At 35.5% G+C, this 71831-nt stretch overlaps 6 protein-coding genes across 6 annotated transcripts; 3 read left to right on the top strand and 3 right to left on the bottom strand.

Moving 5' to 3' along the window:
- The first annotated feature begins 7864 nt into the window (after positions 1–7864).
- On the top strand, positions 7865–10459 carry LOC116115551 (alcohol dehydrogenase-like). Its single transcript, XM_031401688.1, has 10 exons — positions 7865–7992; positions 8155–8291; positions 8528–8574; positions 8763–9088; positions 9186–9268; positions 9363–9438; positions 9558–9619; positions 9754–9849; positions 9918–10079; positions 10171–10459. The coding sequence occupies exons 1-10, from the start codon at positions 7956–7958 to the stop codon at positions 10285–10287; spliced, it is 1143 nt and encodes a 380-aa protein (XP_031257548.1). The 5' UTR covers positions 7865–7955; the 3' UTR covers positions 10288–10459.
- An 890-nt stretch (positions 10460–11349) lies between these two features.
- On the bottom strand, positions 11350–13466 carry LOC116115566. Its single transcript, XM_031401702.1, has 4 exons — positions 13133–13466; positions 12522–12583; positions 12330–12434; positions 11350–11729 (listed from the first exon to the last, which is right to left on the bottom strand). Exons 1-4 carry the CDS (start codon positions 13359–13361, stop codon positions 11586–11588), a joined length of 540 nt encoding a protein of 179 aa, XP_031257562.1. The 5' UTR covers positions 13362–13466; the 3' UTR covers positions 11350–11585.
- A 2551-nt stretch (positions 13467–16017) lies between these two features.
- LOC116115526 (LRR receptor-like serine/threonine-protein kinase RCH1) lies at positions 16018–19901 on the top strand. The gene is made up of 2 exons (XM_031401668.1): positions 16018–19018; positions 19390–19901. The coding sequence occupies exons 1-2, from the start codon at positions 16018–16020 to the stop codon at positions 19878–19880; spliced, it is 3492 nt and encodes a 1163-aa protein (XP_031257528.1). The 3' UTR covers positions 19881–19901.
- Positions 19902–34098: 14197 nt separating this feature from the next.
- On the bottom strand, positions 34099–45652 carry LOC116115525 (B3 domain-containing transcription factor ABI3-like). Its single transcript, XM_031401667.1, has 8 exons — positions 44003–45652; positions 43607–43699; positions 43361–43461; positions 43196–43242; positions 43030–43106; positions 42786–42923; positions 35112–35246; positions 34099–34341 (listed from the first exon to the last, which is right to left on the bottom strand). Exons 1-8 carry the CDS (start codon positions 45650–45652, stop codon positions 34099–34101), a joined length of 2484 nt encoding a protein of 827 aa, XP_031257527.1.
- Positions 45653–48696: 3044 nt separating this feature from the next.
- Positions 48697–49376, bottom strand: LOC116115524 (uncharacterized protein At4g13230-like). Its single transcript, XM_031401666.1, has 3 exons — positions 49272–49376; positions 49103–49174; positions 48697–48906 (listed from the first exon to the last, which is right to left on the bottom strand). The coding sequence occupies exons 1-3, from the start codon at positions 49374–49376 to the stop codon at positions 48697–48699; spliced, it is 387 nt and encodes a 128-aa protein (XP_031257526.1).
- A 4583-nt stretch (positions 49377–53959) lies between these two features.
- On the top strand, positions 53960–54557 carry LOC116115523 (acanthoscurrin-2-like). Its single transcript, XM_031401665.1, has one exon. The coding sequence runs from the start codon at positions 54003–54005 to the stop codon at positions 54555–54557; it is 555 nt and encodes a 184-aa protein (XP_031257525.1). The 5' UTR covers positions 53960–54002.
- Positions 54558–71831: the final 17274 nt, after the last annotated feature.

The raw sequence follows: 71831 nt of genomic DNA, 5'->3' as shown, positions 1-71831 counted from the left end.
ATTGTAATTAATTAAATTTTCAATTATTTAATTAATATACTAATGTTTATAATGAAATGTTATAATTGATTAAGTAATCATATTATAAATATATAAGGTAATGTTATAATTAATTAAATTTTTTATCATTTAATTAAGTAATATAATAATATAGTAAATTACTAATGTTTATAATGTAATGTTATAAATTCATAACTAATTATGTAATCATTTAACTATGTAATGTTATAATTAATTAAGTGATCATAATATAATGTAATATAATAATGTTATAATTTAATTGAGTAATTATTTAACTATAATGTAATGCTTAATTAATTAAATTTCAGATTATTTAATTAAGTAACCATCTGTTTATAATGTAATGTTACAATTAATGTTTATAATATAATGTCATAATCAATTAAATAATAATCTGATTATGTAATATTATAACTAATTATGTAATCATACTATAATGAATTAAGTAATCATACTATAAATCTTTAATATAATATTATAATTTATTTATTTATAATAGAATATTATAATTAATTAAGTGATCATTTAATTATGATATAATATTACAATTAATTAACTAATTAAGTAATCGTACTATAAATTTATACTGTAATGTTATAATTAATTAAATTTCTAATCATTTAATTATTGTGCTAATGTTTATGTAGTAAATTAGTAATTACTAATATTTATAATATAATGTCATAATTCATAATCAATTAAGTAATTATTTAATTATATAATGTTATAATTAATTATATGACCATATTATAATATAATGTTATAGTGAATTAAGTAATATAATAATGTAGTAAAAATGTAATGTTATAAATTTATAGCTAATTAAGTAATTGTTTAACTATAATGTAATATTTAATTAATTAAATAATCATTTAATTAAGTAATTATTTGTTTATAATATAATGTTATAATTAATATTTATAATATAATATTATAATCAATTAAATAATCATCTAATTATGTAATGTTATAATTAATTATGTAATCATACTATAATGAAATATTGAAATGTTATAATGAATTAAGTAATCATACTATAAACCTTAATATAATATTATAATTAATTTGTTTATAATATAATATTATAATTAATTAAGTAATTATTTAATTATAATGTAATGTTATAATTAATTACGTAATCGTACTATAAATTTATAATGTAATATTATAATTAATTAAATTTCTAATAATTTAATTAACTATTGTGCTAATGTTTATGAAGTAAATTAGTAATTACTAATATTTATAATATAATTTCATAATTAATTAAGTAATCATTTAGTTATGTAATATTATAATTAATTATGTAATCATAAAATAATGTAACGTTATAGTGAATTAAATAATCATATTATAAATCTTTAATATAATATTATAATTAATTAAATTTTTAATTATTTAATTAAGTTTGTACTAATGTTTATAATGAAATGTTATAATTGATTAAGTAATTATACTATAAATCTATAATGTAATGCTATAATTAATTAAATTTCTAATTATTTAATTAAGTAATATACTAAATGTTATAACTTATAAGTCAATTAATTAAGTAGTAATCAATTAATGTAATGCTATAATTAATTATACTATAAATCAATTAAGTAATGTTATAAAATTATAATTAATTAAGTAATCATTTAACTATAATGTAATGTTATAATTGATTAAGTATGATATTTAACTAGTAATTAAATTTATTAATGTTTATCAATTTATCATATATAATTAATTAATTACTAATTTATTATAGATATACTTAGAACTTGATAATTGAAGTAAATAACTAAATATATTATTATTCAATCAAATATACTATTTTATTCAAAAATAATTCTTTTAATAACATTAAAAATTTAAAACACTTTTAATTGGATCATAATTCAAATTATTCACTTAATTAATCAAAATTTTAATATTAATATATTATAATATATTAAAGTTTTTAATATGGTGTAATTTATATGTAATAAGTATAATTGTATTAGTATATTTATTTAATTAGGTTATTCCAAAAATTTAACTTTTTCTATTTTAAATTTTTTTATATGTAAAATAATAGAAACCTCCAATTATTCACATTTCACAAATATTTCATTGTAGTCCATGTTCCAAAACAGGTTCCAAACAGGTTCCTAAACAAGTTATAAAACAGGTTCCAAAAGAGGTTCTAAACAGGTTCAAAAAATCAGTTCCAAACAGGGTACCCTTTTTCCAGGTTCCGGTTCCGGTTCCTCCACACAAAGAACCGGAACCAGAACCAGAACCGCACAGTGTCAGTTCCAAAAAATTGGAATCGGAACCTACTCGCACAGTGCCAGTTCCGGGTAGGTTCCGGTTCCAATTCTAATTCTACCCCCAAGTTCCGGTTCTACCCGCTACCCATGCTCACCCCTACCTGATTGTAGGGCTGTGCAAAAAAATCCGATATCCGATCCAAAAAAAATCAGATATCCAAAAATTCGGATCGGATACGGATCAGAATTTTAAAAAACCTGAATATTCGGATCGGATACCGGATCGGGAATGTTAAAAAATCAGATATCCGAATCTGATCCAGATTTTACTAAACTACGTCGTTCTGGGTGTAACAACTAACAATAACCCTAAGTCTAACACAACTAACTCAATTACTCAACTCTGTCTCTCTCACTCTCAGTCTCTCTCGCTGGAAGCTTGGAACACGCAGTCACGCATAGTCGCACATACCTCACACACTCTTTGTCTCTCTCACTCTTAGTCTCTCTCGCTGGAACACGCAGTCACGCACAGACCTCACAGTCTCACACACAGTCACTCAAACTCTCAGACCAGATCTCAACTCAGTCTCTCACTCTCTCTTGCTCAACTCTCTCGGTCTCTTTCGCTCTAACACACACAGATATAGACAGACATACAGTTAGTCAGCCACTCAAACTCTCTCAGACTCAGATCTCAGTCTCTCTCGCTCGAACACGCACAGCGGCCAATCTCTCTCGCTCGAACACGCACAGCGGCCAATCTCTCTCGCTCAACTCTGTCAGATCTCAGTCTTGTAACGCCCTGCTTGAGGTACGTATTTAAGATTTGCTGTATTACTTAAAAGTTCATTGATTCAGTTTCAATTGAGTTTGTATGTGGTATTGGTTAAGTATTTGCTTTGAAATTGGTTGAGATTTGGTGAATTTTGGAAATCCAATCTTCGCCGGGGCGGAGGAGAATCTTCGCCGCGGCGATGAGGTCTGCGCCCACAGGTAGGTTCTGCCCTGTTTCACCGGAGCGACGGAAAGTTCTTCGCCGCGGCAACGAGCCATTTGAAAAGTTTCTTGAGTTTTCTAGAGAATTCTTCTTTTGGGGCATAATGACCATTCTACCCCTAATTAGTAGAAAAAGTGGGGAGTAAAATGTAAGGAAATTAAGTAGATAATGTGTTGGTAATAAGGGTGTTTTTGCAAAGAATCAAAGGATATGGATGGAATTTCCAAGGAAGAGCAAGGGCAAAATGGGAAATGATGTTTATAATATGAGTTAAAAAGAGTTAAAGTGTAGAGAAACCTTTTGTTCATCCATTTTCCACCGCCATAACCATTCTCTAACTTCTCTCAATTTTCCATCCAATCTTTCAAGATTTCCAAGGACTTTTTGAGTAGATTTTGAGTAGATTTTTAATCTAAAGCATCCTAAGGTAAGGATTCTTGCTTTAGATGAGAGTTTTAGTATGTTTTGGTTAAAGCTTATATTATTTTTGTTTAAAGTTGTAGAGAGAAATCAAGCTACTAAAGGAAAGGAAAAGTGTTAGAGAAGCTTTTTCCCTCACAAGGTAAGTAAATCCAACCAAGTTAAGTTTTGAATAAGTTTTGAGTAGAAATTCATTTTAACTATGTATGTATATGTTATACCTACTGAAAATTGAGATGAGATGTGTGCTTAGTCTTAGTAGTTGGGTATGATTAAATTTGAGAAGTGTTTTTGATGTGTGATGGGAAATGGAGTTTGAGATGAAGTTTGAGGGATGTTGTGTAAACCTTTTTGGAAGTGCTTTTCTTGACAGGGATTATGAGTATTTGAGGGAGTTTTCCCCCATTTTGGATGGCTGGAGAATGAAGTATAGTAGTAATTTTAGTAGAGTGTTTTTATGCACATGAGTTGCTTGATGAAATGCCTAGGTGAAATCTGCCCTGTCACTGCCGTGACTTTCTAAGTAATTTTTGGGCATCTTACGGATTGAACTGGGCTGAGACCAAAACATAAAAGTTGTAGCCCTGTGTTTAAGCTTTAAAACGAGACCAAAACCGTAGAATCCAATATGTATAACGCAAGTTATGCCCTTTTTAGTGCAGACTGTGCAGAATGACTGTTTTGAGGAAATCTTGCATTTGGCATTTCATAAGTGCATTAGTGAGCATGAGTTGTCCTTACACATTTTTCTTATGCACTTAAGAAGTAGCTTGAGACTTAGTAGAGAATGTAAGTATAAGCTACTTTAATAGTAAAGAGAGAGAAAGAGAGTATGAGCACTAGAGAATGAAGAGAAAAGAGAATAGAGTAGGTTATGCGATGGGGAACCCGTGAGTAATGGGTAGAGTTTCCCGCATGTACGCCGCATTGAGAGAGCGGCATGAGTAAGAGAGAGAAAAAAGTGGTGTAGCCCGTGAGAGTGCATGCGGATAAGGGCTATACCCGAGTACCCGAGAGAGAGATTATACACTCACATGGCCAAGGGTTCCGAATCCATGCATAACCGAGTCCGATCGGCTAAGATGAGTAGAAGTCACATAGAGTGGGAGCGAGTCCCGGCCATGCCTCCGGTAAGATGAGGTCGTGACTACTAAAGAGAGTTAGTAAAAAGAGTTATGAGAAAGAGAAAGTAGTGAGAAGTATAAAGAGAGAGTAAATGAGAACTGTAAGGAAAGAATTAGAGAGAAATAGTTACGGGGATAGATGTGTAGAAGATTTACTTACTGAGCATTAGTTGTGCTCACCCCGTTGTTTTTCATGTTTTGCAGGATCTAGGTGAGGACACGGTCGGATGGGCGTCGGCAAGCGGAGGGAAATGGCTACACTGTCCACTCTGTTTTGATGTTTTGTACATGACACAACTTTTTGTATTTACAGGATGTATATATTTAATAAAAGAAAAAATTTGGGCCCAACCTTTTTATGTTATTTTATATGTATTTTATTATGTACATGCTTTATGAGTATTTGAGTAGAAAGAGGCTATTACAAGTCTCTCTGACGATTGAAGCCTTAAATCGATCGTAAGTTAATTTCTTTAGAATTTAGAGTTACTGAATGTTTGGCTTGTCACCATTTTATTTAATGTTGTTTGGTTTCTTGGCTTGCACAATTTTCTATGGGATAGGATGCGAGCTATCCAGATGGACCTGAGGATGCAGCATATTTTTTAACCAAGAAGCTATTACTATGCTGGAACAAATGGTGTATACTTTTTATGCAATCTTCAGTTTTTGTTTGTATGATATTTAGGTTTTTGTGATGTGATACCTGTTAGCTTAGCTGTAAGATCTCTTGTTAGTGTACAAGCTGTCTTGCACTCTATTGTTTAGAGGGGTTTGGTTTAAATTTATTAGTGGATTTAAAAAAACAAAAATCTATATATTTTAAAGACAGGTGTATGGAGCTTGAAGAAAGTGAATTAAATCTTGACACCAGACACGGAAATTACTTACATCCATATGATTGGAAGTCAAAGTTAGGGAGCATTTTGATATTGTAGCCTCATGTTGCTGTTCTGTGTTCTCTAACCATGTTGGGCTGATCTTTCTAGCACTTGCTTCAAGTGATGTCACTGACATATTAACTCTGGATGGATATAGCACTTGCTTCAAGTGATGTCACTGACATATTAACTCTGGATGGATATAAAGTTAAATAATGCTTTTTCTGATTGTTTTAGTATAGAGTATTTCTGGTTGGAGTCATGGTATTGCTTGCTTGTTGGTGTGATCAAGTTTAGTATATGATTGGAAGTCAACGTTAGGGAGCATTCCAAATGCATGTTGCTTTAATCAGTTTATTGAGCATATTTTCATTTTCAGTATATTGATTTTGTTGTTAATCTTAAAAGTTGTTTATTGAAATGGTTTATTTGTTTTGTTTTGTTTTGTACAGGAGGATGATGACGAGTAGTTAAGGCCTAAGGGAGACAAAGCCATCTGATATGAAGATAAGCATAGCAATTTAGGCGGTTGGTCAATTCAGCTAGTTGTTTTAATAATTTGACACATCAGGTGGAGCCTTACGCCCAACAATTTCATGTTCTTCCTGCTGCGCGGTTTGATGGCATGTTGGTCCAAATCTGCTGGTGTTAGTGGCTCAAAATCACAGTCATTGTCAACCAGAGAGTGCAGATACAATGGTCAATCTGGTAACAAGAAACCATGTGTGAGGTGAGAAGGAATTGGCAATGAAGAATTAAAGATAGCATAGTCATTTAGGGTGTGACAGTGTTTGGACAACATAAGTTAAATGTTTTGTGCTTCATGTTAATTTTTTTAGATATTTTTATCATGTAAGGGAATTATAATTTCAATTTTATTTCTAGAATTATTTGATTTTAATAAGAAAATTTTAAAATTGGAATCAATTTCGGATATCCAATTATCTGATCCGAATAATCGGATATCCGTAAAATCGGATATCCACATAATTCGGATCAGATTCAGATCAGGATATAGCCTGATTCGAAAATTCGGATCAGATCAGGAAAAGCCCTATTCAGATCGGATATCCGGATTTGCACACCTCTACCTGATTGTAACACGTTTCCTTTGTTTCAACGATAGAAGGTTAAATTGGTCATTTACTATTTTTATTTTCTGCAAATCTCTCTCACATTCTCACTCATTACCGCCTCTTCTTTTTCATCTACCCATTCTTCTTCTTTTATCAGACTCAAAATGTGCCCAGACTCGTAGATTAAATCTTTTCTTCTTCTTCATTCACCTTTTTCTTCTGAGTGGGTATTTTATGGGCATTCTTCTTCTTCTTCTTCTTCTTTGGCTAAAATGTACCCAGACTTCATTTTCTGCAAAAACCATCTCTCTACCCACTGCCGCCTCTTCTTTTCTTCTACCCATTCTTCTGCATGCAAATGCACCAATTTTCCTAATTCAAGCGCCCCAAGTCGGGAAATTGCAGGAAGAATACTAACAAAATTCACATAATTCGGATGCACATCTCCCATTTGCATCTCGTGAAACATCTCTATTGCCTCCCTAAATTTCCCATTTTGTGCATTCCCAGATATCATAGCATTCCACGAAACCACACTTCTTTGAGGCATTTAATCAAATCCAAATTTCACAATTAACCAATGAACCTGTTTTCATTCTCAAAGCCTCCCTATTTTAGCGCAGGCTTTTAACATTGAAGGAAATGTATACTTATTNTGTGGAGAAACGAAGAGAATGAGACTGTGTGGATGATATTGTTTTTCAAATTACAGTTTGAATTTAGAACCGGTTGTTCGCGGTAATTCGTAAATATGCCCAACCGGAGTAAAACAAATACATCATCATTTGAAATTGTGAAAAGACCTGACAAGAGTGATACAAGTCTTAAAGTAATTTCACACAAACGATCAATAAGCATTATTGGAAAGAAGTTACCTGGCGCGCGGGTCATCACGGACGAAAGATATTTTGTAAAACATAGCTCGTGTATTCGTTCATAGCTTAAGTCCAAACTATATGAGGATAATCATTGTACTTGTACAGCATTAATTTTGTCTCTCTGTGCACCACCTGTCATTGGATTTTGACTAAACCTTCTTCGCTCGGTAACTATAGATGGGTCATGATTCATGAATGAGTATCACATGTTAGTGCTCCGGTACACTGGCAAGATTAAGGACACAAACATGTGCTCCTCCTCTATTACAAACTCGAAGACGGAAAGTGTTTGGTTTTCATTCTCGTATTGAATCAACCATGTCGACTTCTGCTGGTCTTGTGATTCCGTGCAAAGGTTTCAATGAAATCAGTTGATCACTTCTTTTGAAAGACCTTTTGGTTTATGAGTTTTATCTTTTTGTTGTGACTTCTATCCTTAACTTTATAAATTCTTAAAAAAAATTATTCTCGGTGCAGTGCAGGGATATTAATTTGGTTTTGTGTTGTTGTTTGGCAGCTGCGGTCGCATGGGAAGCAGGGAAGCCGTTGGTTATAGAGCAAGTGGAGGTTGCTCCACCACAGGCCATGGAAGTAAGGATCAAAATCAAATACACCTCACTTTGTCGCACTGATCTCCACTTCTGGGAAGCCAAGGTCAGTACTCAGTACCAACATTTTATCAATAAATGCCCTCAACATCCTTAACGTATGTCCAAAAGGTATTATATTAAGGAAGGTTTTCCGTACCAAAGATATATATATTTTAACAACATACCAAAATGGTAATCGGCTTTAATAAGAGTAGTTCCTGATTTTAGTAGTTGTCAAATGCCAAGTTTCTCACACGCAGCAATTCATTAAACCTAAGATTTTGCGTTTTGGTATTTCAGGGCAACACACAATTGTTTCCTCGAATATTTGGCCATGAAGCAGCTGGGTATGCTATTGATTTTACATTATTATGACATAATGTTATAGATTAATTTCAAACACGATGAATCATTTTGGTGCCTGATGGCCTCTCAATTCTTTATCTTATTCTGGTATGATCTTGGTCATAGCTCATAGAGTCATATTGTTACCAATGTAAAGTTATTCTCATTGCCAAGTTTAATTTTATGACAGAATTGTAGAAAGTGTTGGGGAAGGAGTAAAAGACCTTGATGTAGGGGATCATGTGCTTCCAGTATTTACAGGGGAATGTGGAGAATGTGGGCACTGCAAGTCTGAAGAAAGCAACATGTGTGACCTTTTAAGAATAAATGCGACCAGAGGAGTAATGCTTGCTGATGGAAATTCAAGGTTTTCCCTCAAGGGGAAGCCGATAAATCACTTTCTTGGCACCTCTACCTTTAGCGAGTACACGGTTGTCCATTCAGGGTGTGTTGTGAAGATCAATCCATTAGCACCTCTGGATAAAGTATGCATCCTCAGTTGTGGCATTTCAACAGGTTGTTTTCTGTGACATTGGGTAGTTTCCAATTTCTATATTGAAGATGAAATTTATATCAAGTGCTAATGTAAAGCTAACTACCTACTCAATTTCAGGATTGGGTTCAATTTTTAATGTGGCAAAACCTAAAAAAGGTTCTTCAGTTGCTGTCTTTGGATTAGGGGCTGTTGGTTTAGCTGTAAGTTTTAGGCTAATTTTTGTTATTATTCAACTCTCTTATGAATAAGATTTTCCCCAAATCGAGCGTCTTTTACTTTTCTGTTACCTTTTAGGCTGCCGAAGGGGCAAGAATTGCTGGAGCATCAAGGATTATTGGGGTGGATAGGAGCTCCAAGAGGTTTGATGAAGGTAACATTTATAATTTGTTTATCAATTTATCATCTACTGTGGAAAAAAATTGTTTAAAGAAGAACGTGGAACTAACTTATTGCTTCATCCTCTATCTGTCATCCTTGTCGGTTTGTTAGCCAAGAAGTTTGGGGTAAATGAATTTCTTAACCTTAAGGAACATGACAGACCCATTCAAGAGGTGTTGTTTCCTCTCTTTTTATCGTTTATAATTGCTTTTATTTCACTGTATCATATAACTGGATCACTTGATATTATTCAGTAGTTTATCTCAGCGGTACTCTGACTCCTATAACTCTACTTAAACGTGTACAGGTTATTGCAGAAATAACAAATGGTGGAGTTGACAGGAGCATAGAGTGCACGGGCAATATTGATAACATGATCTCAGCTTTTGAGTGTGTTCATGACGTAGGTGATCTCATTTTGAGTTCAATTTACGTAAGCTTATTGCTAATCCACTGAACATTACAATGCAGGGATGGGGTGTGGCGGTACTCGTCGGAGTACCAAATAAGGATGCAGTCTTTATGACGAAGCCCATCAATGTCCTTAATGAAAGGACGCTAAAAGGAACTTTCTTTGGCAACTACAAACCCAGGAGTGACCTCCCCTCTGTTGTTGATATGTACATGAACAAGGTAATTAGTTTTTTTCTTCGGCATTCGCAGCTTTTAGAGGGTGACTGTTTATTATCAGATGACATTAATCTGATGTCATAATTTCATGCAGAAATTGGAACTGGAGAAGTTTATAACCCATCATGTCCCTTTCTCAGAAATCAATACGGCCTTTGAGCTCATGTTGAAGGGGCAGGGTTTGAGGTGCATTATCAACATGGAAGCCTAAGTTCTAGAAGAAGAATAATTAATAGTTCGCATTTATCAAACTTCTGTTGTGTAGGTAATTAATGTTAACTGTTATGTATGTTTCTACATCGGTGTTAAACTGAGTGTCTTATATTTTATGACACAAGTTCAGCAATGGGATAGCCCTATTTGCTATTCTCTTCCCAATAATTTTTTTAATTTCAGAATCGTTAATCCATTGAAACATTTTTATGCAAAAAAAAAACTGTCTACATTCCTTCAACCTTCATTCAAGATACCTACTTTTTCCCCTATAATTCAATTTTATCGGTACAAAGAGATCCTGTCCATAAAATAAAGAATAAAAAATTAGTTCCCTATATCCATTTACGAATACAGTAAAGTTGGAGCTTTAGGAGAAGTTGGAATCATAACTTTCGAAGCTCGGCTTTACAATCAGATTGAATTAAAATGGCAGGAAGCCACGATGGTCTCAGGTTGGCAATTAATGAGAATAGTGCTTCTTGTACCAAGACAGGTTCAAGCACAGTATTAATGAGACATTGTGACATGTACTCACTTGAGAAAAGAAATGTAAACATAAATATTGGCTGTGATTATGTCTCAATACTCGATAGTACATAGTGTAATAATCTAGTCCTTAATTGTGATTTAAAAATGCATCATGACCTTGTATGGCACAAAATGACAGCCAAATCCCAGATTGTAAAGTTACTTCACCATTCTCAAAAGCATTTGTAAAGAACACAACAGAATGCACAATTAAAAGAGAAATTATATGAATCTCAGGATTCAGGAACAGAGCATCATCATTGCTGATAACACAGTGCCACGGTCTAGTAAAAGCACCAGATAGCTTTAAATCAACAGCCTTGCTGCTTGTATCTATGTAAAGGAAGCAGGTCCGATCAAGTTTCAATGAAAAAATTCATAGGCATATTGCTCAAGATGCGTATAAAGTCCTAGTACGGTGCAATATGCAAATAGCTGGTCTGCTACCGAATTGAAGTTTAAAATATAACATTTTATAACTTTTAAAAAAAAAATAAAAAAAATAAATATTAATATATAAAGAAGCTATTCTATCACCATGCATATAAACAGAACCATGGCTTAAAGCTAACCCAAGATAACATCACTGGAGAATAGCGACATATGGCGAGCCTTGTTATGAAAAACGAAAAATATATACACATTCCATTTATGAAGATTTATTGTTCCCTCAATTCAGTGAATACCCACAACATTTCTCCAAGAAGTGAATCAAACAAAAATTGGATGATTGATTGTTAGCAGGCTAAATCCCTCCTGCATTTGTTACTTGTACTTTTCCATTATTCTTCTAGCTTCTTCAAGAGAGTCCTCCGTAGAGGTAGGTGTGGAACTGGAACCACCACCCCCTTTTGGTCCATTATCTTTGTTCAAGGCAATGAATATGAAATATGCCAATCCCATCGTGGCCTGCTCATAACAGAGAATATATTATTCAAATACCAATATAATATAATGCTCAAAAGCCACTTTAGAAAGATTGTTTAGAGGATATCTTGATTTCTTATCTTTTGTTCCTTCTAAATACAGCGAATAATTGTTACTGTGAAATAGTATAAAAATTTAAGAGTAAACAGACAAATTGTGAGATTATAGTAAAGGTTAAAATGTCTAACTTCTAAATGATTACCAACTTAAAGAACATGCTGAAAATGAAGAGATTTTAAGTCAATAGGAAATAATTCAGTTATTAGAAGCTTTTACTCTAATGGCAGTATTCCATTTTAACGGACGAAATGAATGCAAGTCATAATGATGGTAGAATTAGTCCTAAGAAAAGAAATGAAAAATAAAATAACAAAATCAATATTCTTTAAGAAAGTTAGTGTTGGCCCCAGATAGGTAGATAATTTCCTGTTTTAAAAAAAAAAAAAAAAAAAAAAGATTAACTTTTCATATGCATAAACTGCTACTGATATTCTAAACATTTCGTACATAGCAAACTAGTATCATCAATCCTCTATCCTTACAAATTAATAAAAGGAAAGAATAAGAAAAAAAACTGCACACCAGCACAAAGAAAGCAGTAGAGACGAATGACTTGAGTAAAAAGAGTGAAATAGCCAATGCCACAGCTGTAATTGAAATCCTTGCTACTGGTCTTGGTACAGAGGCCTAGCAACAAAACGATGAACAAAGCAATCTTTTAACTGCAACTTTAACTTGAAACACAAAATTTCTAGAGGGAGAAAATTAACTTACAGGCACCAGATTGGTTCCGGCCTCAATTCCATCCTTCCCAACATTCCAAACTGTCTGCAGAACTATTTCAAGGAATTGATAAGGTCGGAGTTAGCAAAGAACGTGTGAAAAAAACTCAAATGAAGTGTGCTGTTTACTTGAAATAGCAGGACCACAGCAGTAAACTTCTATTAGAGAATGACCTACCAGGAATTAATTGTTGAAACAGAAGCTTTCCAGAAGAAACAAAAAAATATCCATGGCCAACAACCTCAAGCACTAATCTTATAGAATTATCCAAACATGATTGAATTTATTTGACAAAAGGATCTTAACCTGAAGACAAAACTACATATAACATTCAACGAGACCCGCTGGGGATGTGAGAGGGTACCTTATAAATAGGCAAAAGAAATTGACAAGGCAGTGAACCTTATAATTGTTTAGTCTCTTCATTTAAAAACAAACGAAATGACTGTTTCTTAATGAAAATAATAACATTTTCATTGCAATTCCTAATGCCAATGCGTGATAAAAAATACATAAAAGAAATTAAATGAAAATTAAAATCCAAGAAAAGCAGAGAAGCTGTGCAAACCAAATGAAATTAAATTAAAGAGAGGAAAGCTAACTTTTGACGATGCTAGATTGAGCAGCAAAGACAAGGGGTGATGAACGAGGTTTTTGGGCTCTGAGGTTCCTGGTTTTGACATTTGAGAGCAGAGATGGCTTCTTCAACTTTAAATATGAATTTGAGTGAAGAAACTGCGAGTGAGTAAGTGCTAGGGTTTGGTTTTTGTAACATTTTGAAAAGGCAGGCGAAATCGAACTCAGATTATGAAGAATAAGTGAAGAGGCCATAATATATAAGCAAATGTTTCTTCAAAATTTACAGTGTGTGTGCAACTGAAGGAAAATTGGAATAAAAAACAACTTTATGTCGTTCTAAGTTGTTTGTTTTGAAAGACTCCAAGAGTTGGGTGCCAAACGGCAAAGCTAAGGCTTTCTCTCAACCGCAAAATCATGGAGGGAAAGGGCCCATGCCAGTCAGCTAGACCCGGTCCAGACTCAACAGAAAATAAGTTATGCTCCAAAGTTACCACGAATGGAATCACAGATTGGGCCTGTTTCGACAACCCGATATGGCCCAATTTTGGTAACCTTCGTTTGGTTGTCTTGCCATTCAAAATATTTTATCATGTTTCATTAAAGTAATTCTTTTTGAAGTTTAAAAAATTAGTATTTATTTTTTTACGAGGATTTTTTACAGAATTTTCATAGATAAAATTTTTATTTAATTTTCTTCTTCTTCTTCTTCTTCTTATATATATACTCTTAATTGAGATAAACATATAAAAGTAATGCTATAGTCACTGAAAGTAATGTACCAAATTCATTTATCGAATGACGTGACGCAATCTTGATCGTCAATTAATATTAATTTATAATTAATCAACAGTTAAGATTGTGTCACATCATTCGGTGTATGAATTCAGTGTACTACTTTCGATGACTGTATTATTTTCTAACATATAATTCACAAGTATATTACAATAATGCAAATGGTGCACTAGTTATTACAGTATTGAAGTTTGAGTAATAGGGGTGGACTTTTAGAATATGGTAACTTAACAAAATATTGGTACAATTTGGTTCCCTATTTGTTATTATGCTAATTAATAAGCATGTGGTGGTGCTATAATGGTCGAGGCCTAGAAATTCGAAGAAAGTATGGTTCCGATTATGTTTTGTCTCCTAAAAATTTAATGGGGGGTGGGTGGTAGCTTAAGTTGGTAAAGGCGATGTGAGATGCTTCTGGGAAAAATTTGATTAGGAATTTGTCAAAACAAAACGTGTATAGATTCCAATAGTGGGAGTTCCAAGGTCACGCCCTTGAACTCTGGGCTCGGCGCACCATTCTTCCTGCATTTGAATATTTACTAAGCAAGTATTATTAGCTAATTAAAGCGGAGTAGGTTTAGTCAGGCCAAATGGCTAAAGTTTGATTCATCCACATGATTTACCCTCAAAATCAGGGATGCCCTTTAATTTCAACACTTCCAAATTCAATAACACGATCATCACGTATTCAATTTCATTTCACCACAAACAAATAATACTACTATCCTACCTAGCTACACTAAAATTTGAAATATTTGCAATATGATTAGCCTTTTTCTCTCTTCCTTCGCTACTTGCTGAGGACACTAGGCTCGAGTTAGATTTTTTTTTTTTTTTTTTATTCGTGGGTATTTTGTTCAAACATGTTGTGTCAATTATTGAAGCCAATGCAACAGTCAAAAGATGAACTAAAAATTATTGGATTAAAAGTAATATGTTTTTGACTTGGTGACCTAGAGGGCCTTAGGGTTTATCCTTTTATTAAAGTTATTGTAACCCCAACACATGCCTTGGACGGGGGAAAGTTAGAGCCAATTACAAGCTAGGGCCGGCTAATACAGGAAAACAAAAGTTAACGTTGTAGTTTGAGAAGCAATTGATACTGTATATAGATTAATTGCTGTATGATTTTTTTTTTTTTTTTTTTCTTATATATATTGGTTTTGTAGTTTCAATGAAACAGAACAATGAGCAGTGCAAATGGCTGTGGTGAAGAGCCCAATGCCAATGGTACTCTTGTTCACACTAGATTAAATATAGTAAGACTACCAGTGACAAGAAAACAAAGAAAAGATGATGCATCTATATGGATTTCTTATTGTGATTATTACGGAGTGTAGTACATATGCTTTGCATTCAGAGACTCTATCTGTCCCATGAAAATATTTATGCTTCTCTTGTTAACCGTGTAGCATAATTTGCTTTTTGTTACATAATTATATTGGCCATGGCTACTTGTTTGGGAAAAGAGAATATACAAAGTGGAAAACATAGCTCAAGAGAAGAATGAGAGAAATTCCATCTGGGAAATGAATTTATAGAAACTAGTAGTCATATTCAAAGATTAATAGATACTGAATGTTAAAGAAGAAATATATCTGCCATTGTTATGAAAGTGAAGAAAAACCATCTCCTAGAAGCACTTCCATACAACTCTATGATGATAAACACTATAGAAGCAGCTTTCATGAAGTTTTGAAACCAAATTTTCCTCTTTGAGAAAAAACTAAAAAAGAATCAATGGTGCAACTGGTTTTCAAAAGAGTGGTCCGATTATCAAAAAATAAAACAGTCCGCGTCACTGACTATGTTGAGGAAAACAATGCAAAAACACATGGTGGTATCTGGTAATGACTATAGTACAACACCTACCTTAATATAAAAGACTAGAAGATATAGAAAAAGAACAGAACCCCGAGGCCGAGGGTGATGGTGATTGTAATGTGGCTGCAATCTTTTATTGTTATTTCACTTTTTTTTTTTTTTTTTTTTTTCTCTACCCTCTTCTTGCTTACCTGCAAAGTAAATAGAGTTGTAATAGACTAATTGCATTGGCAGCATTTGTTGAGTGAGTGTCTGAGATAAGAATCACAAGAAAGAGAGAGAGAGAGACCCAATGCAAAACCAAGAAAGAGTGGTTTGGGATTTGAAGCAATTGCCAATGCCAATGCCAATGCCGATGCCGAGACAACTCTTCAACAAACACCACCACAATCCAATGCTAAGCCAATCTTTCAACATCCTCCACCACCACCACTATCCTTTTTTCCTCCGTCTTCTCATTTCTCTTTTACTATCTGTTAATGCTTTTGCAGTGAATATTGAAGTTCTTACGCTAGTTTCTTGGCTTAACAACTCTCACTCACTACCTTCACCTTTCTCGACATGGAAACTTTCAGATTCCAATCCTTGCAAATGGTCTTACATTACTTGTTCTTCCCAAAACTTTGTCACTGAAATCAATATCCAGTCAGTTGAGCTAGAACTTCCCTTCCCTTCAAATTTCTCCTCTCTTCCCTTCCTCCAAAAGCTTACCATTTCTGGTTCTAATCTCACTGGAGCAATCTCACCTGATGTAGGAGACTGTACTCAACTGACAGTTTTAGATTTTAGTTCAAGCAGTCTTGTTGGTAGCATTCCTACGAGCATAGGGAAGCTCCTTAATCTTCAGGACTTGATTTTAAACTCCAATCAGCTTACGGGTGAGATACCAAAAGAGCTTGGTGGTTGCAAAAACCTCAAGAATCTCATAATATTCGACAATTACTTAAGCGGGAATATTCCAGTTGAACTAGGCAAACTGGTTAATTTAGAAGTTATACGAGCTGGAGGAAACAAAGACATTGCAGGAAAAATCCCGGATGAGCTTGGAGACTGCCAGAATTTGATGGTGCTTGGTCTTGCTGATACTAAAGTTGCCGGTTCCTTACCTGCTTCATTGGGTAAACTAAGCAAGCTTCAGACACTATCAGTATATACTACAATGCTATCTGGTGAGATACCCCCTGAAATAGGCAACTGCTCAGAGCTTGTTGTGTTGTTTCTCTATGAGAATGATCTCTCAGGTTCACTCCCACGAGAGCTGGGCAAGCTACTAAAGCTGGAGAAACTGTTACTATGGCAAAACAACTTTGATGGGCCAATTCCTGAGGAAATAGGTAACTGTAAAAGATTGAAGACTATCGATCTCTCTTTAAATTTTTTCTCTGGAAGCATACCCCAGTCTTTTGGAAATCTCTCAAATCTCCAAGAGCTTATGTTAAGTAACAATAACATCTCCGGTTCAATCCCCCCAGTTCTTTCAAATGCCACAAGCCTATTACAGTTGCAGCTTGATACCAATCAGATATCGGGTTCTATTCCAGCAGAGCTTGGGATGTTAACACAGCTACAAGTCTTCTTTGCTTGGCAAAATAAGCTTGAAGGAAGCGTTCCATCGTCATTAGCTAGTTGCAGGAGTCTTGAAGCTCTAGATTTGTCACACAATGCACTCACTGGCAGCTTACCTCCTGGCCTCTTTCAGCTTCAAAATTTAACAAAGTTGCTCTTAATTTCTAATGGCATTTCAGGCTCGATCCCTCCAGAGATTGGCAATTGCAGTTCTCTTCTACGGCTTCGGCTTGTAAGCAATAGAATCCGTGGAGAGATTCCAAAAGAAATTGGGTTCCTCAATAACCTTAGTTTCCTTGACCTGTCTGAAAATCATCTTGTTGGATCAGTGCCAGATGAGATTGGCAATTGCACTCAATTGCAGATGTTGAACCTCAGCAACAACACCCTTGGAGGTACTTTACCTAGCTCTTTAGCTTCACTCAGTAGGCTTCAGGTGCTAGATGTTTCAGTAAATCAATTTTCAGGTCACATTCCTGAAAGTTTTGGACAACTTACATCACTTAATAGACTCATCCTTTGTAGCAACTCCCTCTCTGGAGCAATCCCCTTTTCTCTAGGTCGTTGTTCAAGTCTTCAATCACTTGATCTTAGCAGCAATGACCTCTTGGGCATGATCCCAGTTGAAATGTTTGAAATTCAAGCTCTCGACATTTCTCTAAATTTGAGTTGGAATGCACTGTCAGGGATAATTCCACCTCAGATTTCTGCTCTCAACAAACTATCCACATTAGACCTTTCACACAATAAGCTTGGAGGTGACTTGTTTGCACTTTCTGGGCTTGACAACCTTGTTTCTTTAAACATCTCTTACAACAATTTCAGTGGCTATCTTCCGGACAGTAAACTCTTTCGACAATTATCAGCAACAGAGCTGGCAGGAAACCAGGGGTTGTGCTCTACTGGCCACGAGTCATGTTTCCTGAGCAATGCCACAACTGCAGGAATGCTGAATAGTGGCAGTTTTAGGAAGTCACAAAGACTCAAAATTGCCATTGCTTCACTTATTACCTTGACCGTAACATTGGCAATCTTTGGGGCTCTTGCAATTTTTCGAGCCAGGAAAATGGTAGGAGATGATAATGACTCAGAGATGGGAGGCAATTCGTGGCCTTGGCAATTCACTCCATTCCAGAAGCTGAATTTCTCAGTTGAACAAGTCTTGAAATGTCTAGTTGAAGACAACGTTATTGGAAAGGGATGTTCAGGAATTGTTTATCGTGCAGAAACAGAAAACGGAGAAGTCATAGCGGTTAAAAAGCTCTGGCCAACAACAATGGCTGCTGGATATGATTGTCAAAATAATAAAACTGGAATTGGTGGAGTTCGTGATTCCTTTTCAGCTGAGATAAAGACCCTTGGCTCTATCCGCCATAAGAACATTGTTAGGTTCTTGGGTTGCTGTTGGAATAGAAATACAAGATTACTCATGTACGATTATATGCCCAATGGGAGCTTGGGTTTTCTTCTTCATGAAAGGAGGGATAGCTGCTTGGAATGGGAGTTGAGATATCGGATAGGATTGGGCGCTGCTCAGGGTTTGGCTTATTTACACCACGACTGTGTGCCTCCCATTGTTCACAGGGATATCAAGGCCAACAACATCCTCATCGGTCCTGAATTTGAACCTTATATTGCTGATTTTGGGCTTGCCAAGCTTGTTGATGAGGGAGATTTTGCTCGGTCTTCTAACACTGTTGCTGGGTCTTACGGTTACATTGCTCCTGGTAAGTTTAAAAATCCTTAAAATTTCATTCATACACTTATATTTAAAATTACAAAAAAAAAAAAAAAAAAAAAGATACTTATCATCTCAATTAACATTTATCGAAATTATTGTTTGATTATTTCAATGATTATTTAGAGATGAGACTACTTCATAAAGAATATAACAAAATCTCATGAGTATTAAGGATGATTCAATAATCACTACTTGCACTAGCTTGCTCTGCCAAACAATCATTAATGTTTTTCCTTCCTAATTTTGCTCCAGTTTACAACTTATTCAAGTAATTATAATTATTTCTGATGTTCAATCAATCTTCAGAATGTTAATGCTTGTTGAAAACTGCTGTATTTCGTTGGATTTGGCTTGCAGAATATGGTTACATGATGAAGATAACAGAAAAGAGTGATGTATATGGCTATGGAGTTGTTGTGTTGGAAGTGCTAACAGGGAAGCAACCAATTGATCCTACCATACCTGATGGGCTTCACATTGTGGATTGGGTGAGGCAGAAGAGAGGTGGAGTAGAAGTTCTTGATCCGAGTTTACGGGCACGCCCAGAAGTTGAAATACAGGAAATGTTGCAGACTTTAGGAGTAGCTTTGCTGTGTGTAAATCCTAGCCCAGATGATAGGCCTACAATGAAAGATGTAGCAGCCATGCTGAAGGAGATTAGGCAGGAGCGGGAGGAGTGTCTGAAAGTTGATATGCTTCTCCAGGGTTCTTCAACAAATGGTCAACAAGATAATAACTCATCTTCAACAATGATGCCTAAATCATTTCTCCTTAGCAACAATACAAGCTTTTCTGCATCTTCATTGTTATACTCTTCATCCTCCAACTCCAAGGCAACTTTCAAATAGTTACTTTTATTTTATTCTTTTTTTTTTCTCTCTTTTTCTAGGTAGTTACTGTTACCAGAGAGGAGATTGATTAAACTCCAGCCCTGTTTCAAAACTCTGGTTTGTTTATGTAAAGGTGAAAGTTTGAAATTAATAAATAGAAGCAGAAAATTTGAGGATGAGTTTGATTAATAATCCTGTGAATTGAAGCGGGTTGTTCGCAACAGAAAACTGAAACCACTCGACTAATTTCTGGATGTGCTAACAAAACTACCCAGATTTTTAATATCACCAAAATGATAAAACTAATACTGTGATTAAAACCTTGGTATGAAAACATGGCATAAGTTAAGAGATTGACAAAGCAATTTACGTTTTAAAAGAGCATAACAGGCACTCAGGACTCCCATTTTTCACACCAATCAGCCCCTTGTAAAATAAAACTATGGCCACCTGTAAATGGTGGCAAGCTGTTTCATCAAATAACAGGGGTAAACGGGTTGTACCATTGACAATGAAAAGAGAATGATGAAAATTTATTAAATAGGCAGAGAATCTTGAGATATTTTCTTCAATTATTTTCAGTAAAAGTAAAAATAATTTCTCATTGCAAATAAATTATTCATGTTTATCAGAATTCAATATCTTGTGGTTGTGGCATAAAACGTAATCCTTTTGGCCTTAACATTGTGGATGATTCTACGATACAAGATATACCCCTTTGAAATGTGATATATATTAGAGTAAAGGACATGTTCCCACCAAAAGATTAGCAAAAATCCAAGTTCCCACCCCTGGTTTCATTTATTCCATACCCACCCTTAAATTAACAATGTTAATGATTTTTGAGTTCTTACCCAATATGGAGAATGTTATTACCAAGCTACCCTTACCAATAAATTATTTTTTAACCATTTTTCTGGTAGCCACAAGGGAGGGGAAAATCGGGAGAAAAGGCTCAGATCTGGCCAAAATGGAGGCGAACGAACTGGGGGATGGATGGTTTTTGTCGGAGATGAATGGGGGAAGCTAGTGGTGGTGACAGTGATGTCAAACAACGTTGGAATCTGACTAGATTTGGACTTTACTGGCAGTAGCAAAGGAGGGAAAAATCGCAGATAAAAGGCTCAGATTCGGCCAAAATGGAGGCAGACGAGGCTGGGGGATGGATGGGTGGGTTTTGTTAGGGATGAGTGGGGGAAGCTAGTGGTGGTGGTGGTGACGTCAAACGACGCTGGAATCCGGCTAGATCTTGATTTTTTCAGCAGCTGCGAGGGAGGGGAAAATCGCGGAGAAAAGGCTCAAATTCGAACAAAATGGAGGCGAACGAGACTGGGTGATGGATGAGTTTTGTCGGGGATGAGTGGGGGAAGCTAGTGGTGGTGGAGTTGATGTCAAACAATGTTGGAATCCAACCAGATATGGATTTTTCCTGTAGCCGCGAGGGAGGGGAGTGATGAGGGGTGCTTGTGAGAGAAATTTGAGATGTAAAGGGTAATTTTAAAATTTTCATTTTTATTTAAGATTTAATGAAATTCAAATGACCATTTTACCCTTTCACCATTACACTAAATAATTTTTTTGTTAATTTAAAGGTGGGGAATAAATGAAACTAGGGTGGGAACTTGGAATTTTGCTAATCTTTGGGTGGGAACATGTCGTTTACTCTATATATTATTAGTTGTCAAAACATTTACAATGTGATATCTCAAATATTTTAAATTGTAAAATGTTGTACACGTATTTTTCAATTTGTAAAAGATCAATATCATTCTTAAATTAATGCATTATTATCACGGTTAATCACATAGTTTATAATTGAAATAATTAATAAACATTGTTGTATGTGATTTTTCCATTAAGCTCGGAGAAGTCAGAGTTCCACAAGGTTATAATTCGACCTAGAATCAGTTCGACTCAACACTTGTTCAACCTAGCATAAGCTCGTTGAGATATAGCTCGAGCTAGCATAAGCTAGTCATGACCAATCTCGACAATTGTTCAAGCAAATCACATATAAGCTCAAATCCCAGATATTTCAGAAGAGATTAGATCAACAGCAATAATGGCCCGATCTTAGCGTTCAATCAGGAGAATATCGAAGTTGCATTTCAATCTTAATTGTAATTCCTTTAATTTTGTTCTTTCCTTTGTAAAAAACTTGTATATAAACCCTTTCCAATGATGAAAAAAGGGTAAGAAAATTGTTCCAGTTATTATACTCTTTACTTGTAAGCTCTCAAAGCAAATAAAAACAACAGTGGACGTAGTCTCAAGAGTTAAACTTGCTGAACCACTTTAAAACCTTTATGTGTTCTTTACATTATTGTCATTACATTTATTGTATTTCTGGTTATCCGTAATCACGTACACATCGGTTCTGATTCCACCAAGGTCAATTAGATCGCTTTAGTTGGTGTAATTCTTGCCTTAACATTTTGGCGCTAGAATGAGGGCTTCTGCCTACTTTCAAAATTTCTAGCAAGCGATTTCAGTGACTTGATCACCTGAAGTGTCAAATGGCCCTTACCAAATCAAAAACCACCATCGGAAACCACGATAACATGGAAATCGCCAATCAAGAGCCCACCAGAATAATTCAGTGGAAGAGATAATAAGTTCTCCATTCACGGTAGAAGTTCATCAGACCCCTCTTCCCTAGGGATTCACGACACCAGAGAGCAAGTTCGATGGAAAAAGGGATCCTAGAGATCACCTAGACTCTTTGAATGACTTGATGAAGTTGCATCAGGTCTTTGACTTGGTCAAATGCCGCTGTTTCGCGATCACTTTAGCTGGGGATGCCAAGTGGTGGTACAAAAGGCTTAAGGCTAACATTATACACTCTTGACAACAATTCTCCTTGCTGTACTTGTAACAATGCCAAGCGAGGAGACAGTTCGCAATGCTGCTCAACTATCTGAGCAACATTAGTTAGGAAAGAGATGAAACTCTAACCTTGTACTTAACGAGGCTTCAGAACGAACAAGCAAAGGTCGCGGATGCACATGAGGAATCAATCTGGACTTTGCTGATAGCAGGTATAAGGCCACAGACGAAGCTGTGGAAAGAGCTTCAAAGTGAAGACCATTTAAGCCTGACCAAGTTCTATCAAATATCCGCCAAACATCAGCTAGTGGAAAGCTCACTGGCGACCTTAAATAGAAACTCACCCAAAGAGTCCTTGACAGGCGACAAGATTGCTCAACAGATAAATAGATAGCTATGATCGTAGTGATAGGGACCGAAATAGGTTCCAAATTAGACAAAAAACGGATAACTGCAGGAAAGACAACCTTTTCTGTCGTATGCAGAGTACACTCCTCTGAATCAAGATGTAACTCACATCTATAAAGTCTTTCATGAGGCTAGGAGATTGTCCATACCAAAAAAAATGAAGGGAGCCCTAGGCAGAAGAGATCACCAAAAACACTATCGGTATCACCGAGAAATCGGGCACAACACTAATGAGTGTCGAGCTTTTAAAGACGCTATTGAGGATCTGATTATAAGAGGCCACTTGAAAGAATTTGTCAAGGAGGAGCCAGCTCGCGAGAATCTAAACGAGCAGAATAATTAGATCCAACAAACCCAGCCGAACAATGATGTATTGGTGGGTATGATCTACGAGAAACCCAACATTGCAGGGAGCTTCAGGCGCTCTTATGAGCAATATGTGTGAGAGGCCAGGACATACTCGGTCCCTTGAGTGATGAGCTGCGAGCAAAAGCCACTGAAGTGGCCTAGGCAAGAAAACGAGGTGATAGGAGGAGTGTGACCAATCCCCTCGCCATAACCATGATGCGATCATAATCGTAGCAAAGATCAACAATGCCCGAGTACTCAGGGTAATAGTCAACAATAGTAGTGCAATGAGCATCATTTTCTTAGGAGTATTCCGATAAATGAGATTCACAGAATGAGACCTGGGGCATGTTCTTCGCCACTGTACGAAATTTACTGAGGATAGTTTAGTCCCCAAGGGAAAAATTGAGTTGCCTATGACTCTTGGGGAAGAGCTTTAGATAAGGACGGTGATGACGAAGTTTCTAGTGGTCGATTGCCCAACCACTTATAAAGTCATTATGGGGAGGCTGATCTTGGATGACTTAAGTGCAATCACCTTAATGCGCTACCAAGCAATGAGATTCCCAACTCCAGGTGGGGTCGCAACAATCAAGAGTTGCAGAAAAGAATCTCAGGAATGTTATAATCGTGTCATCCATGCTGCAAAAAAATGGTCACTCCTAAGAACCATGGTCATTACTAAGTCCGAGCCAAGGGCAGAACCACTAAAGGACACCATAGATTCTCGCATACACAAAGAAGAGTTTGTAACAGGGCCTACATAAGAGTTGCAAAAAGTACTTGTCAACGAGGAAGACCCAACTCTCGTGCTAAAAATTGGGAGCAGTCTGAGCGACGAGCTGGCAAACAATTTGGTGGGGTTCTTAAAGAAAAAGCTCAATGTGTTCGCATGGATATATACGGACATGGTGGATCAGCCCCGAGGTAATGTGCCACAGATTGAACGTCAACTCAAGGGCTCGACTAATTAGACAAAAGAGAAGATCTATGGATGCTGAGCGGTCTAGAGCACTCAAGGATGAAGTTGATAAGCTCCTGAACATTAATTTCATTCGGGAAGTAAAGCTCACCAATCCGGTCTTGGTGCAGAAGTCGAATTCAAAGCATTTTAAATTTTTTGCATATGACCTATTGCTATGCCATATAGGATAGGGAAAGCCATTAAGGTTGTTAGAACACAAAGTGGCATACCAATAAGTCTAAATATTTTTAGTTGAAAGAGGTAGGATGAGCACTATGATGATTGCTAGTTTATCAGAATATTGATACATTGACTTAAGGTTGACAATTTTTGGGTATAGGGACGGGTAGTTTTTTCCACATCCCCACCCTTGGATGCCAAACATCAACCTCGAACCCATCTCCATCCCTGAAATTTGGGGGCCAAAGAAGAGGCCAGTAAACTTGCACATAACAGGCTAAATTCGTCCCCGTCCTCGTGCCCATCCCCGTGCCCTTACCCATCCCTTCCCCAAAAATTTGAAAAAATATATATATATATATATATAAGAAATAAAATTAATAATAATTATAATACTTTTTAGAGGTGTATTGGATTATTATTGGGAAGTCTTAGGACTAATTATTTTTCGTTGTATTATAGAGGAAAAAGAAAAACACTTTTAAACTTTTTTAGAGACCAACATTATTTAAATTAAAAAACCATACGAACATATATATATATATTAAACAATTAATCAATACATTTATAACCATTTTCCCCCAATTTCAATATATAAATGAAAAAAGAAAACTTACATAAGTCATATGTAGATAACACATATAGTTAATAAAGTAAATGAAATTTTTTAATATATTATTAAATTATTAACTTGGGATGGGTAACCGGCCCCATATCCATCTCGTTATAGGGGACAAAAACTTTCCCCAACCTTGGAATTTTTTGGGTGATCATGATTTGGTGAAAGCAAGTTCTTCCACTATTTTAAAACCCAACCTGAGGGGAGACTTAGACAGCTGACCAGGTCCCAGGTTGACCGATGACGTATCATGATAACCTCAGCAATAAAACATAAATTATAAATCTGAAAATTTTAAAAATTCAACACCACCATTCAATAATAATCCCAATATCATATTGTTTTCATCTGATTACAAATTAAATAACAAAATTAAAAAAGATAGTCACATAATAATTAATAACAAAATCATTTTTTGTAAGTGTTTTCTCTTTGTACAGTCTCCAATTCTTTTTGAATTTCAGACATTGAAAGCTTTGTGAAATAGTTCTTCGCCTGGCTGAAAATCTGGAACCACATAAAAATCATGCTCACATAAGGAAAAGAAACTCCAGAATGCATACTCATGCACCAACAATTTAATTAAGAGCATAATTCAGATACATAAAATCAATTTAGTATCGACTTCAATCGAACTTGATAAATTAAAAACCGAAAAAAGAAAAAAAAAAAGGAAAAAGAAACTCACTTGCCTCGTGAAGCGGACAAAATCAAGATCGAAGAAAGAGAAGTTAATCGAAGAGACCAAAGTGCATCCAAAAAAATTATAGCAAGTCACAACAAAGTCAAGAGCTTTGCTTTATATATGCTAGATATATATATATATATACACATTGTTAACAAAAGATTCACGCAACAAGATAGATAATTTCATTATTAAAATCTATTTCTATATCCAATTCAAATCCAAAATTATTATTATTATTATTATTTTATTAAAAAACCATAAATTAGAGAAAAAAAACCTAACCCTGAATTCAATTTCAGTTAAGTGAAATGGAGAAGGGAATTGTACCAAGAAAATTGTCGAAATGGAAAAAAAAAAAAAAGCGCATTGAAATGAAATGAAAATAAAAAGAATAAAATGAGAGAAAATTACATGAAAAATTAAGGTTTGGTGCGAGGAAATCGAAAATGAAAGGAAAAGAGAATCTCACCTGCAAAATCAATGAAGAAGTGTAGTTTTCGAGTTTTTCTTGCCGTTGTTGAAGATGAAGAAGATTCGATTTTGATCTTCTTTACACTATGTAAAAGCCAGCTGCTTTTAATGTGACACGACTGCTTGGAAATTACTCACATGCCCTTCATTACAAATTCTGAGTTTATCGTGAATGTCACAGCGGAAAAAAGCTTAAGTCTTGTTCACGTCGACTAAAATGAAGTCCGACTCATGAAGCTCGACTAAACATGCATTCAACATACAACCTATGAAGTTTGAGCTTGATATCAAATCAAGCAATTAGTCTTCGAAGCTTGAAACAAGCACCGAACACTAGGGAATAGATGTTGTGTGTGATTTTTCCATTAAGCTCGGAGAAGTTAGAGTTCCACAAGGTTATAGTTTGACCCATAATCAATCCGACTCAACACTTGTCCAACCGAACTATATCTCGATGAGCTTATGCTAGTCGCGACCAATCTCGACACTTGTTCAAGCAAATCATAGATAAGCTCAGATCCCAAATATTTTGGAAGAGATCAGATCAACAACAATAATGGCGCAATCTTAGTGTTCAATCGCAAGAATATCAGAGTTGCATTTTAATCTTAGTTGTAATTCCTTTAATTTTGCTCTTTCCTTTGTAAAAAACTTGTATATAAACCCCTTCCAACGATAGAAAAAGGGAATTGTTCTAGGCATTAGACTCTTTACTTATAAGCTCTCAAAGAAAATAAGAACAACAGTGGACATAGACTCAAGAGTTAAACTTGCCGAACCACTTTAAAAACCTTTCTGTGTTCTTTACATTATTATCATTACATTTATTGCATGTTGGTTATCCATAATCATGCACACATCATTTCCAATTCCACCAAGGTCAATCGGATCGCTCTAGTTGGTGTAATTTTTGCATCAACAAACATAATTGATATGATTAAATGAAAAAAGAAGAATGCTATAGGAAACAAATAGTATGAAATAATAATAATAATAATAGACATTTTTAGATAAATATTGATACAACAAAGTTGATACTTTGATGTGGGCTTAAATTGGCTCACTTTATCTACCAATTACAAAAAATTATGGGCAAGTGTTCAATAATAAAAAAATAGAGTAAATGACATGTTCCCACCCAAGGTTTCGCTAAATGGCAAGTTCCTACCCCTGGTTTCATAAATTCCAGATTTCCACTCTTAAATTAACAGAAAATCGTTTAATGTAATGGTCAAAGGGTAAAGTGGTCATTTGCACTGCATTAAATTTGAAATAAAAATGAAAATTTCAAATAACCCTCCACATCTCAAATTTCTCTCACAAGTACCCTTAGGCCCAAATTTTTCTCAGTTGCATGACTCTCGTCTCAAGCTTGATCTAGCTTGATTCTATTGCCATTGGCCTCCCCCGACACCACCACCACCAACAACACCAACACCAACATCTCCATCCTCCCTTGTAATACCTCGTATTTTTTGTATGAAATTTTATTAAATTTTATTTTATGATTTTGGGGGATAAAGTGTGAAAATTTGAAAGTTTTGAGGGAGTATAGTGTAACAACCGAAACAAATATGGACGATGAAATCTACGGTTATGGAAAGCGGGGTCTGATCCCGTCAGGTTGAGGCCACTAGCAATCTGCTGCACCTGCACACACATAGAAACAAGCATGAAGTGAACGGAAAATATCAGGGTGGTGATTGCCGTAGGCACTCTAACGCTCAAGTCAGCAAAACTGAATGAGGCTAATTTAGTGAGGGTTAGGGAAAGAAAGGGTTACCGAAAGTTTAGTCAGAGAGTAGAACTACGATGGTGGTGTATAGCTCTCAAGGACAAGAACTATGGGGTTTGAAGGTGTAATGTTGAATGTCTTATGAGAGACAAGCCTCTGTTTATATAGTAGTCGTAGGATCTTCGAATCCTAGTAGGATTATGAGTCCATAATGGTTGAGGTTAATGAACAGGAAAGTCTTCAATTCACTTGCCTTAGTAGGGGAAGGAGTCTTATTTAATGTAAGATTTGGATCTTAGAAGAATTAGGATATAGATGGATCTCTTCGAGAGAATCTGGATAGTACCGAAATAGTAAGTAAATAGCCTTAGGGTCTAAGTAAACTGTAGCTCCTGTAGGTGATCTTGGATCAATGGGCCTGGGCCCCGATAAACTAACGGTGAGGCCTAAGTGAATTAAGGCCTTAGTGATTGGGCTCAATCTGTAAGTGACCTGGTGGGTGTAATGGGCTCGCCCATTACGTGAATTCTATTGCGGGCCCAACAAAACTTGGGTTAAGGCTCTTAGCCCTGTTGAAGGTGTTTCGTTTTTGGGCCCAGTGAGGCTGAGGACATTTTTGGCCCTAGCAACAAGTGGGGACTAAATTGAAAATTTTCAGATATTTTGATGAACAGTGATCGTTCAAAGAAAAGAAAATGAAGAAGAAGAAAGAAAGGACAAAGGAGAGGAAAGAGAGAAGAGAAAAGAAAGAAAGAAGAAGAAGAAAAGAAAGAAGGGAGAGAAAGATGAAACCAAGAATATAGAGAGAGAGAGAGAGAGGAGAGAAGAGAGTGATGCAGGTGGAGGTGGTTGGAAAAGTGGCCGCCAACGAGCAAGCTTCAGCAATTGGAGAGAGTGAATGAAGATTTAGCAAAATGGTGATGGGAAGACAAGCGGGGGCACCGTTAGATGATTTCAATCTTTTTTTTGGCTTAAGGGTCAAGCTCCAAAATTTGGAGTGGAAAAAACCTAAAACCCTAACTTTTATCTTTAATAAAAGTTATATTTAAATGCTTTTTTATGCACAAATTGCCTAAGTTGTTTGATTTCTTTATAGAAATGAGTTTTATTGTAATATTATTGTTGGAAATTGTTGATTGACATGAGAAAGATTGAGTTTCGATCTTTTTGGACAATGGTTTGAAAGGAAATGAAAATGGGATAAAATTGCTAGATTTGAAAACTTTTGAGAACTTGCATTTATATTTTTACATTACATGAGATGTTATGAAACTATATGCTTATGAGAAAGATGTTTTATAATGCCCCGTATTTTTTGTATAGAATTTTATTTTGTGATTTTCCCTGGGGGGGTTAAGTGTTAAATTTTGAAAGTTTTAAGGGAGTAAAGGTAATAGCCAAAATAAGTGAGGACTAAAGTGAAATTTGCTAGATATTTTGATGAACAATGATTAGAGGTGGAAAAGCAACCCACCTGGCTCGACCCGACCCCGCCCGTGGTGGGTTGCTATTAATGGCGGGTCGGTCCTGACTCGCCCGGTGACATTAGCGGGCAGGGTTAGGCCCGCCAATATTAAGGAATTGGCTGGCCCAACCCGGACCGCCAACCCTAACCCATCGGGTTAGGCACGGGTTGGGCCGGGTTAACCCGCTTTTTGATTTTTGATTTTTGATTTTTTGTTTAAGTTTAAATGTTTAATTAACTTTTCAAATGAATAATTAACAATTTATAAATGAATAAATGTAATTGTTTTTAGTTAATTGTTAATTTCTTTTCAAATGAATAATTAACAATTTATAAATGAATAAATGTAATTGTTTTTAGTTAATTGTTAATTTCTTTTCAAATATCAATAATTAAATTAAATTATTTTTTTTTAGTTAACATTCCAAATATTAATTCAATTTTAATACATTAAAATTGTAATATAAAAATAATTAAATTTATTCATTTATTAAAAAATAAAATAAGAAACTACAATAATTATTGCCTCGTTAAAAACCTCACCAAGAAAAACCCAATAGGATAAAAACTTGATAAGGAAAAAAGAGTGCAATAATTGATAATTAATTTGTCAAGTTACAATTTACAAAACAACTAATTTTGGGGTTCACTAGGACCTCCCTCATCCGTATCATCTATATTACAAAATTGAAATGATTCTATTAAAGTATCGTCGACAACCTCGTATTGACCTTCATGGCGCGACCGTTCCCAATCTCGAAGACATGTGAGGACTTCAATCATTTGTGGTGAAAGTTTAGTCCTCCTTTCATTTAAAATTCTTCCACTTGCACTAAATGTTTGTTCGGATGAGACGGTTGAGACAGGAACAGCGAAAACATCCAAGGCAAGTCTTGATAATACCGAAAAAATACATTTTCTGGCTCTCCAATAGTCTAAGAGATCAATGTTGGCTCTCTGTTTTGGATCTACTGGTAACATTTCAGGGATTGCCAAATATTGTTGAAGCTCATTACTCTACGACTGCATGGAAAACAGTACATTAGTTGTTATTGTTGGTGGAGCTTCTGAAGAGGAGGTTGTGCTTCGGATTCGGGTCCTCTTCGGCCTATTTAGTGCACCCCAAGAGTAGAAGTCTTCATTTGTTTCTTCCTATGCAGCTTCCCTGGATGTTTCGCCTTTTTGCAGGTTCCCATACCTGTTTTCATACTGGAAATATACTTCAAAAAGTGTATTTTTTTACCTCTCCTATTTGATTGGCATATGCTTCGGTTTGTAAATTTTCATATAAATTGTCAAAACCATTTTCTAAACCTGCTAATTTAATTCTAGGATCAAATATAACACTTAAACAATAAAGAAAAGGAATTGGTTCCCAATATTTTAAAAAAAAAAATTCCATTGCCTTTATTGGTGCATTTAAAATTACATTGTCTTTGTTTTTTTATAAATAACTCAGAATTTTTTATAATTGTATGTATTACCAATGGACTAGTAGGATAATACATACCAGAAAGTTGTAAAGTGGATTGGTAAAAAGTTTTAAGAAAAGAATGAAATACCTTAGCTATTTGCCAATCATTTTCTACCAAATAATGAGGACCTCTATTATTTGCTACAAAATAACTAATTATATTAGCATAAGGTAAACATGAATCAAGCATTAAATAAGTACTATTCCATCTAACAGGCATATCTAATGCAAAAGTTCTAGGAGACATATTTGATTTTATACAAGCTTCTTGAAATTCAGCATTTCTTTTATTACTACTAGTAATCCAAGCTAAAGATTCCCTAATTCTATCAATATTTTTTTTAATTGTTTTCATACCACTTTTCACAATTAAATTAATAACATGACATGCACAACGTTGGTGAAAAAACTTCAAATTATTATATAAAAGATAATTATTTTGAAAAAATTCTATAGCTTTACTATTAGAACTTGCATTATCTAAAGTTAAACTTATCACTTTATCAATAATATCATAATCTTCTAAAACTTCAATAATTTTATTATAGATTTCTAAACCACTATGATCCACATCCATTAATCTAAATCCTAATAAAGATTTATTTAATTTAAATTCATTATCAAAATAATGACTAGTCACACAAATATAATCTTGTTTAGCTCTACCACTCCAAATATCAGCAGTTAAAGCCACACTAATATGACAAGTATGAATTTTATTTTTTAATTCTAATTTCATTTTTTTAAACAATTTTATTAAATCATTTCTAGTTGCAGTTTTAGAATAACTTTTAAATCCTGGAAAAAATGAATTTTGAACAAATCTTTCAAAATATTTATCTTCAGCCATATTAATAGGTTGATCAGTTGCAGCAATATATAAAGCTAACTGTTCCCTATATACATCAGAATTATAATGCCAATTAGTACCCATATTAGTTATTTGAGTTTGATTGCTTTCTCTATTTCCATGTTGATTAATATGTTTATTAGCATGCCTTTTTAAAGTACTAGTACATTACCTGAATCAGCTTTATAAATATTTCCACAGTATTTACATCTCGCTTTCTTGACTTGAACGCCATTTTCTGTCTTGTAAAACTTGTCGAAATGCGCCCAAACGTCTGATGTGTGTCTATCTTCGCTTTCGACGGCAATTGATGATCCCACCTCAGCTTGAGATGAAGTTGGACGAGCACGACGATTACGAGGACGACTTCTAGAACCATCGGGAGCTGTTGAAATCGGGGGCATATTTTGAGGTGTATCGGATCTGAGAATAGGAAAGCGGGACTATTTGAATCTCCTCCTGCATTTATGTTAGTAAAATCAGTGGGACTAGGACTAGGATAGTAGTTTCCATCATTATTGTAATCGATGGGAAAGAAATATCTATCCATTGTAGTTGAAAAAAAGATTGATGTAGAAGAAATAAAAATTAAAGAAAGAGAATTGGAATATGGAAATTGGAATTTGGAAATATGAATTAAAAATTGCAAAAACTAATAAAAATTAAAATACTAGCAAATTTATAACAAAGAGATTAAGAGAATAAATGAATAATTGAGAGATTAGAGATTAGAGAATATGAGAGAATGAGAGAATTTGAGTTGTGAGAAAAATGTGAGAGTTTAGGGCCAATTTATAGGAAAAAATGGTAAAGAAAAATGACGAAAAAGACCCCTCCAACGGCTATAAAATGACTATATTTCAAGAGTAAAGGGGTAATTTTAAAAATAAAATAAAATAAAATTTTTTATTTTTATTTTTTTCGCCCAACCCAGCGGGTTGGCTGTTGCAACCCGGCGGGTTGGCGGGTCTCTTGCAAAAGAGACAAAACAGCAACCCGCTGGGTTACGGGTTGCCATTGTGCAACCCGGCCCGCCCGGGGGTTGCTGCCGGGTTTAACCCGCATCTTTACGGGCCGGGTTAGGGTTGACCCGCCTAACCCGGGCCAAATGTTCCACCTCTAACAATGATCAATCAAAGTGAGGACTAAAGTGATATTTTTTCCTGAATTTGACAACCTAATTGCATCAACACATCAATGTCATGTGACAAAAATACTAAATAAACTCAAACTCAAAAGAGGGAAAGAAATATTGAATTGCTTTTGTATAAATATGAAATGTGTCAATTACATTAAATTACAACATTATATACAACAAATAAATGTTATATATACACCCAAAACAAAAGCAAGGCGAGCAACCTCCATCCCCCCTCTTCATCATTCTCTTCAGCCACTTTCCCATCCTCCAAAATTATCCAACACACCTTCAGCATCAGCAGCAGCAGTAACAGCCTCTTCGTCTTATTCTACAACACCCCTTCCAACATTATCCAGCCTTGACCTTGGCCATAAAGCATACATAACACCACAACCCAAGTATCAATAGCCCGACGCCTAACAACACCTCCTGATCCAATTCAAGACAATCCAATTATTCAAGACAACCCAATAAGACATCATCACATAAACTATAAAATTCTAAGTCCAACTTCCATACCTTTTGATGACAGCATCAACAATGACTTGGATTTGGTTCTAGTCAGTCAAAATGGATCCATATGCCCATGAAAGCACCCAATAGCCTAGTGCTCCCGACAGTTGCTTATTGTTTCGTCATTCAAGCTGTCCATCAGGGTGTTGGTCATGTCGAACTCAATAAATTTTAGTGCATATGCCCCGCAATCAACACTACAATAGGAGGAAGACATTAGCATTAGAATCAACTTATAGAACAATTGTATTATGTAAGTTTTATACAAAATATACCTTGAGTCATTTGTTGGGACGGGAAGACGCTTAAGTGGCCATTTTCCAGTCAGTAGTTCATCACCCAAGTGTTGAAACATCCCGCTATCATTCAACAGCCGCAGGAACAATATACATAGCGACTACAACTCCGTCTCCAACTGCCTCTCTTGACAAATACTTGGGTTGCAATCAAGGATCTGCAGCAAGCCCTCCTCTAGTAGCACGATGACAGTTATCCAATGCATATCCTTGATGTTCATGATACAGTATACTTTTTTAACGTTTGCCCAACTGTTTCTATGTTTGGGTCTTTCCCCCCCGTACATACTGCATCATCCTATCATCAAACTGAAAATCATCAGGGGCACCGTCGAAGTCATTTGTGGCAAATCTTTTCCGCTTGCCTCCCCTGGTTGCACCTCTACCATTGGCCTTTTTCATTAAAGTGTCATATGTAGTTACTAGTGTTTGGCCAAATGCCACATCAGTGATGACACAATGCAGATACAAAATATCACCATGATAAATATCATTGATGTACTGCATCAAGTAAAAACAACATGATAAATATACAATACCTCATGGAAAATATAAGCAAAAATAAGGAAAAAATAACTCACCGAGTCTTCGAGCCACCTGCCCATTGTCAACATATTTTCAAACCACTCCCGGGGATAATCCTCAATCTTGCACTTCACATGTCCCTCACTTCTAGAATAATTGTAATAGGCATAGAAGAGTATTGTCTTTTCCTCATCTATTGGCCTATACAAATCGACCTTTAACTCCTCCGTTTTCACTTGTCCACTTCGTCCTCCATTTTCACTTCCCCACTTCCTCAGCCTTCCTCCTTACCCTCCTCTATTTTTGCTTCTACACTTTCACGAACTTCCTCATTTTTTTTCTTCTTTTTCCTTTTCTTTCCACATGTTATTGTCGTGTAAGGAGAAATTACGTGCTTACTCTTTCGGCTCTCTCTTTTATACTCAGGTTGCACTTCAACCACTTTCAATACCCCACCAACTTCCTCTTCCACCATATCAACTTTCTCCTCCACCCTTTTCATCCGCTCTTCCATCTTCTCAAATCTCATAAACGGCTATTGTAAAACTCTTAAACAGACAGTTTATGAGGTTAACCACCTTATTCTCCTGACCCTGACGCCTCGGCAAAATGATACTTCTTGTACCGGTTTGCCAATTTGGTGGAGGCGTACAAACCTCTTTATCCTCCTCCCTCCCGCTGATTAGAGCTTCATCATCCTCGATGTCAACAACATTCTCAAGCAGTGGCCCAGCAACTGCACTCACATGCATGACCCCTTCTAGGTCCTGCATTAGGCGGTCTATCCTTTCATATGATGCATTGTCTAGTGTTTTGAACGATGTAACATACTCCTCTCCCGCTTCACCCCTAGTAGCGGTAAGGAAGGGACAAACGACTCTCTGCAATAAGAAAAAAAATTAATCAAATTTAAGCCACATTTAAAAGCAAGTGCATATTCAAAAGATTAATCCTTTAATCTTACCCGAGCTGCTTGAATTTCCTTGTCTATTTTGTCTTAATCTCAATGTGCCACCGCAACATCCTAGAAAATTGTGATCGCTCATTCGAAGTCTTCTTCCTCCCCCCCCCACCTTAGCCAAAACAAGAACGACCTCACACATCCAAGCCTACATTATCAAAAAATAGTCCATATCATAATTAAAATACATATAATACAAAAAAATATAACAAAAAACTATTAATATTTTCCTGCATTGCCTATGGGAAGCCAAACAAATTGTATGTGTTCAGTCTATTCTTCTCGACAGATTGGCGATGCTTTAACGCCATGTCTTTTCCTTGTAGGGAGTCCATGGTTAGTTGAAATGATACTCGTCCCTAAGGATAAGCATTAAAGAAGTCCATGTTGCTTGCAAACTTCATCCAATCCATATTAATGACTTTTGTTGAGTCAGAAGCCATTAGGATCGAATGCACGAACTATACCAGACACATCTTAAACCTCTCTGAAGAGGTATACCCATCATCTCTTAACCTCTCCTCTAAATCACATCCCGTAAAAGATGCCTTTTTAGCCAAGTTATCAGTTGCCCTACTCTTCTTTATTCTCTCTTGCTCTTCCACATCTAGAAATGCCCTACATCTTAAGCCGGTCATCAGGGCATATTCCATCATCCCAAAACGTAGTGCCATCCACCACAAACCACATTTCATTTTTTTTTTTTTTTGGCTTTTAACTGAGTGCAGCAACATATAATGCACTCCCTGCCCTCAGAACGTTTTTTTTCCAATTTTCTCCGATGCTCACAAAATGACCGAAACAACTCTCTTTGAATCGGTTCATACCCTTCTTTTGTTCCTCTAAAATCTCTATTATTCTCGTAAAAACTTATCAACTCGACCTAATTGTCACCCTCTTGGGGAATTACGTTACCTTATCACTTACAACCTTGGCGGAACAAGGGGGCTGGAGGGCTGCCTTGCATATTACAAGGCTAGTCACGCACAGCTACGCGCGCATAGCTTCTGCCATCCCCAGCCCTCCAACCTCCCACAAACAACCTCCCTACAGCCTCCCTTGCCTTCCCCCGTCCTCTGGAACCCAAACAAAGCCACTTACTCGATGTCTGCCAACTGCTCGATAAAACGCCACAACCACTTTAACAATAAACCCAACTACATATCCCCCAAATTCGCACAAATTAATCAATTTTCTCATCAAATTTAAAACCACAAGTAAAAAACATACCATTTCTTCACCAGTGTCCTCCTCCTCGCCTGAATTCTTGCTAGCATCCTCCTCTTCAGAACCATTTTTTGATTCTTCTCTCTGTTCTTGTGCCACCGTTGTCTCCTCTGCCTCTGGACCACCTTGACTTATCGGATGATCCACCAAAGCCTCTTCTTCGACAGCCTTTGAACAGCTGTCGCTGCCAGAGTCTAGGATTTTGAGTGGGGTTGGGTTTTTCTCCTCTTTGTGAATATCAACCATGATTTTGTGTGAGGAAGCTTTAGGATCGAATATTTTCCAGATATATGGCACTTTTATCGCCAAAAATCGTAAAGAAATCAAAGGTGTTTGTCAATCGTTTTTTGAGTATATGACTCGATTAAGCGATTTTGAAGGGTGGGGGTCGTTTTTAATTTTCAAAATTTTTTTAAAAAATTCATTAATTATAATATTACCCAAATATGTTTAACCTGTTTTACATGTTTAATGAATCCTAAGTGTGCCACGTCAGTTTTTCTAACTTAAAAAAAATTACAAAATCTTTTCAAGGTTATTTTTTTAAATGCAAACTTGGGAGGTCTGGCCAGTTAAATTTCCTCGAAGAAGGGAACGACGGGGAGAAGAAGAAAGAGAGGAGAAAAAGAAGAGAAGAAAGAAAAGAGAGAAAATGGAGAAAAGAAAAGAGAGAAAGAAGAAAGAAAGGAAGAAGGGAGAGAATGTAGAGAGAGAGTAGAGAATGATGAAGGTGGCTGGACAAGTGGCCGACGAACAAAACTCCGGTGATCGGAAAGAGTGGAGGAAGATCAAGCATATGGGAGGTGAGTAAAACTTAGAATTTCCCTCTTTGATGAGTTTTAGTTCATTTGATTTGTGTTGGTTATAATTGAGTGTAATGGCATGAGATTACACTAAAATGAGAAGATTGAGTTCAATAATGTTATTTGGGTAGAACATATATGTGTTTCCTAAACAAAATTTGGTTAAAGATGTGATTTTGATATAAGGGTTCACTGTATAAAAATCTGGCCATCTGGAATTCCGAAATTTTTTTTGTATGTTTTAGGTTTTTGTTTGAAGCTGAATTTCGGATATTTTGTTGCATACTTCTTGAGAAGTGTTTAAAAATTTATTTCACTCAAAAACTCGAAGAATTGAATTTTATATGGATTTTTGAAGTTGTCTTGTGAATTTTGGAATTTTTGTCTTCTGTAGAACATGTATTTTTGAAAAATGATTTGATACGTCTATTTTTATCTAAATTGAATTATTTTAAATTCTGGTAAATTCTATATGAATGATTTTAAATTCTAGTAAATTCTATATGTGTCTAGTTTAATTCTTAAGAGTTTTGTGAGGTTTAGATTAATGGTTAAATTGTTATGAATTTTACAAGTTAGTAACCTCAATTCTGGAAATAGTTGGTAGTTTTGAATGAGTTGAAAGAAAATCATGTTTTAAATAGTTATTGATTCTGGAATGACTTGAGAAAATTATGGGGAACAACTTGTGTGTCTCTAGAATGTCCCATTAAAATTATGGCTTAAATTGATGAATGAAATTTTTATGAAAAATCCGAGAGCGACCAATGTTCGGTTATGAGACTGTTTTGTTAAAGAAGAAGTTAGGTTAATCTTTTGGTGTGTGAAGTGTCCAATGGTTTTAATATTGAGCTGTTACTTTAAGGGGACTTATGTATGGAGGATTTATTGGTTTTTGTATATAGGGAGGCAAGTAGGGGCATCTTTAGAGGATTTCAATCTTTTTTTGGCTAAAGGGTTAAGCTCGAAAATAGTGAGTGGGAAATCCAAACCCTAACTTTCATTTTGAAATAAATGTTTATTATAAACTTCAAATGAGTTGATCTGGTTTAGTATCTGCCATAATTTAGTGATTTACTTTATATAAATATGATTCATTGCTAATGTTATTGGTTTACATAAGAAATTGAGTTTTTTTGGAAAGTTGTTGTTGATAATATAAAAAATTGGGCTAAAGAGTTATTATGAAATCATGTTGAAAACTTGCATTTTAGCCTTATACTGCACATGAGAATTTAATGTTATGTTATATGTTTTCTTGATGAATGAAGGCATGAGATTTATGTAAAATGGTGAGTTAAATGTATGTATATTGATGATAGTAGTTTTCAAACCACCATATATAGTATTCATCCCCCTCATGATATTGATTTGATTCTGCGCATGCGTATGACATAATTTTGCCGGCTTAAGTGGGTCAAAGGCCCGAGTGAGGCAGATATCGCTAGACCTGATTTGATTTTGCCAGTCCAAGTGGGTTGAAGGCCCGAGTGAGGCAAATGTCGCTAGACATGATTTGATTTTGTCGACTCAAGTGGGTCGAAGGCCCGAGCAAGGCAGATATCGCTAGACAGGATATGATTGTGTCGGCTCGAGCAATGCATGGTCTCGCTGGGTCGAAGGCTTGAGCGATGACCAATTCCGCCTAGCAGGATGGATCTAGTGGTTCAACCCACGCGACTTTAGATCTTGCCGGGTTAGACAGATTTACCCCTGGTACTAGTTGGATGAGAGTTTTAACATGTAATTGAGAAATGGTTTGGATATGTATATTTATATTTATATCATGAATTTAAAATGGAAATTTATAAATGCAAGTGCTATCTGTATATGAAATATTTTTAGAAATGATATTTTTTAGAGAACATGAGTATTGATCTGTTACCATAAAAGTTTTTAGAATGAAGCTTTTGCCGTGAGAGATTTCAGCATTGGTTATGGAAGATGGTTTATATTATAAAATGTGTTTATGGAAATGAGATTTGATGAGCATAAATGTTTTATTGTATATTGAAATATTTTATTGCATATTAACTTATTCTCCACTCACTGGGCATTATAGCTCATCCCTCATTTTTAAATGTTGTTCTTTTCCACCTCCACCAGGTCAAGAAGGAGATCGTGTAGAGGAGTGAATCTCACTCAAGGTTGAGTCACACGACTTTATTTCATCATATGTGTCATAGTTGTGTTTTATTTTCCACTGCAAAGTTTATATTTTTTCATCATGTATTTATTTCATGTTTTGGATTGTAAAAGATATGGAAAAATCTGATACTATACATTTCATTTTGTAAAAATTTAGTTGTATCTGTTTATTTATAAATGATGTTATATTTATTTGTATATTGAAATATTTTATTGCATATTAACATATTCTCCACTCACTGAGCATTATAGCTAATTTCTCGTTTTTAATTGTTGTTCTTTTCCACCTCCACCAGGTCAAGAAGAAGATCGTGCAGAGGAGTGAATCTCACTCAAGGTTGAGCCACACAACTTTATTTCATCATATGTGTCATAGTTTGTTTTATTTTCTCCTGCAAAGTTTATGTTTCTTCATCATGTATTTATTTCATGTTTTGAATTGTAAAAGATATGGAAAAATCTGATACTATACATTTCACTTTGTAAAAATTTAGTTGCATCTGTTTATTTACAAATTATGTTATATTTATTTGTGAGAAACAAAAAGGAGTGTTTATAAATATTTTTTTAGCTAAAGGAGTTTTATGATGTTTTAATTCATAAACAGATTTCATAGTTTTTCCACAAGGCACGTCTCGATCACCCAAGTCTCATGGGTGTGCCTGAAGCCTATGGGATAGGGAGAGTCGGGACAGGTCATGTCATGTTTTGAGAGTAAGTATGAGATGTTAGTGGCTTTCAAACCACCCTAATTAGTAACCATCCCCCTCATGATATTGATTTGATTCTACGCATGCATATGATTGGTCATGTGCCATCCCAAATGGGTTGAAGGCCCGAGTGAGGTAGATATCGCTAGATAAGATTTGATTTTGTCGTTTTGTCGACCCAAATGGGTCGAAGGCCCTAGCGAGGCAAATAACACTAGACAAGATTTGATTGTGCCGACCCAATCAATGCATGGTCTCACTAGGTTGAAGGTTGAGCGGTGTTTATTCCGCCTAGCAGGATGGATTTAGTGATTCAACCTGCGCGATGTTAGATCTTGCTAAGTTGGACAGATTTACCGCTGGGTACTAGTTGGGTGAGAGTTTTCACATGTGATTGAGAGATGGTTTGGATATATATATATCATGTATTTGAAGTGGAAATTTGTAAATGCAAATGTTATTTGTATATGAAATGTTTTTAGAAATGATATTTTTAGAGAAACATGAGTATTGATTTGTTTGCCATAAAAGTTTTCAAAAAAAAGTTTTGCAATGAGAGATTTCAGCATTGGTTATGGAAGATGGTCTATATTATAAAATGTGTTTATGGAAATGAGATTTTATAAGCATGAATGTTTTATTTTATATTGAAATATTTTATTGTATATTGAAATGTTTTATTGCATACTAACCCCTTCCCCACTCACTGAGCATTTTAGATCACCTCTCGTTTTCAAATGTTTTTCTTTTCCCCCCACCAGGTCAAGAAAAAGATTGTGTAGAGGAGTGAATCCTACTCCAGGTTGGGCCACGTGACTTTATTTCATCATATGTGTCATAGTTGTGTTTTATTTTCTACTGCAAAGTTTATGTTTCTTCATCATGTATTTATTTCATGTCTTGGATTGTAAAAGATATAAAAAAATCTGATACTATATGTTTCATTTTGTAAAGATTTAGTTGCATTTGTTTATTTACAAATGATGTTATATTTATTTGTGAGAAACAAAAGGGAGTGCATATAAATGTTTCAGCTAGAAGAGTTTTATGATGTTTTAATTTATAAACAAGTTTCATAGTTTTTCCACATGGCACGTCTGCGTCACTTGAGTCTCATGGGTACTCTCGGAGCCTATAAGATAGGGAGGGTCTAGACGGGTCATGTCATCCCTACACCAAACCCCTATGATTTTCACTTGATTGCTTCCATCGGTGATTAGTTGCTACTAGGTTTAAGGTTTTGCCTTTTCAAGCCGGATCCTAGTGGCCAAAATCCTACCCATCACCACCCTTAATTAGCATCATTGACCCCTCCTAATCAAAACCCTCATCACCCCGGCGTCTGGTAGCTCACCAAACGCCGTCTACCACGCACAACTCCAGCAAGCGACATCACGGCATGTGCGCTCGGACGACACCGTTGTGCAATTTCTTTGTTTCCTCGCCTTCTTCACGACATTTATTCTCCTTCGCATCGCTATTGCCGAGCTTTGGTTGGTCTATGGTGCCGATTGTGGCGGCTAGAGTTTGCCTAACTTGTAGAGGCGCGATGGACAGACTTCTATCTTTCAGGGGGGTTTTTGATAATTAGCTGCCATAATCAAAAGTAAAATGTTCAAGGGCAGTTTGGTAATAGCACTCTCTATATTGTGTCATAATCCAAGAATCACTATCAATGTTAATTTAAGTGTGTGAATATGTAATTTATGAAACCAAGGGTGGTAACTTGCCATTTCTTGAAACCTTGGGTGGATAGAATCGTTACTCTAAAAAATATTGTGTGTCTCATAATAAAATATGGTGTGTGTACATATATATATACACCAATAATTAATCACATTAACAATAAATGTTCTTTCCGTTGATCTCCTTTAATTTTATGGATCGAATTTAAGTAACTTTTCCCTTGAAAAAGAAAAAAACGTGACCACTCAGGTTTCATATTCAGCGGCTTGATGTTAACTAATCAAATTTTAAAATTCATAACAAGTGAGAAAATCACAGAAAATGTTTATCATTATCATCACTTTTCCCAAGATGCATCCAACCATGTCCTATTAATCACATTTCACCTCCAAGTAATTATTAAAAATAAAAATCATGGAACAATTTGTAAGGGTCTAAATACACAACAACAAATACATCTATCCATTCATTTTATACGATGAAGTAATACCGAAAGTATTATTAACATTCATAATAAACACAACGGTGCGCCTTAAAATGATCAATTAAAACACACCCACATAATAATACACACACTTTAATACCACATAATAATACACATTACAGAAATTCTGTACTTTATAACATATTACAAACGATTCATCCACCACAGTTGAACGCTGCGATCGTAACGCACTGTTGTCAAAAACCAAGCCGCTTTAATAGCTTCCCCAGTTGACATCTGATCTGAGAAACCAAAAAGTTGAAGTAGTGGGCGGAGAATCAAAAGATGTTTTAACAAGACCAACAACCCCCATTGACCCGCCATTTGTCTAATCACTTCCATGCATGACACGAGAGGTGGCAAGGGTTTGTTGGGTCTTTCTTTCTTCTCTCTTACTTTACTGTTTGAGGGATGGGTGAAGATGACGAATCATTTCCAGCAGTGGCTGGAGTGCTTGCATGCTGATTTCTTTGCGATTTTCCTGGCCTCTTTGTCTCAGATTTTAGTCCTGGTTGCCGCACCTTCACTCCTCTTATCAACTGTGAGATTGATTCAAGCTTTTTAAAGAAGATATTATACAAAATTTGGAGAAGATAAAAAGTATTTGAAAAGACTACGTGAATTAGATGATGGTTTAGTTCTTACATATTTGCCACATTTGATGTCTGAGTATATGACTATGAAATCTCCTTCTTGAAGTCCATTTGTTCTAACAAAATCTCCTGAAAGATTATGATTGAAAATGAGAACAATGTTATTCATAAAGACTTGATAATATATATGGATCTATATCAAAACTCGAATAACCCACCTGTGTTTTCAAGGAGATACATCCTGCTTTTGTTGTTTGGCCAGAATCTGAAACTCCAGAAAGAGAAAAAGAAAGAAATCCAAAGAAGAAAAGTGTCACTTAGCAATGAATGCTATGAACAGAAAAAACAATGGAATGAATATAAGAAGGTTAATTTTAGAATACCTATAGCGCATGTTCCAGACACGAGAAGTTCCAATGTCTTCCATGGCAATAGAAATGCCGTCTCTTGCTTCCAGTTCTGGGAGATGAGTTTCTGCTTCTTTCTGTAGAAATTTACATTTTTTTTTTCCATCAAACACAGCTCACCAATTAACCCTTTGAAAATGAGAACATTACACCAACTAAGATCTAACTTTTGAACTTTTCTTTTGAAATGCAAAACACAAAACAAAAATAAAGAGAGCATACTTTTGGCAACACGATTCTTCCAAGGTTACCCACGTCGCTCTGCTTCAATACTTTTTGCAACAGAAACCTCAGGTTCTTCTCCGGCTTCCATCCCTAAATGAATATAAAAACAATCATCATTACCGTACACTATTGCTGAGCAGCACCACATCCAGAATTAAAAGTTTCCATATATTCTTAAACGAGTTTTCCTGATTTATAAGGCATCTATAGGCTCGATAGATAATTTGATAAGCAAATCATTTTTTCCCATGTTTCAAAATATGGTAACCAACATGTTAACTAATCGATTATGATAAATTGGGTTGGATTTTACAGTGTTAATTTTCTTTCACAAATGGGCAAATCTCGGCAATTTATAACAATGAAAAATATCAAAAGAAAAAAAGAATCCACCTGTCTCCTATCTGAAGCAACCTGCCGCTGGTAATTCTGCGGTTGCATGGAAGATCTGTCTAGAGGCAGCATCGGCGTGGCCGAGGCTGCACCACCTGCAGGAGAGGGCCAGAAGACCCAGTTTCCGGTGTTGCCTTGAGCAGCAGGGTTGCAACTATCATTACCAAATCTTGCATGCTGGTCTGCACTCTCATTCGACATCTGGTTTTGCTGGTTATTGTGGTGATGATGATGCCTTGGATGCGATGAAAGCCTTCTTTGCCTAGCCATCCTTTTCTTTCTAGCTTCCTTGGTGGCAGAAGAACCTAACCTCATCAACCTTTGATCTCCAGGCCCATGAACATATGGGTATGGGTACTGATTCCCATATCCGGTGAATGCATGGGGATGGGGAGGAGCGGGGTGCAGATTGTTATCCGGAAACGAGTTGTAATGAGAAGCCATAGCAAACTGAGAAGGGGGCCATGAATGAGCAGAATCAAGCATATGATATTCTGTATGGGGAGGATAACTGTGGCCATTCATATTAGATGCTCCATTTGCAAATGGGTCACCCATGTAACCAACCATAGGTGGAAATCCCGGCACCACAGTTGCCGGATCAGGAATGTAAGACGGCTGCCCGATCCATGGCGACTGGGTAAAACAAGGGTTGGGTTGATCATGCGGGATAGGATTGCAATTCAGGCTTGGGTTTGAGGTAGGGTTAGGGTTAGGGTTAGGGTTTTGGAAAGGGTCCTGATATTGTTGGTAGGGAAGATTGGAGGCTGATTCTCTAATGCGTCTCTTTTGGAGATGATTAGTTTGCACCCATTCAAGTATAAGTTTCAAGAGTTGCTTCATGGCTTCTTTTCCACCACCCAAACGCTTGGCAGCACACTCTATGGTAGCTTTCTTGATTTTCACTCTCCTTAAGTCTTCAGCTGAAACGGTCTCTTTGTTTGTCTTCAGCCATTCCAAGAATACCATGGCCAAGTCATCTGAAGGCCCTACTTCACGGCTATCTTCATTGTTGTTCTGCATCATAAACTGTGCATGTCCTTGTTGTGGCATTTCCTGAGGTGGTTTATTGTCCTGTTGAAACTGTTCAAGAGGGTTGTCATCATGGTGAAACAAAGACGAAGGATCAAACAAATCATTGCTATCGAGCAGATCCATGAACCCAAAATTCTCCATCACATCCATGCAGTCACCGCCATCGATACAGTCCGTCGGCTGAATAATCTCCATGGAAGTAGTAGATGACAAAGTCGGTGGTACATCTACTGATCGATTTTGATTATCATTTTGAATCTTTTTGTCCACATCTTCTTCTACATCTGACCTTAAAACTGCCCAAGACGCTGCAGAAGAAGATGAAGTAGCCGAAGATGACGATGAAGAGCTACCAATGGCCTTCACCGCTGCCGGATTTGATGAAGATGACGAAGAAGACGACATGCAAGGGAAATCCGGAAGAGGAGGAAAGTCTCCATACAAGATTGAAGCGTCATCAATATCAAGGAGATCATCTTGTGGTCCATCAAGCCAGATCTCTCTTTCGCCGGCACCCAGAACTTGTTCTGCCGCCAAAACCTCAAAACCAGTACAGTTTGTTTCATTTTTCGGAACTGCATGTAGATCTTCAGCATGCAGTTGCCAACTCTTCATCTCAGCGTTGGTTTTTTTTTTTTTTTTTTTTTTTTTTTTTTTTTTTTTTTTTGGGAAAAAGGGTAGAAACCTTTGAAACGATGTTCTGTTGTTACCAGATAGAATTAGAGAAAGACAGAAAGTGGAGAGAAATAAAGGAAAAAAATGAGTGAAGGATAGGGTTTTTCCTGTGTACGGATGGACAAGTGCAAGTGGGAAGATTGTATCCGATTAAGGAAGCAATAGTGAAAGGAGTTTGGTGTGGGCTATCAATTTCTCAACAGAGAAGCAACATAAACCATCTGGTTTTATCAACAAAGATAATATAAATAATTCCTTAACCCATCAAAGAAAGGGACTTCTCTTCTCCAAATCTATGCTTTTCTACTATTTAATTGCATAAACATAAAAAAGATTCTGATAAAAAAAAACCACAGAATAATTAATAAACAATTAACACCATTAGGACTTCACAAAATCATACTGTATAATACTACACAACATTATCGGCGGCCAAATTAAGTAGAGAACAGTGATTGATCTCAAACCAAGCAAGGCCAACATACAACTAGAGATGAGATGACTGAGTTTTGAAGATAACCACATGCGTTAAATCTTCCCAAAGTTAACCCCCATGTGTTTTCTCGTTTCTTCTGGGAAGTTTCAATTGTCTAACCTTCTTTTCAGATAAGTTCAAATCAGTTTTTAGGGGTTTTATACACTATACAATTAAACTTTGAGAGATAGTGTTTAAAGAAGAGAGAGAAAGAAAGGATGGACAGTTTTAGAGAGAGATAGAGATAGATTTAAGAAAAAAAAAAAAAAAAAAACAAAACAAAACCTCGTGCCCCTACTTTCTCTCAGCTTCACTCCGGATTTTGTGCCACCAGCCATACGTTCTCTCCTCAATGGTGCCAACCAGCGGTGCCTCAGCTTTAAACTAAATATATGCAATTCCTTAAGTTCTTCTCTTCAATTCTTACTAATTTCAATAAAAAACTGCATCTATCTTTCTTTATGATCATTATTGGTAAATCCATATATATAGTTAACATCTTGATAAGCATTAATTGTTCAAATCAGCTTCATAATTTAACTCAGATTACTTACTTATCTAGTTATTCTTCAAGAAAAGTAAGTTTAAGCGAAGAAACAAATCAGATTGGTAATTAATTCGACCGATCAACAGAAGTGTAATGCTAAAGTTAATAATTAATGATCAAATAAATTAAAATGATGGATCAAAAGGGTATTTTTAATCCAAAATCACTCAAAAGTAACACAATTTTTTAATATATCAACACATTCTTGTTCTCTGCATTATTCTACGAAGAGAGAGAGAAATGGTGGACCGACTGAGTTTCAATTGGTTTCAGAAATGGTTTGTCAGGATTCGTTGGGTAAGCGGCGGGTTTCATAGTTTGCTGCAACGTGTCCATGCACTTCTGACGTAACCTTACCCTCACTTGCTCCTCATCTGCCAATAACAGCGCTCTTCAGTTTCAATCCGTCTTTATCTCCTACCCAAAGCATCCGCTAAGTTTACAGCCTGTCATTATAAAAGCCTCTGACAGTCCCGTTTAATGGTGAGACGTAAGCAATGGGTTGTATTTGAATATTGTTTCTGCTGCATTGCATGCAGAGAACTCCTATTGGTTCTCAGGATGTCTTTGGGTTTCCGTACACTACATCCACACTGGATTTTTCTCTTTTACAAATTTTTCTTTCTTTTTTTCATCATTTTTAAATAAGATGTGCTCTTGTTCAATCTTTCACGTGAGGCTGGGTCACCGACGACTTTGTGTGCAATAATATGTTGCCACGTTGATGTTGACTGGCTTGTTGTACTTTGAATCCATTAAGCTGTTTCATATGTTTCAGTTTTTTATCAAAAGTGAACTGTTGCAGAGCATATCCAGTTGAAATACACCATCTTTTTGATATCATTTCATATATGAAAATTATTGTCTTCGTTTCGCAAAGTAAAACCTCTGAAATGGTAAGTCCAAACATTGATCTTCTCTCTTTAGTCTACGCGGCTAAAGGTATTATTCCCTACTTTTACAAAGAATTTGCACCAAGAACTGTCGCGAAGTTAGTTTCTTCATTTCTGGCCTTGCAACATATTGAAGAGGTCAATACAAGTAGTAAAAAAATTTATACTATAATTCAATTATATAAACTAAAATATATGAGTTATTTAATAAAGCATGTTTTAACATTACTGAGCAAACTCTTTTTCTCGCGCTAACTTAATCGACTTCTTTTGTTCCTTATTTCTTTCCAAAAGCATCATAAATTTTCCCCAAATTAATTACATTTTTGAAAGTTAGCATATGGACTGTCTAATTAGAATTTTAATATAAATATACTGAAAATCTACAAACGTAATTAATGATCAAAATCACAGTCTACAACCAACATTTGAACGCCAGGATAATCAAATTGCTCCAAAGAAACCTGGAACGGGATATCGAAATTGTGCTTTATTGGATAAGGTCAACACTAAAATTAAACAATTATATTGATTCAACTGTACACAGTTTTGCCAGCCTCAATTGATCGGGAATTGCACATAAAAAAATGGTTCTTAACTAAAGTCAAGAAATTAGGTGAAGTTAATTTGGATGTGGGGATTCAGTTATTCTGATTCTTAAAGTCCCTCATGGTCGTGATAAAGGCCGGGGAATGGGATCAAATGTCATCTTTAAGAGAAGATTGAAATCATAGACAGTATATGGATAATATTGTTTAATAATCTCTTAGATTGCCCGAAGGAGAAAATGAAAGAAAGGAGGATTATTTATTGGGTGAATAAAATTTTCATCCTTACAAAAATTAAATCAAGCAAATAAATAAATTAAAAAGGTATAATCTAGTATGAGTAGTATAGTTTATTAGCACACTGCTGGGAAATGAAAATTTCTCCAAGTACAGGTACATTATCCATGCTATAGCATATATAACAAGCTAGATAGTGTAATAGTTATTAGATTATAATAACAAAATTAGGGAAGGGCAAAATTCATATTGATATATATATATGAATTCACAGAGTAATTTGCTTAGGTACTGATGTTGCGCTTGAGGGTTTTAGCACCATCTTTAATGGTATCCGTTGATCCCTCAGCTGTCCCAACCACTGTGTCTATTATCTTCCCTGTTGTGTCCTTGACTGCTCCCCATGCATCTTGCACTGTTTCCTTCGCTTTATCACTTATCTCCTGTGTTGTTTCAGACACTTTTTGTGCCGAGTCTTTTGTTTTCTGGGCAGCCTAACCACTCACAACCCAGAACAGAAAATTAGATCTATCAGAAACTGAATTACAACAAATTATTTGGCATATTAATAACAGATAATGTTGCATATAGATATGGATGTAACCAAAAAAAAAAAAAGATAATCTGCAATATATATTATGATCATAATAGTATTACATTTTCAGCTACACAAGAAGCCTCATTTTTTACCGTATTTGCTCCACTTTTTGCAGCCTCAGCGGCTTTTTCACAAGCACTTGAAAAATCTTGTTTTGAACTTAACTGCAACATAAATACAAAGTAAGGTAAAATTTACCCGGATTAGAATTAAGTTTCACTGAAAATCTAATAACTATGTACAATTGGTAGTGTGACTCACCCGCACAACGTTCCTCGACTTGGAGCTCCATGGATTCCTTGTGGCTGCTAGTTTAACCGGGGTGCTCCTCGGGACGAGGGAGGTTGTTAGAACTAAGCTTGCCATAATTAATTTTTACGTATTATGTTAATATTTCTGGAGAGAAAAGATTATGTTGGATATATATAAGAGGGAAGAGAGGGAGAAGAGAAATGCGAAAGTGAATCCCAAGTTCCACATGATGCATTTAGCGATTTTGTCTCAGCTGGGTGGCTAAAACAATTTTAACGAAACCATTGTGATTAATGGACCCAGTATTTTAGGGTTTTTGTTTGCCCTATTCCTACAATTCATGTTTTGCAATTTGCATGCATTGTGTATAGATATGGTTAAGCAAGTCTCCACTTTTTTTTCAGTTTTTTTATTTTAAGTAAAAGATGACATTATAAGATAGTTTTATTTATGGGTTATGTATGGGTATGCTAACAAGTACACTCGTCACCTATAATTTAATTCGCTGACTCTAAGCAAAGTTCCACATGACGAATCTGATCCTCTGCCGCTCTGATGTAGTCTCCGTGCCTTCACATAAAATTTGTTCAATTTTTTTTTTCTTTTCATAATTTTTATTGATAGTGATGGTTTGAGTCTGATTGGTTGGACTTATGAAAATTAGTTTATAAGTAATTAGTGTTTATAAACTAATTTGAGCTTATAACTGTTTAAAATTTAAACAGATACGTATTTGGTTAAAATACTTATAAGCGATTAATAAGTAATTGACGTATTTGGTAAAATGTGGCTTATAAATATATTTTATTATTAAAATAACTAAAAAGAATACTACATTATTAAAAATAAGGGTATATGATAAAATTTTAAAATTAAAAAAGAGGTGATATAGTAATATACTTTGTCAAAGTAGTTTATAAGCAAAAAAAAAAAAAAAAATACCTTCTCTCCAGCTTATTTCTTTAGGCTTATAAACTCAGTTTATAAATCCAAAAAAATTATAAACAAATATGCCAATTTAATTTTAAAACTTACAAACTAATTTGACCAGCTTATAAACTTAAACAAACACCCTCATAATTTGTCTTAAGATATGAATAACCATTACACTAGAAAAATTTAAACCTAAACAATTAAAGTGTTTTGTTCTTGTTTTTCTATTTGGGCCTGATTTGTCTGTTATGATCGAAAGTCTTCAGTGAAAGCAAATCTTTTAGAAGTAAGTTATTGGATCCAGTTGCAGTGCTTAGCAGATCCAGGTCAGGATGAAAGATGTGGCTTCACCAACTTTGACCGGAAAGCCTAATTACGAATCTAGCAGCCCAAAAGGCAGTGGACTATATCTGAATGTGCTTACATGCTTTCTAAATTGAGTTGTAATTTATTTGCTTCTTAATTTCACTCAAGAACTCCCTCTACACTAGTTTTTAATTGAAGTGATCTAAATGAATATTTTGGCTACTGATTGTGCCACCAAAAGTTACACAACACAACTCCATCTTTAGGCTTAGAAACAAGATTTATAACACTGTACTCCGATGGATACACATCCATACTTTCTATCTGAGTGTCTATTCTCAAACGTATAACAAGTTATTGCAATCCAAATTTAATTCGTAGAAGTTTTCAGTTTGAAAAGAGAGAGTCAAGTGACTAGCCTTTTGTGAATGTAAGGTGTTTTGTCAAAAATATACATTGATGTCAACACTATCTAAAAGACAAAGTGTATTAGTTATCAAAACTCAAACCACCTCAAAGAGATATTATATAATACATGTCCCATCTGTATCAAAATAAAGGATCATGATAAATGAGGGCTCTCTATGTGTCAAGACAACTTGCAAAAACATTCATTACGTTGAGCTCAAAGGTGTATAAATGGACACCTCTCTTCATAAAAAATGGCCAACTGGGCATACGAGAACTAGACACAAACGAGAGCTTCAACCATTATTGTTTTCTCTATAAATAAAACATTTCTCCATTTTTGTACTTCTTACAAGCAATATCTGAAAATAGCTAGAGAATAATAAAATAACAATGGATATAAGATTTGCTTTAAGCATCCGAATCACTATAAAAATCTTTTATGTCAATCTATTATTTATGTTTCTACAAACATATATAATTTTTGCACCATAATTAACTCTCATAATCATTTACGTGTAATTTCCAAGATTTTCTTAACATTTTACCCGTGCAAGATTATCGGTGTCAAAATCACGCATCAACGTAAGAAATCCTATAACCAGCTCAGATGGCCAAGTGTCTGCAAAGCTGCGATTCAGAGTACCACAACCATATACATACCATTAACGTAGTTGAGTGAAAGGAGCAATTTATGCTGCTCAACAAACTATCTAACAATGCATTTATCATTTTACCCAGAGCTAAGCAGTCATGTTTCACCACACAAATAGAAAACTCTGGTTATATGGGCGCCCAATCCCATTTTTGTCCGTTTAAACCCATATGTCGCATCGAGATTTTACAGTTGTACGGTGATGAGAGAGTAATAGTAACACCCGAAGTTCAATCTTCTTTACGAAAAAATTCAATCTTCTCCCAAATTAATTTTCAATTTTAAATCAAATACACACACACACATATATATATATATATAAAGAAACATTAATTTAAATTCAATTGAAGAAATCATATTCCGTTGTTAGGGAGAAATCATGTTCCACAGTAAATAATTTTCTGGAGGAATCTAAATTCCATGGACTGTAATTTAAATCACCTTGCAAGTTGCAATGCAATATCTATGAATCAATAAATTCCATGTGAATTCTTTAAATATTTCTCGATGCATGCATGCTTATTGTATGATTCTTCGCTTCTTCCTTTAACCACAATCATGAGAAGTAAAAACTTTTTCAGTAAAAGCTCTATACTATGTAACAGGCTGGGAGTTTCACACCCAAAATGCTAATTATTAGGTGGAGAGACTCCCTCCTTTATGAACTCAAGACCTCTCCAATGTGTTTTTGATGTAGGATCCGTGTCATTCTCCCTCACCTAATCATGTGATGCCCTTGTCACAGGTGTCGACCCCAATCTGTCTTTTGATTCAAGCGCCCATACAGAGGAGCATCCACGTATGATTGTAGATCCACTCGAGGGTGAGATGGACCGGTAGACAGGGGGCCACACTTGTGACAAGGGCTTACATAATTGGGTGGGGGAGAATGTCACATATCCCACATTAGAAGGAAAATGGAGGGTATTGGGTTTATAAGGGGGATAGTCTCTCCACCTAATAGGTTCGTTTTTTGGGTGTGAAACTTTCAAGCTTGTGATAATTAGTATATTGACCATTTAAGAAATTGTTATCGATATTCACAAAAAGTTTTGAAAAGTGGAAGGATACTAACAAGGTATAATTCGGATTCAGGTTCTTAATTTCCATTAAGCAATAAGGATATAAATAGATATTCTCTTGCTCTATCATGTCAATTATAATCAAATTTGCAACTAAAAAATATACTTTGACTGAAAATTAGATCATGTTATTTTATTTAATGTAATCAATAAATATAAGTTTGTTCGGTTGCAATTTCACTTAATTTTATTAAAAATTAATACTATTAACTTAATTGTGTTATTAACGATAACAAAGAAAAGCTCTGAAAGAATCAAAACGAGGAGCTCAGTTGCTTTTGATTTCACTTATGCGGGAAACCTATTTGAAATTGAAACGGCAGGTATGGTTTTGCAGAAAAGAGAAAGAAATTAAAGAAGACATTCATATATAATTGAAGGATTTCTAGATCTCTAGTTTTTGTTAAAAAAAAAAAAATTTCAAATCACGAATATATTACTTATAGATTAAGCTTATAGTTAGTAGAATTATTTAGAAAAGGTAAAAGTGGCTAGAAGACCAAATCTCTACAAATTCAACTCAATCCTATCAAAGACAGACAGAAAGTGCAAGACTTCTTTTCTTTAAACGCAAAATTAAAAGTATAATTAAACTGCATGATTATATATAGAAGGGCTATAAACGGAAAGTTCTTTGCTAATTAATGCGACATTGGTTAATCCCAAAGAGTTGGTTTGGTGGTTCTTCTAAACGGCTTAGCGTGCATAACTCTCTTTTTTTCTTGTTACTTGTTGTACTGCGTAGCAGCATTTAGCATCCTGATGAAATGAATGCGTTCGGGGAGGGATTGTGTCCATCTTCTTACACTGTCAAAAAGTTATAATGTTTCATTTCATTAGACATATATTGACCACATAAAGCTTATTAGTTACTACCAAGTAGAAATATCATCTACCCAGTCTCACCTCCTGCAGTTCAAACTTAATTGCCTGTGGTAATTATATACAAGTCATTAACATATCTAGTCTGCCAACAAACTATCATTACTGGATTGGTTGGATGAATTTTCTCTTCTTATTTGTTTGCCCAAATCCTTAACCAACTATGCATATGTCTCTACCTTACATGCATATATCTAAACGCACCGTAGTAATATTTTCAGCTAAACAACTCTCTAGCATTTACTCTCAATGCATATGCCCTAAACTGTTTAAATCCCTCTGACACTCAACCCTTGAAAATGTGTTTGAAAAAGCTAAACCTCGGTGCCCGCATTCACTTCCATTTACTACGCACAACTGCCCCCCACCGCTCTTTTTTTCCCTTTAAAAGGAGACCCCATACACTAGTTGAGCTATACCAAGAAAAGATTAAGAGTAATAGTGAGAGAGAGAGAGAGAGAGTAGAAAGAAGAGATGGCGAGGTGGTTTGTCAGTGTCATGCTTGTTCTGGCAATAATAGTGGTTCACTCAAGTGCAAGAAACACTCCTACTGATGAAGTGGTTCACAACACTGCAAAAAATGTGCCCATTGGTGCGCCCACTGGTGCTGGTCTGGATGATCAAAAGAACTTTGCCACATACGGTGGTGTTGGCGGTCTCTCTGGGGTTGGCTCTAACGGGCTTCCGTTCGGTGGAGTTGGGGGTCTTGGTGGAGTTACTGGTCTCGGTGGTACCGTTGGTGTCGGTGGTGGCATTGGCGGAGTTGGTGGTCTCGGTGGTGGTGGTGGTTTAGGCGGTGGTGGTGGTGGTGGTTTAGGCGGTGGTAGTGGTTTAGGTGGACTTGGGGGCTTAGGTGGACTTGGGGGCTTGGGTGGTACTACTGGACTAGGTGGCTTGGGTGGTGATGGTGGACTAGGTGGACTCGGTGGCTTGGGTGGCGGAGCTGGTGGTGGTGTTGGTGGAGTTGTTGGTGGAGGTGTTGGTGGTGGCGGAGCTGGTGGTGGTACTGGAGTTCTTCCTTTCCCTTGAAATGGTTGAGCTTTAGCTTTTAGATTTACTTATTATAATGATTTTAAGTTGTTCCAGTTCAAGTGTTTGGCAGTTTAAGAGTTAGTTGTGTGTTTGTGATACAGTTTGCTTCTCTGTTTGGAATATTTGCTTATGTTTTATTTTTTAGGCTTTGACACCTCGTTGTTATGTTTCCCTACTTTGGTGGATAATATTTTGCGTAAATAATTCCATTCCGTGTTCTGTCGAATGTTTCATTGTGAGCTATAACTAAACAAACATATTGTATATGTAAAGCTTAATAAGTTTATATGTAAATTAACGATGGAAGCCAAGCAAAGGAGACAATGCCCATTTTAATAAACCTAACCTTAAACAGATGATATAACATCGAAGCATCAATCAAAAAATTGTGAAGTTCATTAACTTGAACTTTATATTATCATTAAGTTTCACTGGCGGGTCAATTATTGGAGATGCATCCAACTCGTTTATGAGTTGTATTAAATTAATCCAAGGCAAGCAATAGAAAAGAATTTGAGTCAATTCAAGAATTCTCTTCATAATTTTTTGCCAGAAGGCTGTAGTCTGTAGATCAACTGCAGCTATCTCTATATGAACCAGAATGAATTCATCCTTGTAAGTACCTCAGTTGGGCTTAAAAATTAAAGAAAGAAATCCAAACCTCTATTTTCCATATGTTCTTAGTTGCTCCGTACGTCAATGTTGCTCACTGGGGCCGGTCCTATACATCTGTCTGTCAGTGATTCGCAGCTTGATTCCCATTCCGTGTCAAGTCCCTTACCCACTCAATTAATCTCTTTTTTGCCCAACATTTCTCATAGCTAACTAGGCTTTATTAAACATTATAATTATAAAGAAGCCGAAATGAATTAAAGACTTGATCTCATGTTGATTTTGTTCGATTGGACCACATACATTACACTTGTTTTGAGGAGACTGATGAACCTACAACTGATGCACATCCTCAGTCTAGTGATTCCTGTCTCTATCAATATCCTCCCAAATTTTACATTTTACAACTACATTTCCCTCTACCACCGGTCAGCAAAATGAAAAATATTAAGTAAATATAACGGATTGTCCGTGACAGATTTATTATGTTGTTTGAAAACAATGCATTGATAATTTCACCTACTGTTAGCTTGGATGCTGATATCGAATTAACTCTACTGCCAGCGGAATTGAATGAGTTGAATCAGATTGATCAGTAGTGGTAGAAGTAAATGGCTGCCACCTAGCTAGCTATGAACTTGCATTGCAGAGTAGTCGAAGCTAGCTTTTACGTTTCATTTATTCGTTTGCCTGCTTGATCAAATTTTTGTATTCAATGTTCACATCTTTCACTCTTTACTTTTTCCCTGAGTGCTGGGGCAATCCAGCTCAGGCATGGAGGAAAACTGAATAAACAAACATCTGAGCCAAAGCCAATTCTTGATATTTATTACTGGGACCACACATCGATCTAACTCTACGCTACATATTTACACCTCTAAGAAGACTACATGCCACATTTTCAAGTTTTATCCAGTTCTTTTAATTTAAGGTCATTCTCAGCATCAGAGGAACCTTGTGTTGCGTATGCCGAAGTTCACTCAATATCTCTTTACAGGTCAATCATGTTTTAACCTTCAAACACCTATTTAATTAGGTAAGGAACCACCATTTGTGCTTCACTAAGTAGCGCTTATCACATCATCACGTAATACCCTCCAATAAAAATATATAAAAAGGGAAAGTACAATGCTGCGATTTATTTGGATTTGGACTATCTATATCAGTTGGGACAAGATAGAGGCACAATTTCTTGAGGTCATGGTATTTATTTAATAATGCTAGATTTATAACCTTATTTCACAGCCATTGACATGGCAGTTTGTCATAGATTAGGTCACAAAATGAGCAAACGAGACCTATACAAACAGACATGATCTATTTTGCGAAGTGATCAATGATGAATTGTCACATCAAAGGTTGTAAGAGAAAATTGTGAGATTGTGTTATAGACTTAACATTACTTGTATTTATTAACTAGATCTTACACTCTAGTCGTGCATGCTTGTTCAAAACTAGATTTAACAATTTTTGCATAAATTCTATTAATAAAAACATGTCTATTTTAATATAATTATACAAGTAATAGCACCTTAAAAATTATTAATGCACCAAACATCTATAGACTGATTTTGGAAAGCATAATTTTAAAGCATGCAGAATGTACAAAACCTTGTCAAATTAGTCATCACAGTTGCAAAATTAAACCTAACTACCATAGTTAACGGTAAGTACGGTCGAATCCACAAGGAGCAAAGACTAACGACCTAATGTATTTTTGAGTTAACGAAAGGGAAACTGGCAAATTGATTGATTAAAACTAAGAAAACTAATTAATTGCAAGAAATTAAAAGCATCAAATAAATTGCTAACTAAAACACAATATTAAAAGCGTTGCCGTTACAAATTCAGTTCGACTCAAGACCAACTCTCACAATTTCTCTCTTCGCTCTTCAATTTCCTAAACCTACAAGGCTAGGCAAATAAATAAAAACATCTCCCGACAATCTATGTATAATCTATCATGTCTCTATGTCGTCTTCATTACAGATCGATTGGTTAAATACTATCATTGACTAACCAAAAAACACTAAACCATTAAACACCACTAGTTGGTACACCGCTAATAAGTACAACCTATCAACTTGTATCATCCAATTACACAACGAATGCATTCTTAGTAGAAATTATATTAAACGCTAATACAACTTGATTGCAATTAGTATGGAAGCAATTTAAAGCCATAATCAACATTCAATAATCTCAAACCGACATTCAATTATGCGAAAAGTTGTATATCAACAAATGTTCTCAATGGACATTATCAATTCAACACGTCAAGCATCAGAATAATATTAAAGCATCGCAAACAAACTGAAATGAAAGCAAATATAATCTGAATACAAGAAACTAACCAAATGTCCAACATTCGAGCTCATCCAACTAGTCGAGAACTGCCGAGAAAATCCATGAGCGTCGATCCTGATCTCGCCTACACCGTAATAGGCAACTGAGAGCTCAGCCGCTCATGGTGGTGTCGACGAAGGCTGGAACGTCGGGAACGGAGTTGGTCATGGCGAAGAGGACGTAACCGACAATGAGATGGCATGCTTCGTGGTTGAAGAAGACGATGAAAACACCCAGAAGCTGAAGGGATACAGCTCGCTGGAAAACGTTAGTGTTCAGCGGTGGTTCCTAGCGACCGGTGGCGGAATGGAGATCTAAGGGTATAAAGAGAAAGCTCACTAGCTGGGGAGTCTGTCTGTGTGGCTGGGAAGCCTAGACAACGTCGAAAATGGAGTGAAAACACACCAAGAAGTCGAAGAGTCGTTGGATCAAGGTGATGGATCTCGTCGGGAAAAAGGGTAGATCGACGGCGGAAATATGAGGGGAAACTGATGGCGTGACGGTCAATACAAAAGGAGCTCAATCAACACCAAAAAACAGTGCAAACTCTGGTAGAAGGTGAAGAGTCGTTGCGTGGAAACGGTGATACGTCGCCGAAGGCGAGAGATGAAACGTCGTGGCTTGGATGAGATGGAAAGGATGGCTTGGCCGGTGTGAGGGAAGGTGAAACGTTGTCGATCGGCGACCAAGGGAGTTGAGGGTGGCGGCTGGCTCAGATCTGGAACTATTCGTGTTGTTTTATACTATGTCTGGTAAATTTAGCAGTCCCTTCATGAATGAAAACTAACAAAATCAACCCCCAAAAATATGACAATTTACCCCCTAAACAGAATAAATGAGACAAATTCAGACCTAATAAATAAATCATATCCTAATATCGACTCACAATATCTCAAAATCATTCCAAACATGCAAAATTGTACGGAAAAATTAAAATGTGATTTTTTATTAATAATTCCAAAATTTCTTCAATTGTCTTAATATAACTTCAATTTAATTACACAAATGGTTTTTTTATTATCAAAATATAACCACTTTCATGACTGTAACAACCTCTTTTACAGATGCGATTATAAAAATTGCATTTGGATCACCAAAGATGATGGGATTTACTTGAAAAATATCCCTAAAAACTCTGATGAGTTAAGGCATACATGGGAGCCGGAATTAGAGTGATATAGAAAACGCTTTTTATGCTCTTTGGAGATTATGTTATGCTTCTTTCAATAATATTGTAATTATTAAAAGGATTATCATTTGTCAAAAACTTTGATTTAAGGTTATCAGTGGAGTTTTGTTTATGTTTTTTTTGTTATTCTTACCAGAACCACTAAATCACATACATGACAAGTTGATAGGAGAAATTGAAAAGAATAAGGAGTTAAATTTTTATTAATAACACTACTCATCTCAAAATTTATCCCAAATTTCATATCCAAAATGAGGTGTCATTATATATAATATTGACATATAAATAAAATGATGATGCATTAAATGACATGTTACTACCCTATACGGTGACAAATCATTTGAGATAAATTTTGGGATGAATAATATTACTCAATTTTTATACATTGTTATAGCCTTATTAATATACAGATAATGTTACCGATTTGAAGTTATAATATTATTCTTAATTGAAGTGTGATGTTAAGCTACGTGGTGCTGACGTCTAAATGATAACTAATTTGGGAATATATATAATATCACATAGGAAAATATATGAATTAGAATGAAATTAACTTTTGAAATAAAACTATGAATTTGCAGCATTAATTACTATTTAATTATATACTAATTAAACTAAGCTAAATAGCATGTATTAATTAGATTAGGCCAAATTACTTTAATTAATGACCAAAATTGTTAAGAATATAATATGATCTCCGCTGGCTACCTCAGCTATTTAAAGAAGGTTAATTAATTACAATAGCCTTCCTGCCCATTAATTGAAATTATCAATGATTTCACAATAAAATAAAAAGCTTTATGAATTGCTCTAGTTTGCCTTAGACTAGTTTGGATCCAAGGATTTTAAAATCCATAAATTTTGTATAATCCATGGATTCAAAATACATGTATTTGATAAATTCCATTGTTTGGTTTAAATATAAAATCTATGGATTGTTGATTCAAATTTCCATGCACTCATGTTTAGTTAGATAAATATAATCTATGGATTTGATAAATAATTTTCAACTTTACCCTCAATAACCAAAACCAACAAAAATTCAACTTTCATCTAATTAAATACAAGTTAAATTATATTTGATAGAGAAGTCCAATTATAATAAATAAAAAAGTCACCACCAATAAATTCTTAACCAGAAAACAAAAAGAATCGTCATGAGAAATTGAAATAATAAAAAGACTTTTTACAAATAAGAAATTGAAAATAATTAATTAAATAAATTGAAACTCACAGGTAGATTATTTCTCTAGTATACTCTGAAGATGTTGATGGTGTAAAAGTGAAGAGCTCAAAAAGAAAGAATGGCAAATATATTTCTTTTAATTAGAGTAAAGAGTAATTGATATTAAATTATTAACAAGGATAGTATTGGAAAATTAAAATATTAACAAAATCTATTGTTTTATTAAAATTGATGGATTTTGTAAAATCTCACATAACCCTAAAAAATGAAGGATTCTAGAGGATGGTAGATTCAATCAAATCCAAAATAATAATAATATTGTTAATAATAATTCGAATTATATAATTTCAGCTGAAATAATCTAAAATATTTTCATATCCCAAATCAACCCATTCGATTTGGATTTAAATTGGGGTTGGGTTAGTGCGTAATTTGCAAACCCCTCCATGTAACTAATTACTTACACAACTATCATTAAAGTTGGTTTAACTAATTTAGCATTAACTTCAATGTACCTTCGTGAATCTTACAAATGGCAATGCGTGTATAGAATAAAACCAAAAACCATAATTGTGAGACAAACTTTTCCACCGATTGATTATTTAAAAACCAGAGTGTAGTAGTTTACATTTCACTCTACATCTGCAGCCTAAAAAAAAAAAAAAAAAATTATCTTCCTCAATATGAAACTGATAATATTACTCTTCTTTGCAGTAGCCATACGGCTCTCAGAGTCCGCGTTTCCCCTGAATACATGGCATATCCATGTTGTAAATGGATTGAGCCACAACAAGATGATGTTCCTGCGATGCCAATCTAAAGATGACGATCTGGGCGAGCACAATCTCACGGCGGGGGCTGAGTTTTCTTGGAAGTTCAAGAACAACTTCTTTGAAAGAACACGTTTTTGGTGCTATGTCCGCCCACTCGACGCACAAAAGCATGCTGATTTTGATGTGTTTTGGTGCTCCGACGACCTTTATTACAGATGCAATTATAAAAATTGCACTTGGATTCCCAAAGATGATGGGATTTACATTAAAAATATCCCTGAAAAATATGATGAGCCTATGCATAAATGGGAACAGGGATTGATGTATACCGATTAGAGTACTATATCGATGCTTTGCGTGATCTATGTATGGTCATGCGAGTTATCCTTCTTTCAATAATTAATGTTGTAACAAATGGAAATGGTTATTTGTCAAACTCTTTGATATAATATTTGGAATCAGATTTCTTTTCTTTTCTTTTTTTCTGGTAAAGCAATCACTAAGCCACGAGAAACAAGGTGACTCGAGAAACAGTCACTGTAATTAATATATCGGTAAAGTAATTGGACCATTTTTGCATCCCACTATCCCACTTGTGGTTATTATTTAATAATACATATTACAATTCTGTATTAAAATTACAACACTCATGATACAAATTGGGATTATTATATTATTATATTCTTTAACTATGAAAATAGGTTTCCAAATGAGTTATGAAATACCTGCCTAATGAAGTAAATAGTGGAATCTGAAATTTAATACAGTGCGCTGTAAAAGGTGCATATTCCTGTCACTCAACTCCAAGTGTACAAACAATTATCTTGCCACCTAAATCGCAAGACCTTATATGGCAAAAAGTTAGCAGAGTCATTAATTCAAGGTTCTCAAGCTGCCATTTGCCATCTATAGACATGCATTCTCATTGTATAAATCAATAACCATTTTGCATACTTAATGCAATAGCAAAAACTTAAGCAATGAAGACCTCTCTCAGACTCAGTTACGCTGCATTTCTGGTCTTAGCTCTTTGCATGTGTAAACCACCCGTCACAGAATCTCTTTTCAACAAATTCCAAGTATTCATACTCAACAATCTCCAGAACAATACACTTGAGGCTCACTGCAAATCCCGTGACGACGATTTGGGTCTCCGCCATCTCCCTGTACACGGAGAGTTTAACTGGAAATTTCGCATGAACTTGAAGGGCTCCACACTCTACTTCTGCAACCTGTGGTGGACTGGAGGCCATTTAGCCTTCGACGCTTTCAAAGTTGATGAGAAGTTCTTGTTTGAGTTTTGTTCGATAAGTTATTGCAGGTGGAAAGCCCAAGAAGATGGAATATATGTTTATAGCGTGAAGCATAAACAGTATATGTTCATGTATAAATGGGGACATTGAGGCATTAATAAACAAAGCTAATAATGCATGCTTTATAATATCCATATGATAACTTTTCTGGTGTTTGATGAAGTTTGATGCTTTTATTCTTGATTGTCAGTTAATACCCTTTTATGTTTAACATGTTATCTATAATCTATTATAAAAAGGGATGCACTCAATCAAGTGTGAATGAAGAGAATGTCAATAGAAAATAGCGAAAAAAAACAAAAAGAGTTATTTTTGGAATTTTGCGCTAGATTATATGAAAGCTTTTAGCAGAATGTCCTGTAAGCAAATAGAAACAAGATGCACGATAGTATGCAATCGAGGCATAAGAAGTTTAATTTTGTAATACAAAGTATGGTAACGCTTGAGGGTCATTGAGTGTATAGATGAAAAGGCCTTGAATCTTCACGCACCCTCCAACAAACAGCAGCAGCAAATTGCTGCCAAACTGCAAATACAAGAAAGAAGAGCAGGAAATTAGGACTCAGAGAAGGAAATATATAAAACCTTCCATCCGCTTTTAGCAGTTCATTCGTCATTCCTCGGAGAATCAATTAAGCATGAAGCAGATATGTGTACAACATTTATATGTAATACCCCGTATTTTTTTTAATGGAGTTTTATTAAATTTTATTTTGTGATTCTGTGGTAAAGTGTAATAATTTGAAAGTTTTGGGGAGTACAATGTAATAGCCGAAATAAGTGAGGACTAAATAAAATTTTCATATATTTGATGAACAGTGACCGTTCAAAGAAATGAAAAAGGGGGAAGAAGAAGAAGAAAAAGAGAGGAAAAGAGAGAAGGAAAAAGGAGAGAAGGAAAAGAGAAAAAAAGAGAGAAAGAAGAAGAAGAGAAGGAAAGGAAGAAGAAAAGAAAAAAAAGGGGGAGAAAGATGAAACCAAGAATAGAGAGAGAGAGGAGATAAGAGACCGACGGAGGTGGCTGGAAAAGTGGCCGCCGGCGAGTAAAACTCCGGTGATCGGAGAGTGGAGGAAGATCAAGCATATGGGAGGTGAGTAAAGGTTAAAATTTTTTTTTCTTGATGAGTTTTAGTTCATTAGCTTGTGTTGGTTATTATTGAGTGTAATGACATGAGATTGCACTAAAACAGGGAGATTGATTTTAATAATTTGGTGTGGGTAGAACATAAAGGTTGTTTCTAAACAAAAATGGGTTAAAGATATAATTTTTTATGTAAGGGTTTACTGTACAGAAATCTGACCATCTGGAACTCTGAAAATTGTTTGTATGTTTTGGGTTTTTGTTTGAAGCTGAATTTTGGATATGTTGTTGTAGACTTCTTGAGGAGTGCTTAGAAATTTATTTTACTTAAAAACTCGAAGGATGAAATTTTATATGGATTTTTGAAGTTGCCTTGTGAATTCTGGAATTTTCATTTTTTGCAGAACACGTATTTTTGGAAAATGATTTGATGCATCTATTCTTATCCAAATTGAGTGATTTTAAATTCTGGTGAATCCTATATGTGTCTAGTTTAATTCTGGAGAGTTTATGAGGTTTGGATTAAAGGCTGGATTGTTATGAATTTTTCAAGTCAGTAACCTCAATTCTGGAAACAGGGGACAGATTTGAATGAGTTGAAAGAAAATTGTGTTTTAAATAGTTATTGATTCCGAAATGACTTGAGGAAATTATGGGAACAACTTATGTGTCTCTAGAACACCCTGTTAAAATTATGGCTTAAAATGATAAATGAAATTTTTAAGAAAAATCTGAGAGCGACCGATGTTCGATTATGAGACAGTTTTGTTAAAGAAGAAGTTATGTTAACCTTTTGGTGTGTGAAGTGTCCAATGATTTTAATATTGAGGTGTTACCTTATGGGGACTTATGATGGAGGATTTGTTAGATTTTGTATATAGGGAGGCAAGCGGGGGCATTATTAGAAGACCCCAGTGTCGAATACATGGCATATCCATGTTGTAAATGGATTGAGCCACAACAAGATGATGTTCCTGCGATGCCAATCTAAAGATGACGATCTGGGCGAGCACAATCTCACGGCGGGGGCTGAGTTTTCTTGGAAGTTCAAGAACAACTTCTTTGAAAGAACACGTTTTTGGTGCTATGTACGCCCACTCGACGCACAAAAGCATGCTGATTTTGATGTGTTTTGGTGCTCCGACGACCTTTATTACAGATGCAATTATAAAAATTGCACTTGGATTCCCAAAGATGATGGGATTTACATTAAAAATATCCCTGAAAAATATGATGAGCCTATGCATAAATGGGAACAGGGATTGATGTATACCGATTAGAGTACTATATCGATGCTTTGCGTGATCTATGTATGGTCATGCGAGTTATCCTTCTTTCAATAATTAATGTTGTAACAAATGGAAATGGTCATTTGTCAAACTCTTTGATATAATATTTGGAATCAGATTTCTTTTCTTTTCTTTTTTTCTAGTAAAGCAATCACTAAGCCACGAGAAACAAGGTGACTCGAGAAACAGGCACCGTAATTAATATATCGGTAAAGTAATTGGACCATTTTTGCATCCCACTGTCCCACTTGTGGTTGTTATTTAATAATACATATTACAATTCTGTATTAAAATTACAACACTCATGATACAAATTGGGATAAAAACTTGATATTATTATATTATTATATTCTTTAACTATGAAAATAGGTTGCCAAATGAGTTATGAAATACCTGCCTAATGAAGTAAATAGTGGAATCTGAAATTTAATACAGTGCGCTGTACAAGGTGCATATTCCTGTCACTCAACTCCAAGTGTACAAACAATTATCTTGCCACCTAAATCGCAAGACCTTATATGGCAAAAAGTTAGCAGAGTCATTAATTCAAGGTTCTCAAGCTGCCATTTGCCATCTATAGACATGCATTCTCATTGTATAAATCAATAACCATTTTGCATACTTAATGCAATAGCAAAAACTTAAGCAATGAAGACCTCTCTGAGACTCAGTTACGCTGCATTTCTGGTCTTAGCTCTTTGCATGTGTAAACCACCCGTCACAGAATCTCTTTTCAACAAATTCCAAGTATTCATACTCAACAATTTCCAGAACAATACACTTGAGGCTCACTGCAAATCCCGTGACGACGATTTGGGTCTCCGCCATCTCCCTGTACACGGAGAGTTTAACTGGAAATTTCGCATGAACTTGAAGTGCTCCACACTCTACTTCTGCAACCTGTGGTGGACTGGAGGCCATTTAGCCTTCGACGCTTTCAAAGTTGATGAGAAGTTCTTGTTTGAGTTTTGTTCGATAAGCTATTGCAGGTGGAAAGCCCAAGAAGATGGAATATATGTTTATAGCTTGAAGCATAAACAGTATATGTTCATGTATAAATGGGGACATTGAGGCATTAATAAACAAAGCTAATAATGCATGCTTTATAATATCCATATGATAACTTTTCTGGTGTTTGATGAAGTTTGATGCTTTTATTCTTGATTGTCAGTTAATACCCTTTTATGTTTAACATGTTATCTATAATCTATTATAACAAGCGATGCACTCAATCAAGTGTGAATGAAGAGAATGTCAATAGAAAATAGCGAAAAAAAACAAAAAGAGTTATTTTTGGAATTTTGCGCTAGATTATATGAAAGCTTTTAGCAGAATGTCCTGTAAGTAAATAGAAACAAGATGCACGATAGTATGCAATCGAGGCATAAGAAGTTTAATTTTGTAATACAAAGTATGGTAACGCTTGAGGGTCATTGAGTGTATAGATGAAAAGGCCTTGAATCTTCACGCACCCTCCAACAAACAGCAGCAACAAATTGCAGCGAAACTGCAAATACAAGAAAGAAGAGCAGGAAATTAGGACTCAGAGAAGGAAATATATAAAACCTTCCATTCGCTTTTAGCAGTTCATTCGTCATTCCTCGGAGAATCAATTAAGCATGAAGCAGATATGTGTACAACATTTATATGCAAACAAATTCATCATGACTCACCAGTTTTAGAAAAATTAATTTGGCTCCATCGAAATGAAATGTTTTGGTAATTCCAATATTGGCTAGCACTGTATTTCTACCTTCAATGAATCCATCAGTTCTATCCCTATTACTCACCACCAACAAGAGTCTTTATCTACAATAAGTTGGAGGAGAAGATCTACAGGCTTAGATTTAAATGGTGTTACTGTTGCATACAAGAGCAAAAAGCCTAGAGCAGGATTGAAGCCGGTATAAGATTGTTCTTAATGATTTCTTGAAAAAGTCTGTATTAAAACTAGAACACTCATGTTACACATTGGGATAAAAACTTAATTATGAAAGTTTTAATCAATTAGCAAGTTGATTAAACCTAAGCAAAATGGGTTTTTAAGTTGATTTTAGTGTTTAATTATGAGTTTGTTCATTCATCACCAATACAAACCAAAACATTCATGAAACAAAATAAATCACACCATTGGATTTTACATGGTTCGGCAAAATGCCTATATCTATGGGACTAAGTCTAGATGAAGTCAATCCATTATAATAAACATTTACAGTTCAATGACAAAGCCAAAATTAAGCATCAATTGCAAGAACACTCTCTATTGTTGCAACGCTTCAAACTCCACCCTTTGGTCGAATTCGAACTACCACAACAAGCTCTATGTTAATGAGACCACTTGGTCAATGTTGAGGACCTCTCAAAGATCAATCACTGAAAATGTATTCCAGTTGAAGCAAGCAGCTCAAAATAACATCGAGCAGCAGCTACATAACCAACTTAGAAGCAAGGACGACGAAAACTAAAAGTATTAAGGAAGGTATTTATAAGCCTACCTAAGCATATGAAACCTAATGTAAAATAAAAGAAACCTTTTAGAATATGCAGAATACTTTCGAAGAAATTATAAGGCTTAAAATGAAATTGCATTGGAGAAGAGAATATAAAGAAAAACTTCTGGCCAATGCAAGGGGACAGGTGGTCAACAAGATGCTATTTGGTTTTACGTTTTAGGAAAAGTTTATTCCAATCTTTTTTGGGACCATTGACAATTGCAAACAAACTTTCCAATACATGGTATGAATAAATGATAGGTGTCATGAACCACAAACAATATCTCAAAAGGGAATAAAAAAATATTCAATGGAATATCAAAATGTAATATGCGTTATATAAAATCTCTCTCAAATGCATGTGACCACTCCGACTCTAAAGTGTCCACACAATATAACAGAAAATAGCACAGTTGGCAGAAGTAGCGTGTGAGAGTGCTTCATCATGAGAAATTTCCGGTTAAAGTCTACGTGTGCAGGGACTTGGCGTAGACCCAAATCGTCATCTTGGATTGGCAGTGAGCCTGAAGTGGATGCTTCTGGAAATTGCTGAGTATGTGCACTTCGAATATGTTGAAAAGAGATTCTGTGATGGGTGGCTCACACATGCAAAGAGCTAAGACCAGAAACACTGCGTACCTAACACTGAGAGAGGCCTTCATTGCTTTTGCTCTTGCTATTACATTAAGTATGCAAAATGGTTATTGATTTATACTGTTAGAATGCATTTAAGGGGAATGGTGGCCAAAAAATCTTCGACGCTTTCAAAGTCGATGGTAAGTTCTTGCTTGAGTATTGTTCCATAAGAGTTATTGTAGCCTGCAGGTGGAAAGCCCAAGAAGATGGAATTATGTTTATAGCGTGAAGTATAAAAAGTATATATTTATGTATCAATGGGAACATTAAGGCTTTAATAAACGTGAAGCTATATTACTTCATTTAAGTACACATAATCATAACAAAAATTTGCATGTGTATGTATGACAAGTATATGGAGTATTCGATTATCTAATTGATCAAGAGGTTGGTTCTAACTAGACCTGGCAAAATGGGTCTGGACCCGTGGGTCAACCCCAAACCCGGGTAAAAAATGTAGGGCGTGGGTCTTTAATATTGGACCCGTTTTTCTACTACCAGCACCCGGCCCAACCCGTTTTGCCAAAGGGTCAAACGGGTACACCCGCGGGTGCCCACGGGTGCTCGTTTGTTTTTTAAAACAAAAACACCTTTCCCCTTTTCATTTTGCAGGGATTCCCTAAAATTAAAAATTGAGGAATCCAAATGGGTGGTGAACTGATGAAAAAGAAAGTGGGAAAGTTAAGGAAGAAGATAATAAGAGGAATCCAAATGGGTGGTGAACTGACGAAAAAGAAAGTGGGAAAGTTGAGGAAGAAGATGATAATGAGTGGTGAATTGATGAAAAAGAAAGTGGGAAAGTTGAGGAAGAATATGATAAGAAGCGAGAGGGAGTTAAAAAGAACAAGACAAAGAGGGCTACAAACAAAAGACGAGGGATCATCCACTAAATATCAAAAGCTTATTTCGTAGTTTTGATCAAATTAAATAAAAATTCGATTTTGATTCGCTACCACATACAAACTTATCGCTGTTAATGGAAGCTCCATCGAGGCCGCCAACTTTCAAGAAAGCTTGTGGAAGCTTCTCAGGTTGCTTCTCCTTCAGTTACAACTTCAGCCAAAGATTAAGAGAATTTTAAGACCATTCTTAAAGTGATCCCATCCCCATGTTTTTGCCCCAAATCGCAAAAGCCCTAACTCAAACTCACTCTCTATGTCTCTCATCAACCTCCTCTCAAACTCATTGTCACCGAAATCCCTAACTCCATCGTCGTCGCTTCTCCTGTCTTCGTTTCTCATCAGTCATTAGCCACGTTTGTACTCTACACTTTCGGCACATCAAGGACAATCGACAAAGTTCTTTTCTCTTTTCTTCTGTTGCTTTTTCTTGTGTAGATTTTTTCGTTTTTCATTTTTTTTTTTATGTGGGTTTATTTGGTTGATGAGGAATGAAAGGAGAATCGATAAAGTTAGGTTCTGAGTTTCGGTTTGGTTGGTGAGAAAACTTGGGAGAAAACGTGGGTTTATATTTTAGGAAGATTTGGGGTGTAACTGCAAAAATCTAAAACTTGTGTGAACAGTACGGGCACCCGCGGGTCCACCCATACCCGCATGGGGTAGGGTGTGGGTCTAAAATATTGGACCCGTTTTAGACCCGTACCCGTAAGACCCAGGCCTGTACCCGGCCCACCCGCCCGTTTTGCCAGGTCTAGTTCTAACAGACACAGAGAGAGACGATTTGGATTTTGTTATCTTATAGAGAAAATATATACTTATCTTTTAGTATTATTATTCATTATAAAGTTATGCAATTTCCTTTTGAATTTTTTAGTTAGATTCAACTTGATTGATTATGAACAGATTTATATTGAATATACAATGGAAAAAGCGGTGGTAAGCCAATCTGAATTTCTAATTAATATATATATATATTTTATTTCAATTACTGAAAACTCAGAACTTAATTAAGGGGACGTAACTTTTAAGAAAGGAAAATATTTTGAATTCATTAACTGGCGCGCATGTAAGAGGTGATGTGCATTGCATTCAAACTTTCCTAATAAGTTATGCAGTCAATTGCAAATTTGTAACGGTCTTATAAAAGATTCTAACGTTTATTCCATCCTTATTCGTATTGATTTATAAAGCAGTTTTAAAAGCAAGATTGCAGTTTCCATCTCCAGAGAAAACGACATGAATTTGGTGATATTATTATTTGTTGTTGCCTTTGTCACGCCCCGTCCCGGGTAGTCCTTATCCCATCAGATCCGGGCACTCCAAAGGACCCGAGAACTCAAGAGGAAGGTGAATAAATCATAAAGTCATTTATAAAATCCGTTTATTATAACATAAGTTAAGTAAAACAGTTATCCATGCACGTACAAAGAGTCTCTGGAAACGAAAATGCAGAAAGTCAGTTACAAAACATAGTATCAGAGTACACAAAATGATAACACATCATGAGATGGAACATGCATCTATGGGCCAACCTAGAGCATACAAGTAGCACCGCACAAACCATATGGTAAACCCTGGGGGGAGAAAACATAAAACGGTGAGCTAGGAAGCCCAGTGAGTGGATAATACATTTATAAAGAAAATACTTGAAAGGGAAAATATATTTCATGTAAAAGCTTAATGAATGTCACACAATATATATATATATATACCACCATACTATTACCCAAGGTACCTAGACCACAACTCTAACATATAGGTTCCTAATACAGACAATCCACTAGGCCACCCATAGTCTATCCTCGGGGTGGCACCATCCACGGTCTATCCTCGAGATAGTCGAAATCATCCTAGGATGGTCATACTCGACCCACAGTCTATCCTCGGGGTGTTAAACTACCTGGAGCTCATCAGGCGCCCATCTTGTCCCAGTAGGATGGTCTAAGCTCATCATCGTTTGGTAGTACAGACCATCTCTATGAGCGCATGAGGTCAGATAATATCACTAGCTGAAGTCTGGAGGGGATGGGCACTACCGAAAGGTGGTCTCCGATCCAATTCATCCAACACAATCATATATATATATAAAAAATTAAAACCCACGTGTGAAAGTGAATGCGGTGTTCATGATGTTGAAAAATATGCAACAAGAAAAATATCCATTTACTCCCCATATTTATTAGTTGTTACACTTCAATCCTCTAACTTTTAAATCTTTGCAGTTTACCCCCTGTCTATATGACACGTTTCAAAAGTTAAAAATTATCCCCTGAATGCTTCGCTACAGTAAGAATTCTCTTTACTGCAGTGAGAACCAGATTTTTACAAATCTGGGTTTCTTCTCCACTCAGTTGCGTTTTCTCTCAACCATTTCCCTTCTCCTCAATTTTTCCACACCTTAATTACACTACAACACACCCATGTGCATGCAATGAATCATCCTAAACATACAATACACACAAAATACCCAATTTTGGGATCTCCATGATCCCATTATGCAACCCATAAATCCAACTCTTTCTCTACAACTCTCAACTCCTACACAACCCACACAAACAAACCAACCCTTCCAAAAATGGTTGGATTTTCCATTCAACTACACCAATCTCACACATATAATGCATCCATGATCTACACACAAAATGATTTTTCCAAAATATGATTTTAATGCAATATTTATAATATTCCACTCACCAATTGTTCCTCCTTAGATTAGGTACTCGGATCCTTGCTCCTCTTCACCTATTGTCCCCAAATTAACCCACCATTAGTTACTCCTTAATATTAGAGGTAGAAAAATAGAAAATGTTTAAGTTTAGGATGAAATGCATGCATGAACTACACTTACCTTGGACAACTTTTGGATTTTCCCTATTTTCTCTCCTTTCTCTTCCTCTCTTCTTCTTCTTCCTCTTCTGCCGATTTTAGCCAAAATGAGAGAACCCTAGCTCTTTTATACTATGTAATGACTTCTTTCTAATAGTATATTTTATAACATATATTATGAAAACATACATAATTAGCATACGAAAATAGTTTGGCCCAAATTTTTCTTTACATACAAAATATAATTCTTTATATATATTAAAATAACAAGTACAAAAACTTAGCAACGGTGGACAGTAATACCAATTCTCTTCGCTTGTCGATGTCCTTCCGACCGCTGCTCACCTATTTCCTACAAAAACATGGAAAAACAACAGGGTGAGCATAAAAATGCTCAGTAAGTAAATCCATTAACTTTTCTTCTTCTTTGATTCTTTCCTTACTTAATTCTCTTCTTCTTTCTTTCTCTGTTTCTAATTCTCACTGTTCTTTTCTTTCTTTCTAATTCTCTCTGTTTATTTCTTTCTTTCTGTTCTTTCTTTCTTACTCTTTCTATTCTTTCTCTTCTTGCTACTCTTCTATTCTTTCTAACCATAGTAAAATTCATGGGAATATGCATATGCAATAAT

This window comes from Pistacia vera, unplaced genomic scaffold (assembly GCF_008641045.1).
Source record: "Pistacia vera cultivar Batoury unplaced genomic scaffold, PisVer_v2 Contig745, whole genome shotgun sequence".
Taxonomy (NCBI): Eukaryota; Viridiplantae; Streptophyta; class Magnoliopsida; order Sapindales; family Anacardiaceae; genus Pistacia; species Pistacia vera.
This window is presented reverse-complemented; position numbering and strand designations above follow the sequence as displayed.

What these genes read in the sequence shown, in the direction of transcription:
- LOC116115551 (XM_031401688.1), top strand. Translation starts at nt 7,956, where the DNA reads ATGTCGACTTCTGCTGGTCTTGTGATTCCGTGCAAAG. An exon ending in TCCACTTCTGGGAAGCCAAG is followed by an intron (nt 8,292 to 8,527) that starts GTCAGTACTCAG and finishes TTGGTATTTCAG; the next exon opens with GGCAACACACAATTGTTTCC. An exon ending in CTCCAAGAGGTTTGATGAAG is followed by an intron (nt 9,439 to 9,557) that starts GTAACATTTATA and finishes TCGGTTTGTTAG; the next exon opens with CCAAGAAGTTTGGGGTAAAT.
- LOC116115566 (XM_031401702.1), bottom strand. Translation starts at nt 13,361, where the DNA reads ATGGCCTCTTCACTTATTCTTCATAATCTGAGTTCGATTTCGCCTGCC. An exon ending in TCAATCTAGCATCGTCAAAA is followed by an intron (nt 12,584 to 13,132) that starts GTTAGCTTTCCT and finishes TCCTTGAAATAG; the next exon opens with TTCTGCAGACAGTTTGGAAT. An exon ending in CTACTGCTTTCTTTGTGCTG is followed by an intron (nt 11,730 to 12,329) that starts GTGTGCAGTTTT and finishes TGTTATGAGCAG; the next exon opens with GCCACGATGGGATTGGCATA.
- LOC116115526 (XM_031401668.1), top strand. Translation starts at nt 16,018, where the DNA reads ATGCAAAACCAAGAAAGAGTGGTTTGGGATTTGAAGCAATTGCCAATG. An exon ending in TTACGGTTACATTGCTCCTG is followed by an intron (nt 19,019 to 19,389) that starts GTAAGTTTAAAA and finishes TTTGGCTTGCAG; the next exon opens with AATATGGTTACATGATGAAG.
- LOC116115525 (XM_031401667.1), bottom strand. Translation starts at nt 45,652, where the DNA reads ATGAAGAGTTGGCAACTGCATGCTGAAGATCTACATGCAGTTCCGAAA. An exon ending in CTTCACCCATCCCTCAAACA is followed by an intron (nt 35,247 to 42,785) that starts GTAAAGTAAGAG and finishes TTCTTATTGCAG; the next exon opens with AGAGTCGTTTGTCCCTTCCT. An exon ending in ACCTAGAAGGGGTCATGCAT is followed by an intron (nt 34,342 to 35,111) that starts GTGAGTGCAGTT and finishes TACTTGATGCAG; the next exon opens with TACATCAATGATATTTATCA.
- LOC116115524 (XM_031401666.1), bottom strand. Translation starts at nt 49,376, where the DNA reads ATGGCAAGCTTAGTTCTAACAACCTCCCTCGTCCCGAGGAGCACCCCG. An exon ending in AGTCGAGGAACGTTGTGCGG is followed by an intron (nt 49,175 to 49,271) that starts GTGAGTCACACT and finishes TTTATGTTGCAG; the next exon opens with TTAAGTTCAAAACAAGATTT. An exon ending in CAAAAAGTGGAGCAAATACG is followed by an intron (nt 48,907 to 49,102) that starts GTAAAAAATGAG and finishes GTGAGTGGTTAG; the next exon opens with GCTGCCCAGAAAACAAAAGA.
- LOC116115523 (XM_031401665.1), top strand. Translation starts at nt 54,003, where the DNA reads ATGGCGAGGTGGTTTGTCAGTGTCATGCTTGTTCTGGCAATAATAGTG.